Source organism: Cyprinus carpio, chromosome B23 (genome assembly GCF_018340385.1).
Source record: "Cyprinus carpio isolate SPL01 chromosome B23, ASM1834038v1, whole genome shotgun sequence".
NCBI classification, from domain to species: Eukaryota; Metazoa; Chordata; class Actinopteri; order Cypriniformes; family Cyprinidae; genus Cyprinus; species Cyprinus carpio.
The window spans coordinates 3482569-3547263 of NC_056619.1; the positions used below are offsets into that span (position 1 = coordinate 3482569).

The window sequence follows — 64695 nt, forward strand, 5'->3', positions numbered from 1 at the left end:
TTTACAAGAAGGGAAAACAGTACACCTCTCTGAACAGTGTCTGGGAGGCTGTGGTTGCTGCTGCACGCAATGTTGATGGTGAACAGATCAAAACACTGACAGAATCCATGGATGGCAGGCTTTTTGAGTGTCCTTGCAAAGAAAAGGTGGCTATATTGGTCACTGATTTGTTTTTGTTTTGTTTTTGAAATGTCAGAAATTTATATTTGTGAATGTTGAGATGTTATATTGGGTTTCACTGCTGAAAATAAATAATTGAAATGGGTATATATTTGTTTTTTGTTAAGTTGCCTAATAATTATGCACAGTAATAGTCATCTGCACACACAGATATCCTCCTAAAATAGCTACAACTAAAAACAAACTAAAAAACTACTTTCAAAAATATTCAGCTTTGATATTAATGAGTTTTTGGAATCATTGAGAACATGGTTGTTGTTCAATAATAAAATTATTCCTCAAAAATACAACTTGCCTAATAATTCTGCACTCCCTGTATATACACACACACACACACACACACACACACACACACACACACACACACACACACACACAGGTGCATCTCAATAAATTAGAATGTTGTGGAAAAGTTCATTTATTTCAGTAATTCAACTCAAATTGTGAAACTTGTATTAAATAAATTCAGTGCACACAGACTGAAGTAGTTTAAGTCTTTGGTTCTTTTAATTGTGATGATTTTTGGCTCACATTTAACAAAAAACCCACCAATTCACTATCTCAACAAATTAGAATATGGTAACATGCCAATCAGCTAATCAACTTAAAACACCTGCAAAGGTTTCCTGAGCCTTCAAAATGGTCTTTCAGTTTGGTTCACTAGGGCTACACAATCATGGGGAAGACTGCTGATCTGACAGTTGTCCAGAAGACAATCATTGACACCCTTCACAAGGAGGGTAAGCCACAGACATTCATTGCCAAAGAAGCTGGCTGTTCACAGAGTGCTGTATCCAAGCATGTTAACAGAAAGTTGAGTGGAAGGAAAAAGTGTGGAAGAAAAAGATACACAACCAACCGAGAGAACCGCAGCCTTATGAGGATTGTCAATCAAAATCAATTCAAGAATTTGAGTGAACTTCACAAGGAATGGACTGAGGCTGGGGTCAAGGCATCAAGAGCCACCACACACAGACGTGTCGAGGAATTTGGCTACAGTTGTCGAATTCCTCTTGTTAAGCCACTCCTGAACCACAGACGATGTCAGAGGCGTCTTACCTGGGCTAAGGAGAAGAAGAACTGGACTAATGCCCAGTGGTCCAAAGTCCTCTTTTCAGATGAGAGCAAATTTTGTATTTCATTTGGAAACCAAGGTCCTAGAGTCTGGAGGAAGGGTGGATAAGCTCATAGCCCAAGTTGCATGAAGTCCAGTGTTAAGTTTCCACAGTCTGTGATGATTTGGGGTACAATGTCATCTGCTGGTGTTGGTCCATTGTGTGTTTTGAAAACCAAAGTCACTGCACCTGTATACCAAGATTTGTGGAGCACTTCATGCTTCCTTCTGCTGACCAGCTTTTTGAAGATTTGGCACCTGCCCACACTGCCAAAAGCACCAAAAGTTGGTTAAATGACCATGGTGTCTGTGTGCTTGACTGGCCAGCAAACTCACCAGACCTGAACCCCAGAGAGAATCTATGGGGTATTGTCAAGAGGAAAATGAGAAACAAGAGACCCAAAAACCTGGGCTTCCATACCACCTCAGCAGTGCCACAAACTGATCACCTCCATGCCACGCTGAATTGAGACAGTAATTAAAGCAAAAGGAGCCCCTACCAAGTATTGAGTACATGTACAGTAAATGAACATACTTTCCAGAAGGCCAACAAATCACTAAAAATGTTTTTTATTTATTTATTTATTTATTTATTTTGGTCTTATGAAGTATTCTATTTTGCTGAGATCGTGAATTGGTGGGGTTTTGTTAAATGTGAGCCAAAATCATCACAATTAAAAGAACCAAAGACTTAAACTACTTCAGTTTGTGTGCACTGAATTTATTTTATACACAAGTTTCACAATTTGAGTTGAATTACTGAAATAAATTAACTTTTCCATGACATTCTAATTTATTGAGATGCACCTGTATATATAAACAATCTAGATGTAAGCGAAATCTTAATAGGTCAATATAACCCTTCTAATTAAATTAGTATTACTGTTTCGGTACTGACAAATTTGGGGAAGAGGACAAATATTCCAAAACTTTCTAAAAATACAATATGGAAATTAACTGCACAGATACTAGAATTCTGTAGAATGGTACGATTGTTTTATCTCTTGATGTGTGTGTGTGTGTATATATATATATATATATATATCAAGAGATAAAACATATTTGTACCCCCATGATACAGTGGAAATAACATTTATCAATCCATAAATAATACATTTCTTCTAAATTACGGACTGGATTGTAGAAATCCCCAAGCGTAAAATATGAGTCGTGTGTTTTTCTCTCATCCTTGAGAAAGGCTTCATGGTTGGCGGTGGTTCCCTGTCGTTAGGCATCACGCATGAGAACCATCCCCCACCAGCGGAGAGTGAACACATCGTGATCTGGCGCGGGGTCACCTTCTATCACTGCGAACGAGAAAACCGCACCGCGCTCATACATCATTCTCGGTAGGAAACAATCATATTTTCATCTTACGGCTTATGCGGAATATTATTGTATGGTGCATATTTGACCTGGGCATTGCTTTGTGTAAAAGTGTTTCTGTTCAAACCTTCTGTGCTATCCTAAATAGTCGCTTTTGGTGCTTGTTTGCGGTGTATTTCATGCACATTATGGCATCATGTTAGCACCGACGTGTCCATACGAAGAAAATAAAATACATTTATAGCTAGCTACAAATTCATCTTCATCGCTATTCCTACCCCAACCCCTGGTATTATATCTATAAATATTAAATCCAGGCATCCAGCGAGTAAATAGACCCGTTTTACATGAAAAAAAAAGAAAGAAAAAAAAAAACTCACTGTCGTTTATAAAGTGTCGGGAATTTCGCGCAAAGCAATGTCACGTTGAATATCCAGCAGCGCAAATGAATCATTTTAGCCAAAGAAAAATCTGAGCAAGGCCATGTTGATAATCAGGCTCGCCTGACTGTTATTTCTAAGCTTATGAACATCAAACATGACATATCAGCTATGCTTTCATTGATATAGATGGCTTTTCTTCAAGAGCACTACTGGTTGCCGTTGCTTTTAGGCAGATGGCGAGGAGTGATAAACAAAACAAGACAATATCACTGAAGGAATCACATCTGAGCTGTAGAAATATCAATCTGCCTGGGGCTATTTTATCAAATGCATGATTAAAATGAAAAGGCATCGGGCATGTTAGCAATAAAACCTGTCGGAAGATATGAGTGCGATTCAGTGACTGGTCGTTATGTAACAGCTAGCAACAACAACACTTGACAGTCATCGATGAAGAAATTCACCACAGCTCGAGATACCATCGCATTCGTGTTTTCATTTTGTGAAACTGTATAATATGATGATAATTAATGCTTTAGATCAGTATGTCTCCTTCCTTAACCATGCTATAATACACGTCTGTACGTGGCAAACGGTTGTGGTGCGTAACGTTCAGAAGCTCCTCAAGACACTGCGAAGCTACAGAAGACTTTGATGGACTTCAGGATTTGAGTGCGTCATCCAATGAATGCTTATACAGATCGTGTTTTTGTAGCCAATCAAACTGCTACATTCATTCAGCCCACATCTATCAGCCATCTCCTTCGTGGTTGCAAATATTATACTCTTATTATTCACATATAGGCTATCATTTTGATATACACACAATTATTATTATTTATTTACTTAAAGAAATCAGTTCTTTAGAATATGGAAATGTTTAATTAAACAGTAGTCTCTAAATTTCATTCCTAGTGTATTTTGTATTTTTGCTGATAGAGGGAGCTCTGGATTTTCAAAATTAAATAAAAGACTTCTATTTCCTTTTAATGTTTTGATTATTTAGCTCAATAGGATAAATATCTCTTTGTTTAGTTGTGTATTGGATTGGCTGGTGTGTTGGAGCTGTCCGTGGTGCTGAAACCAAATGTGCCTTCTTTTTCTCTAAAAGTGATGCATCCACGTCTAATATTTGACATTAAGAGTTTAGAAAATCTCTATAGCATTTCCATTCATATGTACATGAATATTGTTGCAGCTAAAATGACAGCATTGTCAGCACTGTCATAAGCTGTCAGAAATGCGTGAAACAAAGTTTCGTTACATTTTCTCAGACATTGCACACGTTCTGTGTGGCAGTTTGAGACACGTCACTATATCATTATCAGGCTTTATTATCCTGTTTTCCTGCATTTGCAACAAAGAGGAAACACACTTTACCCATTTAGAGTTTAATTATGTTTTGTGTTCTGTTGGAAGATAATTGTTTTATGTCATTAAAAGGATCTGTTTTCATGGGTAGATGCATTGAGATCTCACAGACTTAAACACTAATGAATGATCGTATGTAGAACCTTCAAGCTAATGAAGGGTGTAAAGCTGTTGGTACATTAATCTGAGACAATAACAAGATTTTATGGCTCATCTTTCATTTCAAAAGCCTAATTTAAGAAGAGAAGAGAAGAGGCGGGAGAAATATGTGCAATTGTGAAATGTTTATTCATGATGGTGGGTGTTTTTTTTCCATGACTTTCATGAGCTCACAGCCTCAGTCCCCGTGGAGTAACCCGGGGTTATGTGTCTCACTCAAGGGCAAATGGCTCATTCCTTGCAGGGATCTTCCGGTTGCAAGTCTGAAGCTTTACCCATTACACCACAACAGAATGGAGCTTACCTTCATAACTCTTTTCTCTGCTATTAGCAGAACAGAGTATAGTTTGCTTCATTTTAACCTCTTGATCACTCTGTATTTATTTTTATCTACTTATGTCTGCAAAAGTCAACAAAAATCAACATAACACATGTCTTACTGCAGTTCTCTTTCAGATTCTATCATAAACTATTTAACACTCAATAGTACAGTGTTTTTATTTTTTATTTTTGCAACATCCAAAATCATGTTGTTTTTTTTTTTATTAATTTGTTTTATTATATCCGTAATGCGACTATAGAAAAAGATAACTGTCAATTACTAGATTATTATAAGAGTACATTCCAGATAAGATGCATTTTTGCCTTGTGGCATGGATAACTGTCCAGTAAAGTTGTGCTGCACAGCTCTGTTGTATAGTTTGTGTCCTTCTGATTGTATTGCATCATTTCTAATCTAATTATCACCTTGTCTTCTACCACTTACATCTTGTGTGTTGCCTTTAATAAAAGTTTCTGTAAAATGAACACATAGAAATATAATTCAAAAATGTCTAAATGTGTGTAATATGTGACACTGCCGTAAATTTACTGTCATCCCAAATATAATTTTAAATGTCACATCCTTCAGTAATAGCCTCTTTGTAAAGCTGCATTACATGCATAGAAACTGAAATGTTTAGCACAAACTGTAAAGATCAGACTGAAATGATCAGGGATGTTATTAGAAATAAATGTCAGACACTTTGTTTATTAAACACACATTTTCCTAATAAATTCACAGTTTACATGAGGATCACACATTTGTTTGGACTGAAATAATAAAATCCTTTCTACCATTATCTGCTTGGTCACTCATGAATCATTGTTATTGATGTTACATGGTATTTTTGTTGTTTTATAGTATAAATATCTAAACACTCTTAAATCAAGATACATTTACTTGAGAAGCAAAATGACAAGATATTAGGAATTGTTTTCAGAAAAATTTATTAATATTTTGTTAGTTTTTTGCTTAAAACAAGAAAAAAATTTCTGCCAATGGGGCAAGAAAAGTAATCTTGTTTTCTCTTTGAATTAAGATTATTTTTCTTACTCCATTGTCAGCCTTTATTTTTTTCTTTTTTGCAGTGTAGGCATATTTTCTATATTCTTTATATGATAACTTTCTACAGAGTTGAATGTCAAAAAGTTGTCACAGATCTCTCTGTGGGTATATAAAAATCTGATTTGTTCTTGGGTGGAGTGCTTTCACTTTTACACAAACCACATTCATGTGTCTGGAGTGCTGAGCACATCCCTCAGGCAGCTGTCAGTTCTTTTTCTTCAGTGGCAGGATTGTGGTTCCCAGCATGCACTGCAGCATGAATGACTCATGCAAACTACTGTGCTGTGCTACTGTTTACTGTGTGCTGCATCTCTGAGGCACCTGCGCTGTAGTGTAAACTGCACATTTCTGTGTCATTATTGAATGTCACCATTACATTTATCGATTTCTTCACACAAGAGTCTGAAGACCGTGTTAACTGAATCCTGCAATGGATGCTTCTGTTTGTTGTAATGGCATTTATTTACTTTTGTATGAAGGTAAAATGACGTCAAAAAGATTTGCATCTGCAGGGTAATATTTGTGGAAGTGTACATAAGACTGTAAGCATAAAATAAATTTGCATGCACAAGAGAAGCTTTGTAAAGGTGTAAATCACATTTCAAGCGTAAGAAAAAATTATTTGCAGCATTTTACTGTTACTTGTAAGTGTAATTCATGTATTGTGAAACTGCAGCTTCATGCTAATGCAAAATAAATATGATCTGCATGCTTCTGACTGCTTCACTTTTGGCACGTTTTTTTTTTTTTTTGAAAGATTGATTTGCAAGCGAAGCAACCGTTTAAATTGCCCGGATTGACTGCATAGAGAACCAATCGTATGTTACAAAAAAAATTTTTGCAAATGGCACCTGTTTTTCTCGAAATAATCCAATATGTTTTTTTTTTTCTTTTTGCCTACAATTTTGGCACGTTCTCTTCACTAACGGAGATTTGCAAGGGGTAGGGCAACCTTCTTCTGTGTAGAATCAATGAGCAACAGCTTCTTCATTTACTCTAATCTGCAATAAACACACAGTCAAACGCCAAGACATTAACTGCACTAGTTCAAAATAGTTTTTCCAGGAATGGTACTTTTAACATGTGTAAAAAAAAAAAAAAACATGTTTTTATAAGTTGCCATTAGGCTATGTTTTCTTAAATTTGACCTGTGTAGTTTACTTCTCTTCCTCATATATGAAATATTAGTTTAAATAGTATCTCGAAATAAAGTCTAGATCTGCACTAGCCTAATACAGCATAATTTTACGTCTTTTAAACTTTTCAATCTAATTGTACCAACAGCTTAACAATTTTTACAAAATATTACCATTCGATTCTCTCTAACTAATTCACCATTTATAATCTGTAATTTATCGTGTAACCACTAGATGGCTGTTTTAGAGGGCTGTGGTTCCCTACCCTTTGGGTTCCCCACATAATCTTGAATTTGGGATAGCCAATTAAAGACATATATATCAAAGTTTTTGCCTTAGTCAAATCGCATGACTCTCATTTTGCTTCATATAATAGCTTGATCTGTCTCATGAAAGTAATCATGATCCATAAACAGAAACATGGTCTAAAAAAATGAACAAATTCATATTTAAGTAGCTTTATTGGCATGGTAAAAAGGTTTTACAAAGTATAGCTCTCTAATATCATAGTGTTGAGCATTGTCACATAACATCATTTTGATTATAAAGTTTAACATCAAATCAGTGGTGTAAGCAGATTATGAAAGTTCAATGTAAAGCCAAATCAAATTATGTTAACACTAGCTCACAATTCAGTATGAACACAGCTTATGAAAGGAACATGTTTTAATTAAGTTGTTATTTTTATTTATTTATTTATTTATTTATTTTACTGTATGTGTACTTTAAAGGTCCAATTCTGGCAGCGAGAACGATCCTGAACTAAATGAAGATTAATGTCTTGGCATATGATGTGTTTATTGAACCAATCAGATAAGAGTAAATGAAGAGTCAGTGAGAGGCTCATTTGATTGACTACAAGAAGAAGGTGGACCCGCCCTCCCCCTAACGCTTGCAAAACTCAGTTAGTGAGAGAATCGTGCCAAAATTGTAAGCGCAGAGGAAAGAAAGATGGAGCTGTACATATCGTATTATTTCGGGAACTTTTTACCCACATGCACAAGTCATTTTGAAATTTGAGTTTGTTTTTTTACACATGCAGATTGGTTCTCTGCAGTCAATCCATTTTGCAGTTCTTAAAATTGTTTTCACCTGCAAATCACCGTTCATGGGCTTGCAGTGCTTTTGACCATCTTTTGGCGAAAAAAAAAACGTGCCAAAAATGTAATTGCGGAAAAATGGAAGTCAGAAGCATGCAGATCATATGTATTTTGCTTTAGCATGAATCTGCAGTTTCACAATACATGAATTACACTTACAAGTAACAGTAAAATGCTGCAAATAATTTTTTCTTACGGTTGAAGATTTACACCTTTACAAAGCTTCTCTTGCGCATGCAAATTTAATTTACTCTTACAGTCTTATGTACACTTCCACAAATATTACCCTGCGTATGAAAATCTTTTTGACTTCATTTTACCTTCATACTTTTGCTGCTTATTTGCATTGCTGTCAGGTTGTTAGCCACACAAAAACACATTAGCCATTTAGCTACTGAGTTGTTCCAAGATAATATGTCTCCAATATCTGATCATTTTATCCATAAAATGACCAATTAGCTACAATTTGAAAAACCTGTGCATTATTGCTGTTCAACTGGTAATTCAGTAAACCCTTAAATTTGCACAAGAGTTACTGAGAGCTAACAAGCCTGAACAAAAGTTTGGTGAATTGTCGAACACAGTTCACTCAGAGCTGTAATGATTTGCTTTGCTAGAGACAATAAGATTGATGATTTGAATAGGAATAGCTTTAACTGCAGCAACACAAATTAATGACTGCTAAATGTCTATTTAATGACCGAATTAATTAGTTACAGACTTTACTAGTCAACTAATCTGATTAATCATTAAAGAACCTTTTTTTTTTTTATGTTTTAATTAAAAGAAAGTTTAATGTAGAGAAGTCACTGATGCAGCATTTAGAAATGCAAAACTGGTAAGGAAAGGCTCACATTCTTCTACTTGTGCAGCAAAGTTAGACTTGATGATGGATCGGACAGCTCTATAGTAAGAGGTTCAGATGCTACTTTTCTTGTGCTCATATTATCCATCCAGGGTCCTCCCCTAATCCAGATCACACAGTCTATATAGGGCACCTACCCTCCAAAGGGACACCATCTTATACTATGCTCTTCTGCTCTCCCTCCAGCCTGTTCAGGAAGCTCAGATATATACTGTATAATGGCAATCGTGTTTCTTGCTAAACATTGATCCTTGCCAATTTCAGCTTTAAATTCAACTATGTACATCTTATCCCCAACTTGAAACTCATGATTCAATAGTTGGCCATAACAGTAATGAATTTGAGGTAGTGAACATTACAAGTCATGAGAATTTTAAGAGAGTATTTCTGCTAATCACATGGTGAGGACTGATTGAAGGACTCCAGACAAGTTTGTATAACCTGCCAAACCAGGACAGGAGCATCCTTCACAGCGATGCCATAGAAGAACCATTTTTGGTTCTACAAAAAAACATTCAGTCAAAGGTTCTTTAAAGAACCTTTTCTTTAAAGGCCATGCTTGGACAGAGTGGGGAGAGCAGCAAGACAAACCCCCCTGGGTATGCATACATAATCGAATGTTATAGAGACTGCTTCAATGAAGAGACTGTGAAGAAAGAACAAAGTTAGATTGGATTACAGGTTCAGTTGGTGGAGTTGGGGTTGGAGGAGGGAGTTAATTGCAATTGGAAATTAAATAGACCGCATGTGATAGGTGTCAAGACTGGATTGGTACACGTCAGGAACAGCTGACTGTCGGCTGATTCAAGCGTGACTAACGTGGCCTGACTGAACTAACACGATGCTGAATTTCTTACCTTTTCATAATCTGAAGAACTTTCTTTTGCCACAGAAAACCTTTTGTGAAACAGAACGGTTCTTCAGATTCTTTATGAAACCATTTAGACAAAAAAAAAAAAATAAGTGTCTTCTATGGCATCGTGAAGCACCTTTGTTTTTAAGAGTGTCAGGTCTGGAGATAATGATGATAGGGGATCACTGGAGGGCCAACTGATCAACACAATGGAGATACAGACTGGAACTAGGCCTATTATGAATTTGTTTTTCAGCAGATCTGACTCCTAGTCTTTGGTCTTCTTAGCCATGTCCCTGCCCTCACATTCCCCTCCTTCCCATGTCTTCAGCTAGTGAGGCTACTCCTGAGGGTAACTCTACTCATACTGCATTTTTTTTTTTAACTTCTAAACTCAATACCTGGGAGAGCTTGGGATACTGGAGGAAACAGTTTGTTGATGAATAGCATTACCATTTTTAGAAGCATTGAAGTGACTATTGAAAAAGGTTTCTTGGGTAACTGAGTGACTTTACAAATCTTTTCTTGAGGATCAGTTTAGCTTGTATGACTTCTATGAGTTCTTGTGAAAAGATTTAGATTCGATGTATTGTCAAGTAGGTCTCATAGCTCTTGTTGAGTACCTTTGGAATATGTTGAGGTATTTCATGTAAAATATTATCCAAGAAATATGCAATCCAATGTCCTCTTTACCATATGTTGTCTGATAGAAAATGTGGTCTGTATTGTTCATAAAGGTCAGGTGGGATTTGTTGAGGGAGTCACACCAAGAAAGAAGTGCACTTATGAACATAAAAACCAGAGAGTTCCCAAACCTATCCTGTTTCTAACATAAGAATCTGAACTGATGCTTGGAAACAATGTTCAACAGAGCAAGCTCATTAAAAAGCAGCACGATCTGCTGAAAAAAATCAGTTTTAAAAGGGAAACTGCTGCTTCAGTACAGATGCTGTAAGTGCTCCACAGAGAGCAAACGAAACAAACTGACAAAGACTCAATAGAGTGTGTCTCTCAGCAAAACAGCTAGAGCAGCGACTTCTCAGAGTCTTCTGATGGGGGTATTTGTAATGAAGAGGATGGGGTGCAATTCACAACCCACAGGTGGAGCTGACAGTCAGTCACACATACACAACACAAACTGTGTATGCACTGACAAGACAGTGAACCATAATGATGAGTTTCCATGCTACACAAGCTCTTGGATTAGTGGTTAGGATAAGAGCAATGAACTTACATTCTGTACAAATGGTAAAGCAGAGATTTCCCAAATTACACATGCATTATTGTGCAGAAATGGATGTCATTGTTCTTGTTCATAGCCAGTTTTCTTTGGCAGCTAATGTATTACAGTATATGAAACTTTAGTATTTCTCTTTGTTGAGTCTTAAAAAGTTGAGTCTTAGAAAAAACATTGAATGAATTCAGAAACACTTTGGGCCAAACAATTAAATCTTAACTAATCTTTTGTGAAAAGCTGTATTTAAGAATTTGCCAGTTTCCTTTGTTTAAAGCGACTTACAGTGCATTGACATGGTTTTATCAGTATGCAGCTTTAATATTGTTGCAGATTGCGATGAGGAAATGAAATTAATCCATCTTGCACAACCAATTGTTTTGGGTTAAAATAATAGATTATGAGTTTTCTCTAAATTACAGAGAGACATGCATTGACAGTAGTTGCCACAGTGAAGTGAATGGACATTTAATATCAGAATGAATGTGATTTCATTATGAAGTTGAAGATCACACCATTATATCATAAGCAACCACCACTCTTTCTCTTTATTTGTCAAGAACGCCCATTCTAGCATGAATTAAGCTTCACCTGGTCTCCAGTGTGCAGTCTGGAAGCATTGCTTATTCATGGAACTGTACGTTTTTCTCTGCCTCATTCAGTTTGGGTTCTACTTGCAAACTGCTTTTATACTAAACAGCTCTTTCAGATGCTGATATAGAAATATAAGCAAGTGGAAATGAAACTTTTTTTTTTATGTTAATAGAGAAATGAACATTTTTGTTTCTCACCTGCATAGACTTTCTCCATTAACATAGCACTGGATAGTGAAGACCGTCGATTATGTTTCTGAGCTGAGTAGTCTTTTCTGCTAAATACATCCTTGCAGCATAAGTATACAGTAAAAATGTGTGTTTTTCCATTATTGCTGAAAACATTAGTCTAACTTGGGCTTAGTCCAGGAACATAACCTTTCAATATTGAGCACGTAGCATCTAACTTCATCCAGGGTGACTGTATATCTATATTAAATTAACTGTAAATCTCATTGGATAAAAAAGGACTGGTAAATGATAGGCAACCAATAAGTTATTATTCAATCAAATCAAACTGTAAGTTATATTCCAGATCGAACCCTCACTTTGTGACATGAATTGTTTTTTCTGTCCCAAATCTCCTCCTCAGCATCTCATCAGAATCAATGTCAGTTGAGCTGAGAAAAGCATAGGTTTCTAACATCTTTCGATCACAGGATTGAGTACTCTGAGAACATCTTTTGGTCGAAAGTCATTTGTTTTCAAATCAGCACACTCTCTACACAAAGCCTATCTCAAATTAGAAGTAGAAATGTTTCATTGTGCTCAACATTTGAGACAATATTGTATATTACAATCATGTGATCCCTTAATGAATTATGATGAGCTCACTGAAAAAGAAAATAAAAATAGAAAAAAAAATAGATAGTAAAAATAAGTTACTAAGTGGTGTTACTGTAAGAGTTTAACAAATAAAAATTGTATGTGCGTATGCTCCATATTCTTGTTTTTGGGTCAAATTGTAAGTGGAAATATACATAGAATCAGATGTGTTTATGTCACTTGGAAAGAGCTAGTTAGCATTCCCATTTATCTTAATAGCAGTTTGTCAGCTTGTACATGGCCGTCCTGATAGTAGTGTGAATGTTTTCATCTTTGCTAACGGGGTCTTTTGCTCAGAAATCATGATAACACTGATTGGAAGATGAAACCTCAATGTACACAGATCCAAAGTATCATAAGCTGTCCGATATCAAAGTTAGCAGACAGGTTGTGAAAGTCTATTTTATGGTTTTAAGATCTTTCAAAAATCATTTACAAGATTTGTAACTTACAGTATATGTTTTTTTGCAGAATTTTCCAAATAATTTCTTTAATCACAGTCAAAGAAATAATAATATAAAAAGCGCAAAATTTTTTGAATGGCCGTCAATGAAGGAAGATGAGAATAGTGTAGTTACCAAATCTACCAGCAGGTGCTAACTGGACCATGCTAACCAGAAAAACTTTCAAATCAAATCAAATCACTTTTATTGCCACATCACCAACAGCACGTGTGCCGTGGTGAGTGAAAAGCTTGGGAGCATGCTTCAGACAGTGCAGAATAAAATTGACGTGATTTAACAAATAACAGTATACACATTAAGACACTTTACAAATAACCATATAATTTTATGTACAGTATATACACTATATAAAAAAATTATATATAAAATATACAAACATAATACAGGTATACATAATCCACAAGTGTACACAGAGTGGTTTTAGATGTAACTTTGACCACTTATTTAAAATAACTCATATTCTCTTGAATGGCTTTTCCTGTCCACTCTTTCACAAATGCTGTACATCAGCATAGTGATGGTATCAAATGGTAATATTATAGACTGTTTGGTCACAATTTATTTTAAAGTCCAATTCTCGCTATTAACAAACCATTAACTGTGACTTTTGCCTCAGTAAACTCCTAATTTGCTGCTTATTAATAGTTAGTGCAGTAGTTGTTAAGTTTAGGGATTGGGTAGAGTTAAGGATGTAGAATATGCTCATACACAATATGTGCTTTATAAGCACTAATAAACAGCCAATATGTTAATATTCGGCATGCTAATAAGCAACTAGTTAATAGTGAGAATTTCATACAGACCCTATACTGAAGTGTTACCGACCATTTATATACAAACGAAAAAAAAGAAGGACCCCCCCCTCCCATAAAACAGGGTCTATTACCATAATACCATAAATTTCTGATATTTGGAAGTTCTACTAATGCTACTTATGCTATAAATAAAGAAAGATCTCGTCAAATAAGATTTGCACGAAAAGTTTGTCCATTATGAACAGTAGGTTGACGTCACATGGGTAGATCATATTTTATTATATGTGTAGTTACTCTCTCTTTAAATGTTTCTGAAGCATGCCCAATCAGAAGTGATGAGTCGGCTGGATTTAATAGCAGCACCTGCTTCAGGGAATAGTTTCTCCATTTGCACACTGAACATCTGTTCAGCAAACTAGCTTGTTGTTTTTATGCATTGTTGTGTGGCAGATTATTCCTATAGTAACATGTGCCCAGTGTCTTTCTCTTTTAAATGAAAGCTAATGTGTGTATATTGTCTCAATTTCAATGGCAGACAGGTTAGTAGTGTTTGGGAAATTAAAGTCTGGGCCTCATTCATTTCTTCATTTTACTGCGTTCTTCTGCTTGTGTTAATAAGTAAATAAAGAATGCAGCAAATATGAATGTATTTTGTGGGCCTCATCATGGGATGATAATTTGATAAAAGCAATATTTTCTTACAAAGTATTTATAGCCACAAGTCCAAAGTTATTATGGAAAACTAAAACCATAACACACACACACACACACACACACACACACACACACACACACACACACACACACACACATATATATATATATACACATTCACTGGCCACTTTATAAGGTATACCTATTCAATTGCTTGGTAACACAAATTGCTAATCAGCCAATCACATGGCAGCAACTCAATGCATTTAGGCATCTAGATGTGGTGAAGACGACTTGCTGAAGTTCAAACCGAGCATCAGAATGGGGAAGAAATGGGATTTAAGTGACTTTGCACGTGGAATGGTTGTTGGTGCCAGATGGGCTGGTCAGTATTTCAAAAACTGAAGCAGATGGGCTACAGCAGCAGAAGACCACAACGGGTGCCGCTCCTGTCAGCAGGAAACAAAGGAACAGGAAACAGAGGCTACAATTTCGCACAGGCTCACAAAAATTGGACAATGGAAGATTGGAAAAAACTTTGCCATGTCTGATGAGTCTCGATTAATGCTAATAAAATAATATGGTAGGGACAGATTTGGTGTAAAGAACATGAAAGCATAGATCCATCCTGCCTTGTCTCAATGGTTCAGGCTGGTGGTGGTGGTGTAATGTGAAGGGGATAATTTCTTGGCACACGTTGGGCCCCTTAGTACCAACTGAGCATAGTTTAAATGCCACAGTCTACCTGAGTATTGTTTCTGACCATGTCCATCCCTTTATGACTACAGTGTACTCATCTTCTGATGGCTACTTCCGATGGTTTTTCCAATCTTCTATCATGATATGTTTGTCAACTAGTGTGTAATGCATTTAAAAAAAATATGGCGTGTAACATGGAGCAGCCCAGTACAAACCCCAAGCTGCCACGCCCACACCACACTTACCCTATGTGTTTTTTGTTTTTTTTTTTTTGGCTTGTTTTATGGTCCAAAATGACTGTGTGTACACTTCATCTAACATGTGATGTATTAAAACAGCGAGGCAAGTGCTGATCCAGCCGGATACGAGAAATCCCAGGTTAAAAAATACAAGCTGGAGGGCGAAAGCCCAAGGACCCCGGCCCCACATCACACCCACCCACAGCTAATCAAAACCATACATGGTAGGGACCAGTATGCTACAGCCAGCCCGGGTCCAGAAGCCAGAAAGAGAGAGAGAGCGAGAGAGAGAGAGAGAGAGAGAGAGACAGAAAGAGAAATTTCAATATAATCTTATGAGTATTTTTTATATATTTGATATATATATATATATATATTTAATACTCGGCGTAGCTACCTCTACCTGATCTAACCACAACCCAAACATGAGGGAGTATTGTTGCCTCACAACTCCTACGCTGCTTCTGCTGAAAGCACTATCTGAGGGAGCGCTGTCTCCTGGCAACTCCCAGCATGCTTTTCTTATATGCTGTAAACTCCTCAGATATTAGCTGTGGCGTCTGCTCTGAGCTGCTTAGATAATGGACTGTAGCCAGACCTCACCTGCGGGATCATCCTCTCTCCCTCTTACACTCCTCCCTCTCCATATCACTTCACCACACCGGCTCCACCACACATACTGTACAACTACACTTTCATCTCTCGCTTTTTTGTTCTCAGCTCTTTCACACTGTAAGAAAAAAAAAAAAAAAAAAAAAAAAAAACTGTAGAAAAACGAAAAGCACAATTTTCATTTTTTGCCATGGACATTTCCTTTAACCCTAAAACACCACAAAATGTGTAATTCAAGCAACAGGGAAAACACTTTTTTTAGATAGTTTTACATCTTCTTATACAGCTTCATATCTTTTTGAATGGAGAAAGACAGAAATCTTAAAGACTCTTTTATATTATGTTTTAATATTAGATTTTCTAAATGCAACTGTTTAAAATGAATAAATAAAATAGGTTTTATCTGCACTGCATTGTGCCATTTAATTAAGTTAATATCTTCAGCACAAACATGCCTCCTTTGTATGTAAATTGGGCTTATTATAGATTGTGCTTTATTTGTGTGCCACAATTAGGATTGCACTATTAATGCCTGTGAAAAGCAAACAGATTTTTATTTAAAAGAGACAAATGATGGAGTGGAGCATTATATGCACTTTTTGATGATAGAGAAGAGCGAGGATGTTTTCAGTCAAGCATACTTTCAGCATTTTATTACCATCAAAAGTGAGATTTAAATGCCATCTCAGCTGTTTTAAATACCTTGTGCATTTCTGAAATGACTGTTTTGAATGCAATGAGTCGGGTAGGTGTTGCAGATCATAATGCAATTTTGTGAGTGATTGTGCACAAAAGTAATCTAATTAACTTCCACAAATGACCTGTTTCAATTGTTTCACATTCTTTGTGCATTTCTGTAAGAAATTATAGAAAAGGCATTTTGCATGTAACAAACATGTAATGCAAGGAGTGTACGCACGCATACAAAAACAAGCATTATGGATGCACTTACTTAACTCCACTTAAATTGTTCAATATCTAATAGTATCTTGTGTATCAGACAGTTTATCTGGGTAAATTCATAAGACTTGTCTGTAGCAAACCCTCCAAACCCAGTTGCTGCAGGAAGATGTGTGTTGTATATTTAGCAGCAGTCTCTGTAATCTGATTAGTATAATAGGTTTACATGTATGTGCAGTAGTTTTCATTCACTAGGCATCTGTTAACCCTTCACTGTTTTTTTCTTTTCTTTTTTAAAGAAACCCATCCTAATAAGCTCACTCCAAGAAACAGTGACAATATGTACTAGTTTTTGTAACAAAAGCGGTGAGGTATTAAGTGAATGAGCTGCAGAAATGAATTATGGCTCTCATGTGGGCAGCACAAGTCAAAGTCCCAATTATTATGTGTCCTGATCCCATTTCCCCACTCTGTCTCCAAAGAACGTCCTTTAGTGTTTAATGCTAATTTCTTCAGTGTTCCTTTACCTCATCTGGTAGATCACAATGCTAAAGACTTTAGACTGAAGGCTGCCTTTGTCACATGTATCTCATGTATTCTTGTGTATTCAGTGTGATGATGTGGTGTTAATAATGACATGGATGTGTCTCCCTGCACCCGCTCAAGACACTGTCTCTCTCTCTCCTCCTGTCTGTGTCAAGTCATGTCAAGCAGACCATTGTCCCTTCAGTTCATCTGACTATTCCCTCATTTCATTAGTAGATTGATTTGGGTTGTCACCTCTGTTAGACTCCAAACCTGTGGAGGCCTCTCTTCAGGAAGCTGGTGTTATTTCTTTGGCTGCTTGCAGGTTTAATTAAGCAGTGAGAGACATTAGATGCATTAGACAAGCTGTGAATGAAGCATCGTGACGATTGGTAAACCATCATGTGTACTTGAGCAGATTTTTCAGGCATCTGAACATTGTTTAGGAAATACAATGATTTTCACAACATGGTGTATTTAAAGCTATGTGATGTATTGTAAAACCTGTTTTGGATTGAGATTTGTGTCTTGGAATGACGTGAAGGTTATTAAATCCTGACCGTATCTAATAAATAAATAATATAATTTTCTAATTTGGGGGCACAAAAGGCGTAGACCTAGACTTTGGCATAGAACTTATTATTTAAGAGTGTAAGAATTATATTATTAAAAAAAAATATCTAAGAAAATACAGTATTGATTTCAGACAATTCACTGTGTTATTTGCAGTTAAATGAAAATGTATTATAGTTTTACTTTATTTTAAAAAGCAAATTACCTGTACATTGTGTTTGTTTGAGACACTAAAGTAGAAAATATGTGCTCACAATTGCTTCTGTTGTCTTAAAAATATGGTTAAAGTGTACTTCTAAATGTCCTGACAATCATTTATAGTAAACTAAACTATATCTACTTTAATGCCATTTCTATTAAAAATGTTTTTGTCATATATTCGTAAGTATATTTGTAATTAAATATTTGGTAACACTTTAGTTTAGGGACCAATTCTCCCTATTAACTAGTTGCTTATTATCATGCATATTACTAGCATATTGGCTATGTATTAGTAATTATAAAGCCCATATTAATGCCTTATTCTGTATGATCATATTTTAGATGCCGTAATTCACTCCATACCTAAACCTAACAGCTTCCTTATCAGCTATTAATAAGCAGCAAAATAGGTTTTTATTGAGACAGAATACATAGTTAATAGTGAGAATTGGTCCCTAAACTAAAGTGTGACCAAATATTTGTAATAAGTTATAATTTTGTACATTTAAAATATATTAAGCAATGTAATATCAAATAACAGTGTAGTTAAAATTATAATGAATTACTTTGCATGTGTTTAGCATGTTAGTCAACACATCAAAATAAGACAAAAGATTATTCAAGCTAAATAATTTCAAATGCAGTTTAAAGTAAAAACTTTTGATATTTTACGAAGTGCACTTAAGTGTGTTTAAAAGTGTTTTAGAAAGTGTACACTCTTTTAATGGTTTAAGTACTTAAGTGGCCTTTATTTCATTAACACTATATATTTTTTGCATGTACAGTTAATATTTTTTTATATTCTGAAGTAAATTACAAGAGCATATTCTTTTTCACAAGGCTAGATACTAATTTCCTAATGCATACATGATGACTGCAGTTCTGCTTTAAAGCAGCGATGTTATTATTGTCTATTCAGCTCTGAATACTGCTGAAGGTCGCCTGCTTGAGACTTATTTGCATCCTTTCTGTCATGTTTCATCTTGACTGGTTTGACTGGTATGATTGTTTGTGGTTGTTGAGTTTCATTTTACAAAATGACGGGTTCCACAGCTTCATCTTAAAAACACAAAGCAAGTGCACAAATGTTTCCTCACCAGAGCAACCCAGCAGCTTTCCATCACAATGTTCCCCAGTGTGCTGGTGTGATCACACCCTCTCTCTCTCTCTCTCTCTCTCTCTCTCTCTCTCTCTCTCTCTCTCTCTCACTCCTCCCCGTAACCCCTCGCCTCATGCCATCTAAGCCATTCAAGTGGAACACTGCAGGATTATCCTCTGCATGAGCTCCAGACGCACTCCACAACCAAGACCGTGTTAAAAACAAGTGCTGAACTAAAACCTTAGAGGCCAGTAATATCACAGGCCAGACCTGTGTAATGATATCTGGATTATTTTACTCTTAGAAGGTCCTACCATTGTTTGTGAATGGGTTCACCGGTGGTAAGTTCATAGTTTTTTATCAAAACAAAGAGCTGGATAGTTTGTGCATGGAATGGATTTTTCCCTTGTGGTTGGTTCTGATGAGAGCTTTTGGTAACACTTTATTATAGGGTCCAATTCTCACTATAAACAAATAAAAAAATTAAAATACTACACTGTAAAATCCAACAGTTTACCTTACTTAGATTTAATTAGTTATCTTTACTTAGTTGTTATACTTACTAGGTTTTATTAAGTTTCAGCTACTTTCAAGGCAAATAAAAAAATTTACTTACTGTTTTTGAGTGACACTTACTTAAAATATTCAAGTAGTCACAAAGGAACCAATGACATTAATAAACCAGTGAGAGGCAGCAGTGCACTAATATGTTGCTAATTGCCGTTTTTCTTTTTTTTTAGCTCACCATTATAGTGATTAGCATTCCCTCTGGTTGGGCACTTGAAAAACTTTATTTATGTTACTATAATTTCTCTCTCTATTAATGGAGAAATGCATCATGAAATCAGAGTTATTTGATTTCAATGAAAAGTAATAAAATAGGTTGCTTTTATAAAATGACCTATTTTTTAATTAAAGCATTTTTTTGTGTGTGTTTAATAATGACCTTTTTGAGATTTTATTTTTCATAAATATCTTGAAATGCTTTTTATATAATCCATAAATAGTGTGTGGTACTATGCTGAAGTCACACACAGACTTAAACATTCATCACATGAATCACAACGATGGTAACAATTAAATTTAATTTATTTTCATTAATTGTAACAATAGCCATTTTATTTGCTCTTTTTGTTGTGCTACTACTGACACAAGACAGCAAATAAAATTGGCAAATAAAAACAACAACTTTAAAACAGGCAAAGTAACTACATAATTTATTCTGCGCAATGCATTCTGGGAGTCAGTGAGTAGCTATACGAAGTCATGAGTAAACCTAAATGAAAGGTTCAAGTACCCCCTACAGTTCTTTTTTAGTTACTAGAACTCTTGTGTAAGTTAACTATACTAACTAAGCATTTGTCAGTACAATATACTATTCCTATTTCACTTTACTTAGTATTTTCAAGGCAATCGGTTTGCATGCTTTTTTTAAGTAAGCCCAACTTATTAGATTTTACAGTGTATTATTAAAATATTGGCTGTTTATTAGTACTTATAAAGCACATATTCTGCATGAGCATATTCTACATCCTAATCCTACCCAATATATAAACTTAACAACTACTGCACTAACTATTAATAAGCAGCAAATTAGGAGTTTAATGAAGCAAAAGACATAGTTAATAGTGAGAATTTGTCCTCAAATTAAAAGTGTGACTGGAAAAATAGTTTACTGTGCAGGATATGTGAGTCCGTGGGTGCCTCTGGAAATAACATCCCGTGCATCTCATGAAGGTTGTTGAGAGCTGTAATCTACACAGTTTATATCTTAGTTTATATCCTACACTTTGAAATATCTCAACATCAATATACAACTATAAACAACCTTGTTTGGTACCCTTAGCTAAATGGATAATCTAAAACTCATAATCATAAAACAATACAGCAGTAGATTCAGCATGATTTGCAGTAAATAGTTCAGGTTACAACATAATCTTGTTTTACGGTAATATATAATTATTGCAATAGTTATTCACATGCTGGCAACAATTTATGTCACTGTTTTCCTGAGCCCCTGACAGGTTACACTGGGTCTAATCACTGTAATTAGTCGGTTTGGAAAATGTTCTAATAAAATGTGGAAGTGCAGAGGCAGACATTATTTTTCAGGCAAAACAGCTGTGCCACTCTTGCACACAATATCACTGCACAGACCTTTGTCTTTATTACCAGCTACTCACAATTAAGTGCCACCCCCTTGTGAAAAAGACATGTGCTTTAAAAAGAAGTGTGTTGAATGTTACCTGTAGTGTACTTAAAAAAAGTATATATTTTTAAAGCTGTATTTGCAGATAATAAAATATTACTGAAATAAAAGGCCACTTAAGTGTCCTCAAAGAGAGTTCTTAGCACACTAAAATGCACTTTGTAGTAATAATAATAATAATAATAATAATAAAACATTTAACCTTTAAGTGCATTATGTTTTAATTATCGTTGGTCATTCTTTAAAGAAGTAAGCTTATTCTGGTGTGTTGTTTTTTTTTTAATTATAAATTACATGAAAAGTATTTAAGTTTACCATAAATCAGTATATTCAGTATATTAACTGTATATAGTCAGTATATTCGGACATAATTCACCTTAATTCAAAGATAGAAGTAATTATTTTATTACGTATAAAGATTAAATCCTACGTATATGGGTCAAAACACTCTTAAGTTTATCTAATTGCATTTAATGTAAATTTAAATTATAATATATTTTCATTTAATTGCAAATAACATGCAATTAAGGGTCCAGAAACATTGAGTATGTTTTTTAAAGTATATTATTACTGTAAAAAAAAAAAATGTTCTCTTTTTTAAAAAGGTATAATAAAGGGTGTTTCTTTGTCACAGGGGTTTGTTCTGGTATGAAATTATGACATTCATATGTAAATAAAGAAACTGTTTGTCTTTTTAGCACAAACACCCCTCTTTATCTATGTATATTTGTCACTTTAGATGTTGACTTCTTCATGAGTAATAAAGCTTTATCTGATCATAGTGCTGAAGCGATTCTATCCAATACCTACAAAGAACATCAGACAGACTTTAGATTATTTTGCAAAATAGATGTGTAAGCATAAATGAGATATGCAATGAAATGAGTCAGTCATCATCATGCCTCAAGTGTAAGATGGGGGTTCATCCAAATTTCCTTGGCAGGAGTTTTGAATGTGCTGAAGCATGTACAGTTGAAGTCAAAAGCTTACATACACCTTGCAGAATCTGCTAAATGTTATTTTACAGAAATAAGAGGGATCGTACAAAATGCATGTTATTGTTTCTTTAGTACTGATCTGAATAAGATATTTCACATAAAAGATGTTTACATATAGTCCACAAGACAAAATAATATTTGAACTTTTTCAAAAAATTACCCCGTTCAAAAGTTTACATCCCCTTGATTCTTAAGTGAAAGTGAAAGTGACGTGACATTCAGCCAAGTATGGTGACCCATACTCAGAATTCGTGCTCTGCATTTAACCCATCCGAAGTGCACACACACAGAGCAGTGAACACACACACACACAGCAGTGAACACACACCCGGAGCAGTGGGCAGCCATTTTTATGCTGCGGCGCTCGGGGAGCAGTTGGGGGTTCGATGCCTTGCTCAAGGGCACCTCAGTCGTGGTATTGAAGGTGGAGAGAGAACTGGTACATTCACTCCCCCCACCCACAATTCCTGCCAGCCCCGAGACTCGAACTCACAACCCTTCGATTGGGAGTCCGACTCTCTAACCATTAGGCCACGACTTCCCTTAATACTGTGTTGTTAACTGAATGATCCACAGCTGTATTTTTTGTTTAGTGATAGTTACGAATATTTGCATAACGCGGCCCAAATGTTCACGCAAAGAAAGAAGGCATAACTTTAATTCTCGCTGTTGCCGCCGCCACCATGTCGTGGAGACGCTTTGTGTTTCATTGTGAAAGCGAAAATACTTTGTTTGGCCTTCCAAAAGAGGGCACGACTTGAAATCAGTGGTTAAGTTGTATTTACAAAATGGTTCCAGAACAGTTCAAACCAAATATTCAGATGTGTGCAGCACATTTAATAGAGGACTGTTTCCTGATCCTGGGAGAGTAGACTACAATGCCGGCTGTTCTGACTCACAGCCTGTAAGTACGTTTACATTTGTAAAGGATTTGCCACTGACGATTCAAACACGAGTTTTAAGCAGTGTAGAGTAGCACTTGTTGTTTGTTGTTTCTCCGATCACAAATGCAGACATGGTTTTATGTTTACGCAGCGTGATACGCAACTCAATGCATAAAAAGTCAGCGGTTCTCAATTCCAGTCCCCTGCTTTGCACATTTTGTATGTTTCTCTTATGGCTTCAGACGTTTGCTCTATTCGAACGTCAGTGCCCTTTGAAGTGGACATCACAGGATATTCTGCCATGATTCCAGTTCGAAGCGAATGTATATGTTCCATTCAAAGTGCATTGTTGCTTGAAGCGAATTTAAATTGTATTTATTTACAGGGGTATATGATGTCACACTTGTCTGTGTGTGAAGACGTTGTGCAGCGCAGATCCCAGAACCAATAATCAAAATTCAAAAAAAAATCAAAATACAACACATCTCACCTTATCAGAGCATATCAAGCATGTAAATGTTAAAACAGTTCATGCACGGAGCTCACTTCTAACGAGCTGATTATCTGAATCAGGTATGTTCACAAGGAGAGACATGCAAAATATGCAGAGCTGGGGAGCACGAGGACTGCAATTGAGAACCGCTGGTATTTTCATTATAATCCGTTATTATGTCCCCACTGGATGCAACAAATGCCTCGTTCATAATGGGTTTTAAAGGTTTTTGCCTCTGTGCTCCTGGACACATCACAGTATGATGAGGGGCGTAACATTTCCGTCACACGCTTTTGGCATTCGGCCAATCACTACACACTGGATAGCTGGCCAATCAGAGCACACCTCGCTTTTCAGAACGATGAGGTTTGTAAAAAATCAATACGTTTCAGAAGGCAGGACATAGAGGAGAAACATTAATGTACAGTATGTGGTAAATAATATATTGTTTGAAACTTAAACCGCACAAACCCATTTCATTACACCAAATACACAAAATATTGTTCTTTTTAGCAGCATCATATGACCCTTTAAACTGCCTGCTGTTCTTCCGAAAAATCCTTCAGCTCCCACATATTCTATAGTTTTTCAGCATATTTGTGTATTTGAACCCTTTTATGATGACTGACTGTATGATTTTGAGATCCATCTTTTCACACCGAGGACAACTGAGGGACTCATATGCAAGTATTACAACTATTACACTTGGGGGGGGGGGTGCCTTGCCTAAATATCTTTTTTATTTTTTCCTTTAGTACTGCCCTTCAGAACCTATAGAAGATACTTACATGTTTCTCAGAAGACAAATTAAGTTACATTTACCCTGATATTCAAATTCAAAAGGTTTTCACCCCTTTTCATTCAGGCAAGACCACAGTATTAAAGTCAAGGGGGTCATCTGGGTCATTTTTATAAATTCAACTATTATTTTCTCTTGTGGACTATATGTAAACATCTTTTATGTCAAATAGCTTATTCAGGTCAGTTCTAAATAGCCTAAACAATAACATGCATTTTGTATGATCCTTATCTTTGTAAAATAATGAACATTTAGCATATTCTGCAAGGTGTATGTAAACTTTTGACTGTACTACACATAATATTTAAGAAATGGATATTGTTGCATGACATGAGTCATGGACAATTCTAAATCAAATCTTTGTTTGAAGAATGACTGAATGTTGATTGTCATGCTTGCCAAAAGAGCAATAACATGCATAAAAGTAAAATAACGAGATCATTTGGCAGTGAGTTGAGCAGAATAAAGTTAAAGACTTTATTCAGTGTAAACACCTTTTAATACAGTTTGTTTAGTGTACAGTTGCCTCAGAAAGAAAAGAAAACATTCTGAGAAATTAATATAGAAAATCCCATTAAACCATCCATACAGTATGTTCACGGATGTATGTGTGGCATTTTTTCTTAACCTTTCTGTTAATGAGACATTCTTCAGTGATTTCAGCACAGTTTGTAGGGCAGTTATCATTAATATGCAAACAACAATAATGTGTTTTATGTTAAATGGCTACATATTACTTGGCCATTATAAAGCCATGAGGTGCAAATAGCTAATAAACTAAGAATCTTTAAGACTCTGTCCTCTGTTATCAGACATTGGGCTTAAGGAATCTGGGTTTTAGAAACTGGGTTAACGACGCATTAAACCATGTTCACGTTTCCATTGCTCAGGGGTCCAGGTTTACTGTCCTATGAATCTGTGTATATTTGTTTCTAGGTTCGTGAAACCCATGTTGTGGTAGAGTGGGTCACAAAGGTTCTGCTTTATTTTTCTTGTAATTACTTTTTGACAGCATACACAACAGTTTGTTTTCCTTTGATAAGTATTTTGCAGTAAATGTGTTAATTATTAAAGTGTCAGCATGCAGCATTTCTAGGCTTTGTTGCATATAGTCAGCAAACTTAGTCAAATGAGTGTTCCTGCAGCTAATACAGCAGCATATCAGATCATGGGTTTGATTTCCAGGGAAATCGTGGATTTAAAATGTCATGGATTTAAATACATTTTGTAATAAATATTTGTCTAAATGTAATACATTTAAAATATATGAATTGCCAGTGTAATACCAAATAACACCCTACAGTTAAATTATAAACAAGTACCTGTGCTTAAGTATGTTAATCAAAGCATCAGATAACTCTATTATTTTAAAGTATGACAGAATACTATTAAAACATACAGTACAGACCAAAAGTTTGGAAACATTACTATTTTTAATGTTTTTGAAAGAAGTTTCTTCTTCTCATCAAGCCTGCATTTATTTGATCAAAAATACAGAAAAAAACAGTAATATTGTGATATATTATTACAACTTAAAATAATAGTTTTCTATTTGTAATATACTTTTAAAAAAATAATTTATTCCTGTGATGCAAAGCTGAATTTTCAGCATCATTACTCCAGCCTTCAGTGTCACATGTAACATCCAGTCTATCACATGATCATTTAGAAATCATTCTAATATTCTGATTTATTATGAGTGTTGGAAACAGTTCTGCTGTCTAATATATTTGATGAATAAAAGGTTTAAAAAGAACTGCATTTATTCAAAATAAAAAATAAAAAATTATAATAATATATATTCTAATAATATATTTTCTTTACTATCACTTTTTTATCAATTTAACACATCCTTGCTGAATAAAGTATTGATTTTTTTTTTAAAAAAAAAAAAGAAAAAAATTACTGACCCCAAATTACTGACCAGTAGTGTATATTGTTATTACAAAATATTTATATTTTAAAAACATAGCTTCTTTTTTTTTTTTTTTTTTTACTTTTTATTCATCAAAGTATCCTAAAAAATGAAGTATCACATGTTCTGAAAAAATATTAAGCAGCAGAACTGTTTCCAACTTTGATAATGAATCATCATATTAGAATGATTTCTAAAGGATCATGTGATAATGATCCTAAAAATTCAGCTTTGCATCACAGAAATAAATGATAATTTAAAGTATATTAAATTTAAAAACAACATTATTTTAAATTGTAATAATATATCACAATATTACATTTTTTTCTGTATTTTTGATCAAATAAATGCAGGCTTGATGAGCAGAAGAAACTTCTTTCAAAAACATTAAAAATAGTAATGTTTCCAAACTTTTGGTCTGTACTGTAATTATACTTTAAAGTAAAACATCATTACAAAGCGCTTTATTTTATTAATGTTACATATGCAAGCTTGTTTTTCTTTTAAGATTTGAAGAACACAAAGTGCATTACAATGAAGCACACTTGTTTCTTTTTTTTAAAGGATTGCAAAAATTTTTTAAAAGAATCATCTCTAAAAATCTAGATTTCGAAAAGTCGATAAACTCAAAATATGCACTGTCGAGGCTCATGAGCATCATCACATGCTAATATAATTATGTAGTTATCACTGCATTGTTCATTTTTGCTAACCAGAGTATTGCTGTATAGACAAAAAAAAAAAGTATAAAAACCAGGGTTACAAATACAAGCATGATTCTTTGCATAGCTCTGCTACCCTGTCAATGCTTTTTAATCCAGTGGAAACATCCTAACAGAGGTGGAACCTTCTAACTGGCAGATTTGCAGTGCAGCAACTATGAATAGAGCTCAACACGCTAGACTTAACACACAATGACAAAAATAGATTGCTTTAATTTGACTGAACTATTTTTTATTTTTATTTTTTTCGTTATAGAGTTTGTATACTGTCTTTAAACTTGGTACAGTTTTGGAACATTTTTGTTTTGCTTTATGCATGCATTCGTATCATTTCCTCAAAATGCTTCACTAGCTTTCACTAGCTTTTCAACTAACTCGTTTTACCAACTGCTTTGATATTTTGTTCTTTAATGCAATACCATTCATACATTTTTGAAGATGTCTCTGTCTCTCTCTCTTTAGTGCTTGAGGAAGTCCACTTTTCTGCAGACGTCTTCAGTCTTGCTTCGCATCACCCAGCACCATGTCTGGCTCCTATGATGAATCCGCTGTCTCTGATGAGGCCATGGACAGCTTTTGGGAGGTACAAAGAACACCATTTCCTTCCTCTAAATGCTACACTGCTAAGTTATTCAGCCAGTCATCAATAGTTGTGTTGTGTTTTAGCCAGCTCTGGTTGGAAAACAGGAGGATGCTGTGTTCACAGTATCAGAATCTGCCAGAATGCTCACAATGAACTCTATTTAGATGACACTGTCGGCCCCTGTGATGTTGCCAGGGCCCTTCACATCACCCTTTGTGAGGCTCTGGCAGCCAATACCGTCTTAACATCACGTCAGTATTATGTCAGAGTAATTACATATTCAATCAGTGCTCAGACAGCGATGCAGACCTAGTTTTTTGAGCAGTTTTTAAGTAGATACTCCAGCACAAGGTCTATTGAGTTCCAGAGCAGCACCTGCATGCTGACTGCAGTCTTTGCCAGTTTTTTTATTGACGGTGAATAAAAAGCCCCGTCAGTGTGTGCTCGAATGGGTTTTTATTTACGGGCTGATATGACTCATCAGAGCTTGTGTGAAGGTCAGTGTAGCTGAATATGAGTTAAAACCTGCCTAGAAGGAGAACTGTACTATAAAGGTTGTTCAGAATGGAATACTGCACTATGAAATGTAACAAATTGACTTGAATAAGAAAAAAAGAAAAGAAGAAAAGAAGAAAAAAAAGAAACCAACTGCCTTAAAGGGGACATGAACTGTTAAACCAAAATTCCTTTGATCTTTTGAAATATAAGAGGCTGTTGTACTATATAAACATCCTGTTAGTTTCAGAACGTGAAACCAAATGATAAAGATGCTCGGAAGTCAACAAGACGCTGTGCAGTGCCAAGCTGTGGAAAAACAGTCCTTGCATTGCCTTCTTTTGGATCTTTATTCTGAACTTTATTTTTAATGAAGATCCAGACCGTGTCAGTAAGAACTCGGTCCTTTGTTCACTTCATTTTACCGTGGATTCGTTCACAAACAAGGCACAATTCGACACAGGATTTTCAGAAACAATTGAAACTAATAGATGATGCTGTACTGACTATCTTGGATCAGACAGTAATGTCGCAACACACAAGTGTGAGTAACTGTTTTCATTACGTGATCACTATTGCTCTGTCTGTTATTACAGATCGTTTGATATGTATTGAGTATTTATTCGTTTTTAACCTACATCACAGCAGCGTCCATCGGTGAAGGATGAAGGATGTAGAGTCTACCAAGGCCTATTCATACAGAGCTTCTGATAAGGGGGTTAAAAACAGGACAGAAAATAGCTTATTATGGTGTTTTTTGTTGTTGTTGTTGTTGTAAAAATCGTGGTAACATTATTAGGGGACCTCAGAGAACAGTACAAAATAAAAAAAGGCAGTTCATGACCCCTTTAAAATGTAGTTCTTTATTTTTGAGTTGATACAGCTTAATACAAATTTATAAAGGTGGGTAACCAGAATACAGTATGTCTTAATTCGACACATTTGTTCAAATGAATGCAAGTTAATTTTAAATTAATTCAAATTAATGTGTTAATTTGACGAAGTTCAAATTAATGCAGCCATCATAGAGATATATTAAATTAAATAGAACTATTAGTTATTAAAACTGAAGTCCTTATTCAGCCACAAGTATGCTAACTCCCAGAGTGCAGCAGATATAAATAAAGCAGTTGCTTTACTGTTTTCTGACTTGGTTTGTCATTTTTGTTGTCAGTATTAGTCATGTAGAATTGTTCAAAGTCATATTGTTGAAATGTACCATAGCTGTGTTTTGGATGCTGAATGTTGACACAATTAAGGTCACTTGCAAGATATTGTCACACTTTTGGGGGATTATATCAATGCTAATAATAGTGTGATGTACAGTTAAAGCAATAGTATGATTTTTTTTTATGCTATAAATTTATATTACTATGGATTAGCTAATAATCTCATTTGAATACATATTATTTTAAAAAAGCAACTTATTAATATTAGAATACTTAATGCTCATCCTTTGAAAGCACATTAAACTGTGATTTATTATAATATAAGAGAACTGGAAGGAAGAGATGTATTATACATTAATATATAAAAAGTACAAATGGAACATTAATCACCATAATGGTGGATTAATGCATAAAACAAAACCATTTAGCCAAACATCAGTTTACTAAGCTACTTTCTTTGATGATAATTAAGTTGTATTGACGATTTAACAACATTCTGACTTTTAAAAAGGAACGAGTGGAACTAAAGAGGAAGATAACTGACAGAAGTAGGGGGAAATTACAAGACTGTTCTGCCTCATAAACTCTTTTTATTTACTCATACGAAAAAGTTTATCTTAAGATTGAATAACAAAAGCAAAGTACACAAATAGTACTGATGCCCATTTTACAATCAAGTTCAATGAATTGTTGAACATTAAATAAAGTTAACACAAAATTAACAGTTAAATTTCATAGTGAGCTAACGTAACTGTAGCTAACTCTGCACCGTAAGCAATATATGCCAATATTTTTCAGCATTTTGACAATATTCAATCAGTTAAAAGGCATTCAAATAACTGGTGTTGTTTATAAAATCCAGTTGACGTAACTGCAGTGTGGCTGCAATGACACATTGTGTTTTTCATCCCTTTAAACCCATCTCTTTAAAACTCAAAGCTTCACTGAGCTTTCCTGGACGTGTGTGTGTGTGTGTGTGTGTGTGTGTGTGGTTATGATGTCATTGTTAGTGCTGTGAAGCGCAGGAATAGAGCTCCAGGAGCACATGGACACAGAGCTGTGGCAGTCATTGCGTAACTTCACATGCACAAGAATGAGTCCCTTCCCCCTCTTATCACCCGCACTCGTTCCTCTCCACTTTCTTATGCCACCTGCAGGCAACAGAGAGAAAGGAACACTATATGGTCTTCCTAAATGAATAACCACAAGTATTTTGGGGACAAATTATATTATATTATATTATATTATATTATATTATATTATATTATATGTCTTGTGAAATATATGTATATACTGCTGTTGAAGTTTGCGGTCAGTTTTTTTTTTTTCTTCAGAAAGGGCACACTGATCAAAACTCATAGTAAAAACATTTATAATGTTACAGAAGGTTTCTATTTCAAATAAATGCTGTTCTTCTGAACTTTCTAAGAATACTGAAAATATCTATCACAGTTTCCACAAAAATATTAAGCAACACATCTTCAACATTGATAATAATAATAATAGCCTACAATTTTCTTGTGTGGAAAATCAGCATATTAGAATGATTTCTGAAGATCATGTGACACTGAAGACTGGAGTAATGATGCTGAGAATTCAGCTTTACATTACAGGAATAAATTACATTTGAAAGTATAGACAACTGTTAAATCAGATTTCACTGCTTACTGTTTACTGTAATTTTCATCAAGTGAGTGTATGTACGTATCTGTTCTGTCAAATAGCTTCAACACAGTAGTGCTAAATGCAATTTACATCGTATCGTATTGCAGATTCTACATGGATTATGTACACCTTTGAGCAGAATTGCATATCAAGTTATACACGTGTAATACGATGTGATGTGTAATATGATTTCTTCCACTTCGCTTAGGTGGGAAATTATAAGCGTGCTGTCAAGAGAATTGACGACGGCCATCGACTCTGCAATGATCTAATGAGCTGCCTTCAGGAACGTGCCAAGCTCGAGAAGTCCTACAGCCAGCAGCTCACTGAATGGTCCAAGAGGTGGAGGCAGCTGATCGAGAAAGGTCAGAACTCTAAAGCTTCTTTCTTCATCCTCTCAAAAGTTTTGAAGCATAAACTGTTATTGGAAAAAGCAAACTGTGACATAAATCGTGCCAATAAAGTAGTCGTCTCAGTATATTCTGTGCATGTGTTTGTGTGACCAGGGCCTCAGTACGGCTCTGTGGAGCGGGCCTGGTTAGCCATGATGACTGAGGCCGATAAGGTGAGTGAACTTCATCAGGAGGTAAAGAACGGTCTGATGAACGAGGACATCGAGAAGGTGAAGAACTGGCAGAAAGACTCGTACCACAGACAGATAATTGGTGGCTTCAAGGAAACCAAAGAGGCAGAGGAGGGCTTCAAGAAAGCCCAGAAACCCTGGGCGAAGAAACTCAAAGAGGTACGAATAAAAAGATTTGAATGATGCAGATTCTGTGTTAACATACCTTAATGGCATTATTTCATTAATATGCATATACAATATGCATATAAATAATTGAAATGCATGTTAAATATGCATGCATTCTGAAATACTGTTGATGTTTTAAGCTTACAAGAGGTTTATAGCAATAGTACTCAAACATGATCTTTCATTATTTACTCACTCTTTCCAACCCCATATGACATTCTCTCTTCTGTGGAAAAAAGGAGAAATAATAATGCTCAAAAGTTTAAAGAAAAAGGCCCAAATCAGCACGATACTATACCACATTCACTATATTCCATGTCATATGTGATAGCTGTATATGAGAAAGACTCAAATTTAATTATTCATTAACACAAATTTCAAATTTAATAAATCATTGAGCTGTTAACATCTGCAGTTGGACTATTGAATCAGTTAACTTATCTAGTTAGTTTAGTTATGACATTTAGATAATTTGTGAACAAATCATCCAGACCAGTTTTGTGAACTGAATCAACTGATTAATTGAAAAGATTAGATTCAAAAGAACTCTTTTTTTTGTTGTTGTTTGGACATAAACATGTAATGGAGAGCTATGTCCTCACACAAAACTGTTTTAGAAGACTTGGTATATAGTGCATAGATTCAGATGGTCTACTTTTATGATACATTTATACATAATTTTTGCATTTAAAGCCTGGAAGAGCATTGTAGTCTCCTCAGTTGTAACAACTTCTCTCAATTTCAGTCATTTAACTAACCATTCTCTAAGCTTCATCCATTCAGGTTATAGTTCATGTGTGGCATTTCTGGTTGCAGATGGAAACGGCAAAGAAGACCTATCACATGGCATGTAAAGAGGAGAAACTGGCTGCAGCCCGTGAGGCAGATGCATCCGCGACTCCTGACCAGCAGAAGAAACTCCACGAGAAGACAGAGAAATGCAAACAGGATGTGCAGAAGGTGCGAAAAATATTTAAAGTACTATTCACTCAAAGTATACTTGACTTTTCCATGTTCCTCATCAGTGTTGAATGTGATTCATATTAGGTTACAGCCATAATATATTTTGTTTTTGGCCAAAAATATTTCCAAATGAGAGCTCATGTTTTCGAAACAAAGTAAAGCACAGACTGGATGCATGTGAGTGGAGTGGAACGGCAGCAATTTCACCATCCGCTCCAGATCCACTCCTGGTTTTTTTATTTCCTACTCGATCCTGAATTTCTGACACAATCACACACATTTGGCCTAATGCATGCCACATGAGCATGCATTTTCAAAACCTGCACTTTTTTGTTGTAACACTGAATTAAATTTAGTAAATTAGTTTTCTTTTTTTGAATGATTTACTTAGATTTGTTCTCCTTGTGTACATATAACAATTCTATTAAATAAAGACATAATATTCATATTGGAAAAAAGTGCTGGATCTGGAGCCCATCTCCACTGAGAGACATTTGCCTTCTGTATCTTATATCACTCTTACAACTATGAGCCATTAAAATGAGTGAGAACTTTTATGTGACGTGTTATTACATTTAAAGATATAACAATCACTCTTTCCCTCTACTGAACACATTACTCTGTTGAATAATTACATTACAGTCCTGGAAGATGTAAGTCGGATATATAATGGTCTTGAATTATTAATGTGTGGATACATGAAGACTTTTTTAAATAGATTTTGAAGAGGCTTGTAAGCACAGAAATTGCATATTCAGAGCTACTTACATGTAACTTAGCTTTCTAGTTTTTGTATATGTAATATATGTGTTATATATGTGTGTTTGTGCTGCAGGCGAAGGAGAAGTACGAGAAGTCTCTGGACGAGTTGTCGAAGTGCACACCGCAGTACATGGAGTCCATGGACCTGGTGTTTGACCAGTGCCAGCAGCACGAGGTCAAACGACTGACCTTCCTCAAAGAGGTTCTCCTGGACATCAAACGACACCTAAACCTCACAGAGAACCAAAAGTCAGTGTAAACCCCAAAACCAGTGTGTCTGCGCTGATTCACATAGATATTAGTTTGTGCTTGAGATATGCATAAGACGTGAGCATATCATTCTTTTGAGGTTTCAACTAACTGATTGATTTTTGAGTCGTGATCCGATTCACTGGAGTGAAAGCGATACAGTTATCTAGTTTACTTTAAGTTAAGTTCAGCTGTATTTGTCAGAGCTTTTTCTGTGCTTTTGTTTTCCATGTTCTAGCTATGCATCAGTGTACCGTGAGTTTGAACGCACCATTCTGGCTGCCAACACACAGGAGGATCTGAAGTGGTTCAGTAATAATCACGGTCCTGGCATGCATATGAACTGGCCCCAGTTTGAGGTACACAGCTTTTAATGAACAAATATACATTTAACAAGGTTTTAACAGTCTTGTGCCCTTTTCAGGTTTCTGGGTTTATTAAAAAGGTTAGGGAGCCCAGGGCTAGTTGTCACAAGCTTTAAAATCCCAGTTAAGTAAAAGGGTTAATTGTTTAAATTCTTCCCTCTATAAGCTGTTTTTCTTAAACCTTGTTTAACACAGTTTTAAAGTAATTTTCTTCTCCCCCCCAAGCTATCATACAAGCTATATATTTCTGAATCTGCTCTTCTCAGGAATATAATCCAGATGCCACCAATGCTGTTGCCAAGAGAGAAAGGAAGAAGCCAGATGGAGTCGCTCCTGCTACTCCAAGCACAGAGCATGCAGGTCAACCAGGAGACCGTGGCAGGTCAGACATCATCACTGCCTTCCCCATTCACTTCCAGTGCGCTTTCTTTTATCTGCAGTGCAATAACCTTTTCTCTTTTTAGAGGTTGATTGCTGTCTTCTTCACTCTTTGAAGTCCTGAAGTCTTATTTCTGCCTGTACATGGTTCTTGAGATGACTATATGGTTCTTTAAAGAATAGAAAGATGTAGATGTCATTGGGGCTAAGTGTTATCGTGAACCTTTCTCGATCCATTGGGTGATGGGGGATCAGGATCGGGAAAGGTTCATAAGCCAGGACTTGAACTCGGGACACACGAAGCGCAACGGCGCTACATGTCATCACACTGCCATGATGCTATCAGCGCCGATAATCTCAATACTTCTGTAATGGTACTGAAAAGTCTTATTTTCCTTCAAACAGGGGAATCAATCTATCAATCAATCAATTTGACTGGGTAGATGCATTAAAAAACATGACAATTAAAATAAAACCATTTAATTTTATCTGTAATTTTGACACATATTTTATGCACACCCTGTGGTAATTAAATAACAATCAATCAAGTCATTAATATTTTTTAACATTGGCAGGGGTTAAACTGGACTCTTAATTCAAAAAGACTTAATGGACAAAATAAGAAGCACCTATAAATGAGTGTAGTGTTCAAAGTATTTTACATCTCCAGTGAAATCATCATGAATGTATATTGTGACTACTCAATATCAGTCGGCCCCAGAGCATGCATTATTGACTGATTGGTGACTGATTAAGATTGACTGATTGATTGAAATATGATGCACATAATGCAGGTGTTTTTTTTGAATAACAAGAGTTTAAAAGGTTCTGTTGGCATCTGGCTGTAAAACTAGTTCTAATCTGAAGCTTTACAAGCGCACAAACTAAGGTGTAATCATTTGCTGTTCTTCCGTGTTAACAGCATGCGTCTCCTGTCTTTGTCTAGTGTGAGCAGCTATGAAAAGAACCAGGCGTACTCCACAGAATGGTCAGATGACGAGCAGCCCGCGGGGTACTCGGGGAATGAGACGAATGGTGGTGCGAACTCTTTCGAGGATGACTCGGGCAGCAGAGGAGGAGTGCGGGTGCGAGCGCTCTATGACTATGAAGGGCAAGAGCAGGATGAGCTAAGTTTCAAAGCAGGTAAAGTACAAAGCAAAATAAATGATGTTAGGTCATCACAACAGCTGTCATCATCTATATGAATAGTTTTTGCTGAAGTCTTTATACTGAATGTCATCCATATACCACATGATTTTTTTGACTTTACATATGGCAGATATGTCAGTTATAATCTGCATCACTCGCAGGGGATGAATTAACAAAGATTGAAGAGGAAGATGACCAGGGATGGTGCAGAGGCCGTCTGGACAGTGGCCGGACAGGCTTATACCCAGCCAATTACGTTGAGGAAATCTGATCACCTGACTGGAGGACAACACTCCTTTGGAGGCAGCTCTTATTGTCCGATATAACCACATGGCAAAAATGCCAGAGACTTAATATGAACGACTTTCCCTGAAGATGTGCAATGCAGTCTTGTTTAAAATCGAAATAATCTTAGTAAAGATAGCCACACTGTATATATTGATCTGGGAGGCGGGGAAGAGCTTGCTCACTACTAATATCTATTTGCAAATATTTAAAAAGCATATACATGGGTGCAAACAAGCAGATATGAACAAATAAATGACCCATCAGTTATGCAAGTGCAGGCTACACATTATTGGTGCAGATTACATGTTATTTGAAATCATATTACAGACATTAGCGTAAAATCCAACTGAACAGATATTCGCGTGGCTACTCTGCTGTATTTTAGTCCAAAGTTCATCTAACAGAGTCAGTGTGCAATTATGGGGTACTTGTCCAGTGTCACGTGTTAAACAGAAAATGATTCACAACGGGCTGTTGGGCTTTCCTCTTTCTCACCATCAGTCCATGCCTGGTTGCGCTGATTATTATATTAGGTATCGTTCTCTTGATGTCTGTGTCTGTATGCATAGCAGCATGCGCTATGGAGCATGTAGCCGTTGTTTCCTCAGGCCATCTGTACTGTATGCAGTTCCCACAGTGACCACAGAGGGCAGCAGCCTCATGTCAACCTGGGAAATCTCAGGCTATGTTCAGAACAAAATACTATATTAACAGTAGTATTAATACTGCATACTATTTTTAAAGATAGTATGTGATACAGTATGCATTATGTGTGTATGCGGTATACCTTAGTCAGGGTGGTGCCATATTTAATTTGAGTTTTGAATTTTGAAACTATGAGGGACTGAAGTGCAGTGTGTTCAGTGGATTGTACTGCTTCTGCAGCTGAGGAAACATCTTTATGAAAACAATTGTTTTGAAAGTTGTGATTTGTCGAAAAAACACATGATCTAGGACTTTTACACAGTGTGTGCCATTGTTAAGACTGTAAATCTCTCCCTCACAGCCTCGTTTTCATCCGTGTTAAATTCAACATGGCTTCTAACCAGACTAAGAGCTATTATTGCATGTAAGTGGCATCCAGATATCATCACACAATACAATTGTCTTGAAATTTAATTTAAAATTGTGCAAAAATGTCTCATTATTGGATGACACCAAAATGTTTTGTTTTTTTTAAACAAGAATTATTTTTATTCGTCACACATCGCATCATGGGATCTATACTATGTTTTAAATAAACAAAATCATCTGGGTATTCCATGCACTGTACCCAGTATGCATACTAAAAACTAAAAAAGTATGTAAGCATGATGTTCTGAACATAGCCACAGCTGTCCAACTGGCTGATCATTGCACAGTGTCATCTCATGTTTGTCAAAGTCATGTGTTGTTCTTAGTTTCTCCAAGAAGGTCTTGTATAAGCATTGTCTCTATTTGGCATCCCTTCATGGTCACCTCTTGATACCAAATCAAGGTTTTTTAGGTGGACATGAATGTTTCCTCTGCATGATTTGGGCTACTTATGCACAGCAGATTGAACAGACAAAAATCCGTGAGTGAATTTCACACCTGATAAACCACATGCATCATAAGTTCAGAAGTTAGTGGTATTAAGATTCCCTGTAGTTTCATGGCTTAACTAACACGCTCTGATTTTGCATCAAGACTATTGTTTAAAACATGTAATAAAATCTTTTCAATTCTGAAATGCTAACTAAAATAAAAGTTGAAGCATGGTGCCAAACTATGATTTGCAGGCAATATACAGTACAGTGGGCCAGAAAGTATTTGGACACTTAAAGGGATAGTTCACCCAATAATGAAAAATCTGTCATCATTTACTCTATTAACTATTAGTTGTTCCAAACCTATATGCGTTTCTTTCTTCTGTTGAATGCAAAAAAAGATATTTTAAAGAATGTTGGTAACCAAACAGTAGTAGTTATTGACTTCCATGAAATTCAGTGGTTACTGTTGGTCTTCAAAATATATTCTTTAGCGCTCAACTGAAGAAAAATCAATACAGATTTGGAACAACTTGGAGTAAATGATGACAATTTTTTTTTTTTTAATTGAACTATCGCTCTTAACCACTCATTGCATTGCATTGGATTACAAAATATCACACCACTTATTGTATTTGACAGAAAGATAGCACAAGCACAAAACAACAACAACAACAAAAAAACATAAAGCAGTCTTAGGTTTGAAATGATAAATGGCTGAAATCATATGCAGAATTTTGACATTTTTATTGTCTAAGCCGTTTATACAGATTTAAGTGTGACTCAAGTGTCCCAATACTTTTTGGGGCCATTTTATTTTTATTCCTCTCAAAGCTGAACTCTGTACGATGGTAAGCCACGATTTTGATAATGCAAGCAGTGCCTGTTTTTTTTTTTTTTTTCTTCAGATTACATTACTGAAAGTATATAAATATGTGGAGTTGTGAATCATTCATGGATTTTCAGTGTGGGACTGAAAAAAAAAATAATGAAACAGTATGTGACATAAATAATACATTAAGAGGAAAGACCCCCCCCCAGCAGCTTTGTGATTTGTCTAGAACTTGCATTGTTAAAATATTCTGCAACATTTACACAAAAAGAAGTACAGAAGGGTACACATGTCAGGGTTGTATCGGGGAGTATCCTCTATTATATTCAGTGTGTATGAGTTGTGTTTATGTATAGAAAATAAAAATGTAGTGTTATAATTGTAAATGCTGGGTAACAAAAGATCAACGCTTTGAAAAAATAACACTGTAATGCTCTATAGGTACCATATTGTATTAATTTGATTTTGGATGCGATGAAATCATTATGTACCATACCTGTATAAATACGTGTGGGTCCACGCCGTCATATTTGTATATGATGATGTAATTTATTAAGATTATATTCTTACTGTAACTGTACAACTGTGTTGAGTAGAAACAAACACCTAAATTGAGACAGTAAAAAGCTGTGTAATGTAAATGCTATTTTTAATGTTGATTTGTACTTTATTCAAACGAAGGGATGAAGGTTTATGTTGTGAACGTTTCTCTTGCAGTGTAGAGGACATGTGTGTTCATAGTTAGTTGATGTAAATCGACCTCCTTGCTGGTGTATTGCCTCCTCATCCATAACATAATGTTCATTTATATACACATAAAGTTTATGATTATGAACATGATGATCAAAATTATGTCAGAAACCTGATTTGAAGTTTTTGTGCTGATGTCAATATTGCAATATTAGTTTGGAAGGAGAAAACATGTTTGTTGAGAAAAACTTGCAAAATGTGTGCGCCATTTTTGTGAGCTCGTCATATTGAGAAATTGAAACTAGTTTTTTCTTTTACCAAAATATTTTACATGCTTTCATTTTTTTTTTTTACCAACTCATTTGGAAAGGTTCACGCAAAGGTTCACATTAGCGCAAGGGATCTAATTAGAAAATGTTGTACGTTAGTCAAGACAAGTCACCAGCGCTTTATACAACACAGATTGCGTTAAAGCAGCTTTACAGTATTAAACAGGAAAATATTGTCCATAATGCAAGAGGATGATAGAGAACACTCAATTTTCCAGTTAAAGTCAATTCATAATTGATTCAGTGATGTCATGATCAGGCTCAGTTCAGTTCAAATAGTATCTGTGCAATCATGCCAACAATATTGCCAGAAATTGTGTCCACAATTTAGCCAGCCAAAGGTGATTAGCACTTTTCACAATGCATATTGTCCCAAAGTAGCTTTAGCAGAAGCAGAAAATAGTGTTTGTTAGGAAGAAGACAACACATTGGAACCAGTTCTCAAGGGAAGAAACCCATCTCCTCAGAGTTGTAGCCTAATGGTTAGAGAGTCAGACTTGTAACCTGAAGGTTGTACCAGCAAGTAGGTGGGACTGAATGACCAGTGCTCTATTCCATCCTAATTAATCAGACCTAAGGTGCCACTGAGCAAGGCATCGAGCCCCCAGTTGATCCCCAGTTGCTGCAGCAAAAATAGGAAAGCACAAATTCCAAGTAGCCAGACTTCACCTTCACTTCACCTTATTTGTACAGTGGATTTTAGTGGATATGTTTCATCAGGACGTGTTTCCTAAAAATCAAATCCATAATCTAAATAATGGTAACTTAGTAGGGTCCTCTACCAGCTGAGCAACAGAATCAGGAGGGGAAAATAAGGAATGCAAATGTCCATGAACCACAGAATACTTGTAATAACAATCACTAGTTAGTTTAAAGGGATACTCCACCCCAAAATGAAAATTGTGTCATTAATCACTTACCCTCATGTCGTTCCAAACCCATAAAAGCTCCGTTCATCTTCGGAGCACAATTTAAGATATTTTGGATGAAAACCTGGAGACTTGAGACTGTCCCATAGACTCCCAAGTAAATAACAGTGTCAATGTCCAGAAAAGGTATGAAAGTCGTCATCAGAATACTCCATCTGCCATCAGACGTGCAATCTGGGTTATATGAAGCGACGGGAACACTTTTTGTAAGCGAAGAAAACAGAAATAACGACTTAGTATCCATCATGAGGCACCAGCATGGACGCTCGCAGTGGTCAGGAAAGCACCTTAATAATGGTTATAACAAATTAGTCACCTGTCCAACTAATATCTGAGGCAAAACACTACAATAATTGTTAATAATCAGTATTTTAAAATCTATATTTCTGAACTATACAAACAATTGAATGAATATAGTCAAGTCAAGTCAAGTCACCTTTATTTATATATTGCTTTAAACAAAAAAGATTGCATCAAAGCAACTGAACAACATTGATTAGGAAAACAGTGTGTCAATAATGCAAAATGAATTAATTGAATTCAGTGATGTCATTCATTTCAGTTCAGTTTAAATAGTATATGTGCAATAATTTGCAATCAAGTCAACGATATCGCTGTAAATGACGTGTCCCCAACTAAGCAAGCCAGAAGCGACAGCGGCAATGAACCAAAACTGCATCGGTGACAGAATGGAGAAAAAACCTTGGGAGAAACCAGGATCAGTCGGGGGGCCAGTTCTCCTCTGACCAGACGAAACCAGCAGTCAATTCCAGGCTGCAGCAAAGATAGGTTGTGCAGAAGAATCATCTGTTTCCTGTGGTCTTGTCCCGGTGGTCGTCTGAGACAAGGTCTTTACAGGGGATCTGTCTCTGGGGCTCTAGTCCTGGTCTCCGCTGTCTTTCAGGGCTGTAGAGGGCCTTTCTAGTTGCTGATTCACCATCTGGTCTGGATACGTACTGGATCCGGGTGACTGCAGTGACCCTCTGACTTGGATACAGACTGGATCTGGTGGCTACGGGTGACCTCGGAATAAGAGAGAAACAGACTAATATGAGCGTAGATGCCATTCTTCTAACGATGTAGCAAGTACATCGGGTGTTATGGGAAGTGTCCCCAGTTTCGGTTTACCTAATTAATGGAGCCTGAAAATCCTTTAACATATTTGGATATTAGAAGCATATTAGTGTGTTATGTGTAAGACAGGTTAAAGAGATGGGTCTTTAATCTATATTTACACTGCAAGAGTGTGTCTGCATCCCGAACAATGTTAGGTAGGTTATTCCAGAGTTTAGGCGCTAAATAGGAAAAGGATCCGCCGCCTGCAGTTGATTTTGATATTCTAGGTATTATCAAATTGCCTGAGATTTGAGAACGCAGCAGACGTGGAGGACTATAATGTAACAAAAGCTCGTTCAAATACTGAGGTGCTAAACCATTCAGGGCTTTATAAGTAATAAGCAAGATTTTAAAATCTATACGATGTTTGATAGGGAGCCAGTGCAGTGTTAATATGGTCATACTTCCTGATTCTAGTAAGAACTCTAGCTGCTGCATTTTGGACTAGCTGGAGTTTGTTTACTAAGCGTGCAGAACAACCACCCAATAAAGCATTACAATAATCTAACCCTGAGGTCATAACGCATGGATTAACATTTCTGCATTTGACATTGAGAGCACAGGCAGTAATTTAGATATATTTTTGAGATGAAAAAATGCAGTTTAACAAATGCTATAAACGTGGCTTTCTAAGGAAAGATTGCTATCAAATAGCACACCTAGGTTCCTAACAGATGACGAAGAATTAACAGAGCAGCCATCGAGTCTTAGACAGTCTTCTAGGTTATTACATGCAGAGGTTTTAGGTACTATAATTACAGTTTTTTTTTTTTTTTTTTTAATTGCTAACAAGCGTTTACCAATACTAAAGTACTTTTTTCTAAACTCTTAACACAAAAACTGCATTACTGTCTTATACATGTTTGAGATACATGTGTTTCAGTTCTACCTGCATATAGACTATATATATATATATATATATATATATATATATATATATATATATATACTGTATATATATATATATATATATATATATATATATATATATATAAAGTTTTTGTAATTTGGTTACCTTCAACTAAAACCCATTTGACATTTTTAAGTGTTGAATGTGTTCATTCTTGGCAACATACTGTCTAAAACTGAATGAGTCATTACTTTATAGAATGTATAATAGAAAAAATAGCGTCATCTATGCAGAAATTAAATTGGAACCTTGATTGAAATTGCTCTTCAGTGGGTGGGGGTTGGATGGTGCCCCCAGGTAGCCGATGCCAGTGATCAACAAAAATTTTAACATACATGGCCTTGGTTACTATGCAAGCTTGTTTCCGTCACAGGATACAAAAGTAAAAAAGGTAATTGTGCACTTTTTTTATCTCACAATTTGGACTTCTGTTCTTGAATTGTAAGTTTAAATCTTGTAATTCAGACTTTATCAGAATTGTGAGATAAATCTACAATTGCAAGAAATAAAAGTCAGAACTGTGAGATAAAAAAAGTAAAAAAAAAAAATAAAAAAAAACAGTAAAAAAAAAGCATTTTTCTGATCCAACTTCTCCTCTCCCTCCTCCAACTATTCATCTCCTTCTCCCCTCACCCTCTCCCAGGCTTATTTTTTCCTCTCTCTGATTCTTTGTGTTGTTCTGCACCCACAAAACCAATGTTGATGTAATGAAAAAGAGCATCAACACCTGACTATTCCTCCAACTGAGACTGGAATCAGCTATTTCTAAATATTTTAGTGATCTGTTACTTAATAAATGCTTATCAGTTGTTACAATATTTTATATAGAGATTTTTTTTTCAATACATTTGAGTTGCTGTTGTTGCAGAAGTAGAGGCTTTACACCATAGTTAAAGTTTGGAACTAGGATTAGGTCTTCATTTCTGTCATGCTGTGTTTAAGCATTTGTAAAAAAAGATAAGAAAGATCGATGATTTTGATATGGGGTAAGCTTACGTGAAAAGAAAATTTTAAGCATTTTAGAAATGTGATAATTTACTGAAATATTGTGTGAAAAACAACATGAATTGTGTTAAAGGTATGGTCACAACAGGCTGATGTTGTGCTAATTGTGTATAGTGTTTTGAAAATGTGACTACAGATTGGACAAAAGGATGTTAGCAATTGAAAAACAAGCAATCATGTCTGTTTTTTCAGAATTTAGCAGTACGAAATTACTCGTCATACAGTTTTTTATATTGACTATGCATTCCGTTAGTTTTTCAAATTGGTATGTTTCGCCGGGCCGCAAGGAAATATAGAGCTGAGTATCATCAGCATAACAGTGAAAGCTTTACACCGTGTTTCCTGATGATATTTCCCAAGGGTAACATGTAAAGCGTGAAGAATAACGGCCCTAGTACTGAGCCTTGAGGTACTCCATACTGCACTTGTGATGGAAATGATACCTCTTCATTTACTGGTACAAATTGAGGGCGGTCATATAAGTACGATTTAAACCATGCTAATGCACTTCCATTAATGCCAACAAAGTTTTCTAGTCTATGCAAAAGAATGTTGTGGTCAATAGTGTCGAACGCAGCATTAAGATCCAACAGCACTAATAGAGAGATACAACCACGATCAGATGATAAGAGCAGGTCATTTGTAACTCTAAGGAGAGCAGTCTCAGTACTATGATATGGTCTAAATCCTGACTGGAAATCCTCACAGATACCATTTTTCTCTAAGAAGGAATATAATTGTGAGGATACTACCTTTTTTGGTATTTTGGACAGAAAACAGAGATTCAAGGTCAGTCTATAATTAACTAGTTCTTTGGGGTCAAGTTGTGGTTTTTTGAGAGGCTTAATAACAGCCATTTTGAAGGTTCTGGGGACATATCCTAAAGACAATGAGGAATAGATAATAGTCAGAAGAGGTTCTATGACTTCTGGAAGCACCTCTTTTAGGAGCTTAGATGGAATAGGGTCTAGCATACATGTTGTTGGTTTCACATATCTCAAAGATGCATTCATATAAAAACACCCACGCTGCATTTTATTTTTGAAACGTGCAGTGATCAGTTTCAATGAAGTGTAAGCCTTTTGGAAATACTATTTGTGGTGGTCAGTTTTGATATTGTGATGGGCCGCCACACATTACTCAATGTATGGGAAACACTGGACACTGCTATAAGTCAAATACAAAAAAAAAAATGTTTAAAATGTTTAATAAAATAAAAAAAATAACTTATATTACTATTGTAATTTTGCCGTAAAGTGCTTTGACACAATCTGTATTGTAAAAAGCACTATATAAATAAAGGTGACTTGACTTGTAGTTGGTGATGGCTTTTAGACCTTTCCACACTGAAGCTGGTTCACTGGAAGTGAACTGATCTTCCAACTTTTTAGCATAGCTCCTCTTAGTCACTCTAATCTCCCTATTCAGTGTTTTCCTGGTCTGAACTGACGGAGATGTCTGAGTTTTGCTGGTAAACCATGGCTTATCATTGTTGAATGTTAGATGAGTCCTGGTATGGATGCATATATCCTCACAGAAACTGATATATAAAGTTACAGCCTCAGTGAGCTCATCCAGACCGTTGGCAGCAGCTTCAAAAACACTCCAATCAGTGAGGTCAAAACAGGCTTGTAAATCCCTGCTCTGCCTCATTAGTCCATCTTTTAACAGTCCTTAATACAGGTTTAGCTGATTTCAGCCCTACCTGTAGGTTGGTATAAGATGAACCAAACAGTGATCAGAGAGCCCCAAAGCTGCCCATGGGACAGAGTGAAATGCATCCATTATTGCGTCGTAACAGTGATCCAATATATTACTGGCTCTGGTGGGACATGTGATGTGCTGTCTGTATTTTGGCAGTTCATGGGAGTGATTTGCTTTATTAAAGTCCCTGAGAGTCCGGGTATTGTTGCTCTGTGACTGTGCTGTTACAAGAGTGAACGAGGAAAACTTCTGTGGCAAATAGAATGACTTCTTCGAAGCTGTTACAAATAATGAATGAGCAGAACTCCCGTGGTGAATAGAATGGCTGACAGTTAATGAAGAGCGCTTCTAGATCGGGATAGCACATCTTCTTTAACGCTGTTACACTGCGTTACATCTGTACACCACCTCTTAATGATGTAAAAGCATGTCCAGCCGCCATGTGATTTCCCCGTTGATTCTGCGTTGCGCTCCGCTCTGAACAGCTGAAGCTCAGCAGATTTTAAGAGCTATCTGGTATGGCGTCATTCAGCCAGGTTTCTGTGAAACACAGAGCATCAGAGTTTGAAAAATCCTTACGGAAGATGGACTATTCTGAAAACTATTTTATGTACAAAAAGTATTCTCGTCGCTTCATAATGTTACGGTTAAACCACTGACGGAAGATGGACTATTCTGACTATGTTTTTCATACTTTTCTGGACCTTGACAGTGTATTTTACTTGGCAATCTATGGGACAGTCTCAAGCCCCTCCCGGTTTTCATCCAAAATATCTTAAATTTTAAAATCCAAAATACCCAAGTAGCACTCCTAGTAGCTCGTTTGTGGACCTAAGTAGAAGGATTTTGAGGGATCGTCCTTAACAGGAGTAGCTCCGTTCTGTGAACGTCGGGACCTGTTTGTACTTTTCACCCTGAAAAATGGCAACTGGAACTTTTTCCTACTCCAAAGAAGAGGGTGAGAATATCATTGTTTCAGAGACATTGTTTGACTAGATAGATGCAGAGAAAATATTTCTAGATCTAAAGAAATTTTCAGAAAAAGATTTGAAATTACAGATGCATATAAGATTAGATTAGATTCAACTTTATTGTCACTGCACATGTAAGGTAACCAGAAGTGCAATAAGCAGTAAGTACAGAATATACAAGGTCTACAATATGTACAATAACTATACAGATAAGTATTATGGACATAATTTACAGATTTTAAATACTATCAGCATGATATACATATAGGTGTCAGAGGGCAGAGTTCAGCAAGGAGACAGCTGTAGGGAAAAAGCTGTTCCTGGATCTGCTGGTCCTTGTCCGGAGGCTCCTGAAGCGCCTCCCGGAGGGCAGGGGGTAAAACAGTCCATGGTCAGAGTGAGAGAAGTCCTTAAGATTGCTGCGAGCTCGACGTAGACAGCATTTCCTCTGGGTGTCTTCAATAGCAGGAAGTGGTGTCCCTGTGATGCGTTGGGCAGTTTTCACCACCCTCTGCAGTGCTTTGCGGTTAGCCACTGAGCAGTTCCCATACCAGACTGTAATACAACTGGTCAGAATGCTCTCGATCGCACACCGGGTAAAAGTTCACCACTATGGCTGAAGACAGTTGGTTCTTCTTCAGTGTCCTTAAGGAAGAAGAGGCGCTGGTGAACCTTTTTGAACAGGCTGGAGGTGTTTGTGGTCCAGGACAGGTCCTCCGAGATGGTGGATCCCAGGAACTTGAAGCTGGAGACACGTTCAACAACCATCGCGTTAATGTGGATGGGGTCATGCGTGCTTCTTTTCTTCTTCCTGAAGTCCACAATGAGCTCCTTTTATATGACTACATTATCAGATTACTGGAGAGAAAAAATGATCCCAAGAGGATTGAGGATTAAGAAATTTCCATCTTTTGTCTTTGGTGACACAGAGTTTAAGAATAAATGGGAAGCTATTTTGAATGTGTTCCTAGATAAATTACAGCGACACATCAAACAAGAGAAACTAGCAAAATTCAAGAGAGACCAATCAGACTATAAGGGACAGAAAGTCTACACGTGGAGGCAAGGACGTAATCGAAATGCACAGATACAAAGGATAAGAACTGTATCGTTTCAACTGCCAATTAGTGATGATGACCACTCTGCAAATGAAAGCCTTCCTCCTGTGGATTTTTTAGGCACCAGACCCAAAAAGACAACAGAATACTAAGATGAAAAGTAAATAAACTCTTCGCACCTGGTAAAAAACCCAACAGAATCACAACCTGTCAAAGGATGAAAATAAGCATTAAAATGTCTGTCAACTAACAACGAAATCATCATAAAAAGAGCAGACAAAGGAAGAGCAGTGGTAGTGTGGGGCAGAGACCAGTATATCACCGAGGGCATGCGTCAACTGGATAACCGTGAGTACTATCAGCCTTTACCATTTACTGTAATCCGATAGAACAAATTAAGCATGCAAAAAGTGAAGACTGGATTTCTAAAAAAGAACATGATTTCCTACAAAGTAAATGCCTTAGAATTGCTTCTTTTTACATGCTTCCGAAAATACACAAGAACTTGGAGAACCCACCAGGAAAGCCAATCATAAGTAGCAATGGGTCAGTGACTGAACCGGCATTCAAGTTTTTTTGATTTTCATATTAAGCAATTTGTAATAGACTTGCCCTCCTTTATCCAAGATAGCACATTTGTGTTAAACAAGATCAAAGAAATGAAAAATATTGGTACTGCCTTTCTAGTGACAATGGACGTTGAGTCACTATATACAAACATTGATCACAAAGAAAGGATTAAAGGTACTGTCACATTATTTGGAGAAGAGACCACCAGAAACAGATGCCCCCAGCAGAGTTTATCTTAAAATTAACAGAATGGACACTAACTAACAATGTTTTCTTATTCCAAAATAAATTATTTAAACAGATAAAAGGTACAGCAATGTGCGCTTGTTTTGCCCCAAATTATTCAAATTTGTTTATGGGTCTCTTTGGGAGGAAACATTTGTCTATTCGAGTCTAAATGAATATGTTAATAAGATTGTATGGTGGGGTAGGTATATTGACAACGTTCTTCTTATATGGTCTGGGTCACAACAAGAGAACTTAACTGATGAACTGCCTTTAACTGTCATTTTGCATTATTGACACTGTTTTCCTAATTAATGTTGTTCAGTTGCTTTGACGCAATCTTTTTTGTTTAAAGCGCTATATAAATAAAGATGACTTGACTTGACTTGCACGGTGACTCTAAAGACGTTTTTGATAAAAATGCTCAAGACATGATTCAAATGTTTAAGAAAAGAGGATATAAACGCAAGACCTTAGATAAAGCCAGTAGTAGAGTTAAAGAAATTAGTAGAGAACAGCTGTTGGTTCAAAAACAAAGGGCGACAACAAGAGCCAAACCAAGTTTATTTTGTTACACAATACAGTAGTCAAGCCAATAAGATAAAGCAAATAATCAAGAAGAATTGGGACATAATAAAAAGTTATACCGGAGGTACTGCCGGAGGTACCTACTGTCACCTTTAAACGAGCTCCTACTTTAAAAGATAGTCTTGTGAAAAAAGCTATATGCCTCCTGTACAGAATAAAACTTGGCTAGGCACAAAAAGAGGTAACTATAAGTGTGGAAACTGTAATCACTGTAACAATATGGTCAAGACCAATACTTTTATAGATGTGACATCAAATCGTGAATACAGTTTATACTCATTTATTAATTGTAATACCTCATTTATTGTCTATAGACTAGAATATCCTTGGCTGTTTTATATAGGAAGAACCAAGCGTAATCTTAAAGAAAGATTAGCAGAGCACAAATATGCTATAAAAGAAGAAGTAACCACCAATACCCTATGGCTCTACATTATAAAGAGGCGAACCACGGAAGTAGCGATACTCTAAAAATCTTTGGGATAGAACATGTTAAAATATCACCAAGAGGGGGAGATAGACTCAAAAAACTTTTAAGTTATACTATACTAATTATACTATATCATACATGGTTACCAATATACTAAAAGAGAATCCTACAGTATGCACGTCAATGGTTTGCTATATGTATCCAGGGGCGTCGGACTGGGGGTAAAACCAGTACTGATTACCAGGGCCCCATGCCAATGTCAATGTTTTGCTATATGTATCTATCTATATTTATATTTTAAATTGTATCTTGATGTGGAAATTGGTAAAACATAGAAATTGTAAAATTATTTAAAATCTGAGACTGCACATATTTATTAGAGCATGAAATGAAATTATATCTTTTTCACAATGTAACTTTTTTTTCTGTAACTTGTCTTATACAAAAGCAACCTCTTCCCAGATGTATCTATTTATATTGAGATTTTAAACTATCTTGATGTGGGAATTGGTTAAATATTGAAAATGTCACTTGTTTTATCTAACTTGTTGTAATTGCTCTTTGTCAGGTGATACCTGTGCAGATGAACACCTGTGCTTCTAGGTCATGTGACCACATGCAGATATATAGCATGCAGTCTACAGACTGCCATTTTGAATTTGCCCTGAAAAAGGCCACAGAGGCCGAAACATGTTGGCATGTTTTTAATCTACTTCAGTCTGTGTGCATTGAATTTATTTAATACAGGAGTTTCACAATTTGAGTTGAATTACTGAAATAAATGAACTTTTCCACGACATTCTAATTTATTGAGATTCACCTGTATATATATATATATATATATATATATATATATATATATATATATATATATATACAGGTGCTGGGTCATATAATTAGAATATCATCAAAAAGTTGATTTATTTTATTAATTCCATTCTAAAAGTGAAACTTGTGTATTATATTTATTCATTACACACAGACTGATATATTTCAAATGTTTATTTCTTTTAATTTTGATGTTTACAACTGACAACTAAGGAAAATCCCAAATTCAGTATCTTAGAAAATTAGAATATTGTGAAAAGGTTCAATATTGTAGACACCTGGTGCCACACTCTAATCAGCTAATTAACTCAAAAACACCTGCAAAGCCTTTACATGGTCTCTCAGTCTAGTTCTGTAGGCTACAGAATCATGGGGAAGACTGCGGAATTGACAGTTGTCCAAAAGATGACAATTGACACCTTGCACAAGGAGGGCAAGACACAAAAGTTCATTGCAAAAGAGGCTGGCTGTTCACAGAGCTCTGTGTCCAAGCACATAACAGAGAGGTGAAAGGAAGGAAAAGATATGGTAGGAAAAAGTGTACAAACAATAGGGATAACCGCACCCTGGAGAGGATTGTGAAACAAAACCCATTCAAAAATATGGGGGAGATTCACAAAGAGAGGACTGCAGCTGGAGTAAGTGCTTCAAGAACCACTACACAAAGACGTATGCAAGACATGGGTTTCAGCTGTCGCATTCCTTGTGTCAAGCCACTCTTGAACAACAAACAGCGTCAGAAGCATCTCGCTTCAAAAAGGACTGGACTGCTGCTGAGTAGTCCAAAGTTATGTGCTCTTAATAAAGTAAATTTTGCATTTCCTTTGGATATCAGGGTCCCAGAGTCTGCAGGAAGAGAAGAGAGGCACACAATCCACATTTCTTGAGGTCCAGTGTAAAGTTTCCACAGTCAGTGATGGTTTGCTGTGCCATGTCATCTGCTGGTGTTGGTCCACTGTGTTTTCTGAGGTCCAAGGTCAACACAGCCATATACCAGGAAGTTTTAGAGCACTTCATGCTCCCTGCTGCTGACCAACTTTATGGAGATGCAGATTTCATTTTCCAACAGGACTTGGCCCCAGCACACAGTGCCAAAGCTACCAGAACCTGGTATAAGGACCATGGTACCCCTGTTCTTAACCTATAGAAAAACTATGGGGTATTGGGAAGAGGAAGATGTGATATGCCAGACACAACAATGCAGAAGAGCTGAAGGCCACTATTAGAGCAACCTGGGCTCTCATAACACCTGAGCAGTGCCACAGACTGATCGACTCCATGCCACGCCCCATTGCTGCAGTAATTCAGGCAAAAGGAGCCCCAACTAAATATTGAGTGCTGTACATGCTCATACTTTTCATTTTTATACTTTTTAGTTGGCCAAGATTTCTAAAAATCCTTTCTCTGTATTAGTCTTAAATATATTTCAATTAAATGATGAAGTAGAAAAAGAGTCAGAAGATGAGAGTATTAGAGATGACGAGTCATGCTTTGATGTAGATGTTGGTAGATTTGGTGATTTTTATTCTGTTGAACAGATAAATAACTTTCTGGATGAAACTAAGGGGAAGTCTGTTGAAATTGAGGAGGTTTTTCCTGACTTGGATAAAATAAATTCATTTGTAAGTTCGTAGAGAATGTAGTGTTGAAGTTTTGTCGCAGCATAAAAGGTTTAGGTTGAAGAAGTACTTGACAGTGGTCAGACAAAAGATGGTAAAGAAAAGGTTAAACGAAGATCTACCCTTGTTTGCTATGGATGTTCTTAAAGTAGGATCCTTAAATGTAAATGGGGCAAGGGATAAAAGTTTTTTTCCTTTTCCTTGTTTGCTATGGATGTTCTTAAAGTAGGATCCTTAAATGTAAATGGGGCAAGGGATAAAAGTAAATGGCCATTATTAAAAGAATGTTTAAATTTGAAATGAATTGCAAGGCACTGCAGAGGGTGGCGAAAACTGCCCAACGCATCACAGGGACACCGGGGGATGTGGTGGGAGGGGGATCATGTTTTGAGTCATGGTACTAATCTTTGTGCAGGTGTAGCGTAGCAGTATTATTTTCACCTAGATGTAGAGTTAATATTTTGACTAAAAGTGAGGTAGTGAAAGGGTGCCTTCTTGTTCTTAAAGTAGAAATCAAAAATAGAATTTTTGATCTAATAAATGTTTATGCCCCTACAACGGGTAGAGAGAGAATGGCATTTTTTTTTCTTAAACTCAAAGATGTGATTTCTTCTTTTGTTAATGATGATTTTTTTTAAATAATTGGAGGAGATTGGAATTATACTTTGGATTTTACTTGTGATAGGAATGGGAGGAACCTCACTTTATGTCAGCTGCATATTTAAAAGAGATCATTACACAGTATGGTCTTGTAGATATTTGGAGAGAGAAAAATAAGGAAATTAAACCGTATACATGGATTAAAATGACAGACAATAGGGTTAGTGCTGCACGTTTTTATGTTAAGAACACAATGTGCAGTAGAATAGAAGAAACTTGTATAATGCACACACACAGCAGTCAACACACACCATGAACACACACCTGGAGCAGTGGGCAGCCATTTATGCTGCAGCACCTGCAAAGAAACCTCAAGTCCTGTGCCTTGCTCAAGGGCACCTCAGTCGTGGGATTCCCGGCCCGAAACTCGAACCCACAACCTTAGGGTTAGGAGTCAAACTCTCTAACCACTAGGCCACGACTTCCCCCAAGTTTTAGAAGAAAGTTATAAATCAACAGTACTGCCAAAGAGCAGTCCTTTCTCTTCTTCCGAAGAAAGGAGATTTGTGTTTGCTTAAAAATTGGAGACCTGTTGCTGTTCTTAACTCAGATTGTAAGATATTATCTAAATGTATTGCAAATCGACTTAAAAAGGTACTGGATTCCTTGATTCATGATGATCAGACTTATTGTATTGCTAAAAGGTGTATTTATGATAATTTGTTCTGAATGAGAGACCTTTTACAATATTTAAGAATGTACAGTATTAGTGTTGGTATCATGGATAAAATTAATGTATAAGGGATCTGAGAGCATGACCAAACAAAAAACAAAAATAAATTAGCTAATATCATGGATAAAATTAATGTATAAGGGATCTGAGAGCATGATTAAAGTAGGAGGTGGTTTAAGTGTACCAGTCAAAATACAAAAAGGTATTAGACAAGGATGCCCAATGTCTGGCCAATTGTACAGTTTGGCCATTGAACCTTTATTGTGTTTGCTAAGACATAAATTAAAAGGTTTAACTACAAATGGAAGTTTTTGGAATGAGTCTATTATATTATCTGCATATGCTGATGATATAGCTGTTATAGTACAACAGTAGAATGATGTACAGATTTTAAAAGGGGCTTTAGAAGTTTATTAAAGAGCTTCTTCTGCTAGACTCAATTGGGATAAAACTGAAGCTGTGTGGTGTGGTGATACCAAAGATAGTAGTTTGCCTAAACTTCCTAATAATATTCAGTGGGGTAAAACTGGGTTTAAATATTTAGGAGTGTTTTTAGGGTCAAGATGAATATAAAAAGAAAAATTGGAAGGGTTTGTTGGAGAAGGTCTGTGCTAGGTTGTCTAGTTGGAAATGGTTTCTAACCCAAAAATCTTCAATAAGATCAAGTTTTATTTCTGCAGGAATATCTACATTTCGGGGTTTAAGAAAAGGAGATGAATGTATTGAAGCTGAAAATCTTGCCCAAAAAGTGGAATTCAGATCTGTGCGTCTTGCTAAACGAGTGCTTGAGGTTCTAGAAACTGCACTCCCCTATTCAGTCAAGATTTTTATTGAGCAGAACTGTACAGAAAATAATACAGTCTCATGTTTTTTTTCGGATTTTCATTTGTTGATGATAAAAGAACATCAAGATGAAGGACATGCAAAACTGTTATCTTTGAATACTCCAGAAATGGGACTTTTAAAAAATGTATCAAAAAAGTCTGTATATATAGCATGTGTTAAAAGTATAAATTACTTAAGGGTGGATCTGTGATTGTTTTATAATTTAACAAATTCCAAATATTTTTTATTTAATGAAAGAATTTTAAAGGTCAAATCCCCCCCCCCCCCCCTCTCTAGTTTAAGTTCAAGTTGCTTTATTGGCATGACACTTGTGTTATAGTATTGCCAAAGCATTTTAAGTACTGTATGTGTAAAACACAGAATATAAGGATACACTTTATTTTGATAGTCCACTTTGAACATTCTACTAACTATAAGTAACTTGTCAACTAATTCTCATTAATTTGCAACTACATGTCTACCAAGTCTCAAAATAGACTGTTAGGTTACGGTAAGGGTTAGGGTTAGTAGAATAAGTTGACATATGCTTGCAAAGTTTCTCATAGTCAGTATGTTGTATGCTCTTGGACCCATCAAAATAAAGTTAGAAGATATTAAGCAGACAGTCTACTAATACTCTATGACTGCTAACTGACATTTTGTTGAAAAGTTACTTACTGTATATGTCTAAAGTGGGCTATCAAAATAAAGTGTAACTGATTATAATTACACCACCAAAGTAATAAAGGAGACCATAAATGAAAAAAATAAATAAATAAATACAATACAATTAAAAATAAATAAATAAATAAAGCAGACAGAATATCTAATATTAGTTACAATAATAATTATATACAATTAAGAATATGTAAAATAAAGCAAATGAACACAATGAATTAACCATGTTGTATGGTGTGTATGGTGTATATATATTTTGCAGCTAGTTTGACTGCCATGTCTTCATCTCCAAGAATATAGTAGTCATTTAGAGTTAGGAATGAACAATTCAGTGCTTCAAATTGTGGAACAAATTTTTGCCTTGTAGTGGTGTACTTGGGACAGACAAGAAGTAAGTGTTTCTCATATTCTATTTGATGTAAGTTGCAGTGTTTACGTGATCGCTGTTCTCTCAGTATGCAGGATTTTTTTATGTTTTCCTTTCTCTATTTCTAAGTCATGGTCACTGAGTCGATATTTTGAAATAATTTGTCTTTTAATTGTTTAATTGATAAGTAGTTTGCCAATTTTGTGGTTCTGTTTAGGGCCGAATAACACTGGAGTTTGGTTTGGAATTTAAATTAGTTTTTTAACTTTTTATCATAAATTTACTCTCACTCTCTCTCTCTCTCTCGCTTTTACAGTAGGTGACCACCATATTTGGATGCACAAAGATGCACCTGCTGATTCGTCACTGGAAGTCCAGTGTCTTTTGAAATATTGGGACGTAGGACACGGAAGGCAAAGACAGAGAGTAGAGTTGTTGGCGTTGTATTGTGTAGTGTTGAGAATTCTACTGTGTAAATCCCCGATTATCTAGACCTTCATTTATCCTTGTGTTAACGATTGTTTTGTTTAAACCATTAGTTACCTTTTTCTATTTTTTTGCTCCTATTAACAAATGCTGGTTTTCGTGAGATTCACACATGCATGTGATGCACCTAAATCTGGTGGAAATGTTTTTTTTTTTTTAAGATTTTTAAGTTTTTTTCTTTCGTCACAAAAACACCCACCCATATGCAGCAGTTCTGATGTTTGTTCTGTTTTCTTTCTGACAGAGCAAAACGGAATTTTGTGTTTGAATGTTCAGCAAGTTTTAGTTTATTGTACATTTGCGATGCAGATATTTGGAAAAAAAACAGGACTCTTGTTTGTGTGATAGGCTATCATATGTCCTATCATAGGCATATGGTATAAAAACAGGAAATCATTAAATCGCTATTTTTATTATATCTTTTTGATGAAATTTCTTCCACACGTGCGATGGCAGTGAGACGAGAGACAGTGCTCAGAATTCTTAAGATTGCGCATGTCATAAGATGTCATAAAGCCCCTATATGCTGCCATATTGGTTTTGCCTTCCCATACATTCTACTGAATTAATAGGAAGTCTGCATTTTTATATCTAAAGTCTCTCTGTGTATTCTTATAAGCGCAAACATCCTAAGCATGCAAAAGGTTGGTTTAATGTCGGGAATTTCCACTAAAAGTTACATATCATATTTATTACAGTAGTTATGTGAACATTAGATGAACATCAAACAGATGAGCATTGGCGGAGCCTAAGTTTTATACAGTGAGGGTCGAAGTGGTGGACAAGGCTAATTCAGTAATTCAGTAATTTCAGTTGGCTGTCTACCTGCACAATTACAGCAGAGGATGCTTTCTTGCATAATGACCAGCACATGTAGAGATCAGGATGTTCTCTTAAGGCTACCTCTGAGTTTTGGAATTGAACCTCTGCACTATTTCTCACCCACCACCAACACCATCTGAACTCTAAATCAAGTGTTCAGTGTCATTTCAATAGGCATCTGATTTTTCATTAGTATGGTATTTTGAATGGTTGACATCTTTTTAATTATTTAATAGCATTATAAATCACATGTACAAAAACAAAACAATCATATCAATGGTAACCAGGTTTATTCAAGGTATTATTTCATGAACACCAAAAAAGAAAACAAAAGAAAACAAAAAAAAAAAGAAAGAAAAATGATGTGATTCATTATAAGTATAGTCCAATATAGAGTCATAAAAGCCCCACCCTAAATTTTTTTACAGTTTTAAATAACACATTTTCAGTAGTGACAAGTTATCTTTCTGATATCATTCATCTTTCATCCAGCAGGGTTGTTTGGCTCTCTTAAAAACCCATGGTGATCGCTGCAGAGTGATGGAAGTCCACAGATCTGCGCCTTCTGCGTCTATGTCCAGGGTTGCATGACTGAAAATGACAGATGTTTAACATTACTTATGCAATTTATACAGTTCAATTTCATTTAATTTTCTTTGTTCCCTTCCGAAAGGGAACTCACACTGTATCCTCTAGAAGGCACTATGGGGAATGCGTCCAGCATGACCGTTCCCCATAGTGCCCTCTAAGGGACGCAGCGTCTCATTACACATTCTCAGGGATCCATGGTTACATGCATAACCTGAGATGTTCTCTTTCAATTTTTAATATTTATACTGTAATTTATTTGAAGGTTACTGTTAAAGCAATAAGGGAAAATCATTAAAAAATAAATAAAATGGCATATGTTACCTGTGCACATCTGCCATTCTGCACTAGGCAGAGGTGAACTTGACAGTGCAAAAAGATTTGATCAGAACCTCCTGTGAAGGTGAACATCCTGAAGGAGAAATGGCTTGTTGTGTCAATACCATTCTGTAGAACTTCTACTGTACCATCCTCAGGGTTGGGACATCTAGAAGGTGGAAAGGAGATGAATAAAGACTTCTATGAATTGCAGTGTTTCCAGTGCTCTAGCACACAAGTCTTCCAAAATAGAAAGAAAAATTGTTTAAGCAGAATGTGTTGCTTATTTTCCAACATCTGTGCATGACAATCAACTTTAGAGCAAGTAATGCATTACTGCAGTTGAGTCTTGTGTAAATACATTCATTACCTACATTCCAAAAAAAGTAAAATTTTATAATACAAAATGTAGCTTGTGTGTTTACCACCACAACAACACATATGGAATGTTCTACTCACCAGTTGTACTCTCAAATTATTACACAATATTCCCTTTCTAAGATGACAACAAATGTAGTCAGCATAGAAAAATCAAGTCAATTACTCACTCTCTAGTAATCAGATTCCAGCGAACTTGATAGTCAATATCATTAACCGGTGTGGCCCAGCAGTAGTCCAGAACTGTTGCAATCTGACTTCTATCCACTCCTTCCACTTCAACTGCCACATACATCTGCTGATTCACCTGCACTTCCACATCTCCCTCATATGGGCTGGTAAACTCAGCATCATGGTAAAGAATCATCCGGATCTGGTATGTGCCCTGGCCAGGAAGGTTGATGCTTATCACACTGTGGGGCAAAATATAAGATTTAAACAACCGCTTTCTTTAGTACATACACAATGGGGAAAAAAGAAAATAAAGATAGCAATGGTCATGATTTCCTGTTTTATGTCTTTGTACAGTATGCACAGTTGTGTGTAGCAAAGCTAATATCTGTATATGTGTAGTTGTTACTTCACCGGGCACGGGGTACTATAATCTTTGTTTAACTGTTTGCCTGCTAGCATTTTTTTATTTTTTTAAATTGCCAGCCACCTCCAGCAATTTTGATCATTTCACAAAAGTTTCACACCCCTAAGAATATTTTGTTGTATAGCCTATACATCGGACACACAATATGCTAAAAGAAAGAGCAGAGCCTCCACTTTTAAACAAACCATTTTATTGTAGCTTCATGCATTTTTTTTTTTTTTTTTTTTTTTTTTTTTACATTTGAATGTGGGCAAGTTTCATAAAAAAAGCAATATTTTTTAACAAAAAGCTGAGAAAATCAAATTTTTGTAAAAGACTGTGTCTGTATCAGGTTCAGAACAATGATCAAAACATAGATCGGGGTGTCCAATCCTGCACTTGGAGGGCCACTGTCTTGCAGAGTTTAGATCCAACTCCACTTAAACACACCTGGACCAGCTAATCAAGATCTTGCTAGGCATATTAGAAACTTCCAGGCATGTGTGCTGAGGCAAGTTGGAGCTCCACTCTGCAGGACAGTGACCCTCCAGGACTGAGTTTAGACACCACTGTCATAAATGGAGCTATAAACACCTCTAAAGCTTGCACAATCCTAAACCACTTCCTGGGTTGTCATTTTATTAAGTTTTGATTTGTATGCTGTGTAGTATTTGATGATTGCATTATGTTATGCATCTGCTGACAGACGTGATCCTTTGTTTCTGCATCTTCTTTGCATATGTTTGATTCAAGCATTCAGTACTATTTCAGAAAACATGTAATAGCACCTGCCACCATATAACAGTGAATACACCAAAAGCAAGGAAATTCCATCAATGGTGGGGAAAGAGTTAAAGAAACATATTTTCAGAAGACAAAACTTGCTTTAGGAACAGGCTACAATCAGGGAGATAAGAAAAAGGCAAGAATGTTTTATTATTATTATTATTATTATTATATATTTTTTTTTGGTATTTTGTAGTCAAACCTTTCAATACATTTACATGATTTAGGGACGGTTTCCTGGACAGAGATTAAGCCTAGTCCTAGATTAAATGGCCCTTTAAACCAGATTAACATAAATCTGCTTTCTCTGTTATGGTTTTAAATAGTCTTAAGCCCTATTCACACGGGATTTGTATTACCTGGTGACCTCCAGTCATTTGTAATAATTGCGGAGGTTGTCTGTGATCTTAATACCGTGTAAATCAGCCATGTCTGTAACTTGTAAAGTAAAATCCCCCCTCAAAAGACCTACCATATTTCGCCGAACACCGAGGTCCTGTGATAATATTAGTCCCGTGCAAATCGACATCTCTGTGATTTGGCCTGGATTTGGCAGGTCGTATATAATTTTTCGAGGTTTTTGTGTCCTGTGCGCCTTTTTATCCATCTTTTGCGAAGAATGGAGCTGCGTTGGAGTGTTTAATAGTATTTTTGGGTGCTGTCATATCGCTACACTATACAATTTGCAGAAAGAGAAAGCTGAAAAGGTTTTGAGGTTAATATGTTACAAATAAATTAAGCATAAAGCTTGAGATATTATTTTAACCTGGTGAAATGTAAATGACACAGCGCAAGTAACATTCAATTTCTTTTTTAAAAATCCATCTGGACCATAGAATGAGACTCTCAAAGCCTTGACATCCTGGTATCCGGGAGATAAGTCAGTAAATTCAAATAAAATCACAGGCTTCGCTTATCCCGTGCGAATGCATGACACGAAATTCAGATGTGGGGGGGGGGGGGGGGGGAATAATTTCAAAATCACACGAGATCCCTAGATAAGACTAATCCCGTGTGAATAGGGCTTTAGTCTTAGAATTTCATGGGCTGATTTCCTGGAGGAAGACTAGAGCTACTTCAGGACTAAATTTAGGCTTAAATTAAACCTACCAGGAGGCAGGTTTAACGTCAGATCAACGCTGTGTTTCAAGTCTTTGTACATCAAAATTATTGGCAAACCCGAACAAAGTAGATAGGGCTGTGCAATTAATCGCATTTGATCGCATGTGCATCTCGTCAGTAAAGCTGGTCCCATGCTTTCAGATTGAGCAGCTTTCACTACACAGAGCTGTAGTTCACTGACAATTAGGCAAAATCGCCCTCATGATCGCAGATGAATTGCATTCGATTTCGAACACGATATAGCCTAGCTTGTCAGTGAACAGTGAATGCCGCTCAATCTGAAAGCAGGTGATGGTGATTTATTACTAATCACAGGACTGGCTTTACTGATGAGATGCGCATGACAATCGAAACCGATTAATTGCACAGCCCTAAAAGCAGCCTGTGAAAATAAATCTGCACTGTTAACCATTTTTATTTTTATTTTATTTATACTTTTTGCAACCTATTTCACTTTACCTGGACCACTAAAATTACTGCACAAGTAAAAAAGGCACAGCAGCGGTTGCATTTCCTGAGAACAATGAAAAAAGCTGGACTGTCACAAGTACTGCTGGTAACCTTTTAAGGCTGCTCTATAGAGAGCATCATGACATACTGCATCTCTACGTGATATCTCAGCAGCACTACAGCAGACAGAAGGGCACTTCAGCATGTTGTCTACAGCGCACAAAGGATCATTGGGGTTTAACTCCCAGCGCTGGAGGACATTTACAAAACACGATGTCTCAGGAAGGCAACTAATATCTGTAAGGATGTAACACATCCTCGCCATCACTTTTTTGAACTGTTGCCATCTTGGTTGTGTCATAAAGTCATTTATGCTCGTACAACTAGATTTGAGAACAGTTTTTCCCCAGAGCTGTGGCCACTCTCAATCAAATCTGAACTTAGACACTATCTACAACATATACTGTTTACATATACTCCAGTACATGTAACAGTGAACACTTGTTGACAACTTTTGAACATTTGTGTGGTACTGTTGCTGTTAGAAGGCACTGCCTCTCACACTTCTTACTTTACAGTAGTGCATTGTTGCTGCAGTAACACATACTGCTACTATGTATACATTGCTTATAATTTATGTATACTTTTTATGTGCAATATTACAAGTACTGCTCATGCAAAGTCTCACTTTATACTTTTACACTATACTGATGCTGCACGAGTGTTATTGTTAAAGAAAAAAATAAAAAAGTGAAAGTGACATACAGCCAAGTATGGTGACCCATAATTCGTGCTCTGCATTTAACCCATCCAAAGTGCACACACACAGCAGTGAACACACACAGACTGTGAACACACACCCGGAGCAGTGGGCAGCCATTTATGCTGCGGCGCCCGGGGAGCAGTTGGGGGTTCGGTGCCTTGCTCAAGGGCACCTCAGTCATGGTATTGCCGCCCCTAGACTCGAACCCACAACCTTAGGGTTAGGAGTTAAACTCTCTAACCACTAGGCCACGACTTCCCCCAAGAATGTTAACGTTAACGTTGTTATTGTTAACATTACTGTCAGAATGTTTATACTGTCTATAGTCTTTGTTTCTTATCTATTTACTATTTGTCTTTATTTGATATTTGATGTCTTAACGAGCTGTTAACACTATTTTGTTGTTCTGTACCTCCAGGTGCATACAATGACAATAAAGATAAAGAATCAAAGAAGCTCCCTCTTCTTGAAGAGGCCTTCACTGTGCACACTGTGGAACTACCTCGGCCGCCTACTCCAGAGTGGGACAGTAGGGCTCAGCTGTTCACGCCAACACACTAAGTTTTCCAGGGCAAACTCCTCTCAGCTATGGGCGAGTCCAGCCCAGTCCTGGTATTTTTTAGGGAGCTGCACAGCGCAATTGACCTGGCCCTGCGCACCACAAAGGCCACAGCCCAGGTCATTGGCCAGTCTGGTGGTGCTTTTGTGCCACCTCTGGTTAAACATGAAGAGATCAAGGATACAGACAGTACTGCCTTTGTCTACTGCCCAGTTTCCCCCACCTGCCCAGCCTCCCTCACCAGGCTGTTCAGACCTGCTGTTGATTGTTTTGCAGAACCCTTCACCTCACCTCACCTCAGAAACACCCATACAACACTTCCTGCCTAAGTGCTCCAGCTCAGCGACTGTTTCAAGTCACCTGAAGGCTCTGCCGACTCAACAGGCTGCGAAGTCTGCTATGTTACCTGCTCAACCTCAGTCCAAGCCAGAGCCTGAGCTCCAAAAGCACCCTCTGCCAACTAAGCACTTCCCCTTTCCTAAGCACTAGGACCCCCGTCCCAAAGTGATGTTGGATCCTAAGCCACAGAAGCTGTCCTGATCTCCCTCGAAGAAGTATTGTGTTTGCCTGCCAGTCCCTTGTTCAGCTCTGGGTGTTGGAGGCTTTTTTCATGCCGTCAATGCTGGGCCCGTCCCACTCACTTTACACTTGCCCAAGCAAACTACTGCAGTGATAGCAGACCCATTGACTATGAAGAGCAACATTTTCTCTTGGCAACAACTCAGTGCTGCTTGGCTGTAGGCTTGGGAAGCCTCCTGGTATATCAGTTTGGGTTCTGCACACTATAGTATGAGGCTACTTGTTTCAATTGACTCGCAGACCTTCCTGATCCATAGGTGTGCTCCAAACTTTGATTCAGGACAATGATGCTCACATTCTCCACTCTGAAATGCAGTGTCTGCTTGCAAAGGGAGCCGTGAGAGACCGTTTAGATAGGGAACACTCAGGTTACTAATGTAACCTTGGTTCTCTGAGATAACAGTTATGAGCACTATACTGCTATACTGCTGCACGTGAGTCATTGCCACTTCTCAGATGAAAGATTTTGTCAAAAAAGGGCATCCAATGCATTCAAAATGGCATTCAAATGGTAACAAAACAGGTTTCAGTATTTGGAGGAAAACAGAGTTTCCCCCCAAGTGTGATTCATGCCACACCCATTGTCTCAGGGGACCAATGTTATGTTAGTAACTGGAGCGTTTCCAATTGGAGACTCAGGGGTGATCCAGTGAAAAAAGTTCCTACACGGAACTTGGAATTTCTGACTTCAGAGTTCAAATGTTTGTTCTTGCAGAGAGTAAAGGCCCGTTCACACCAAGCATGATAACTATAAAGATAACAATAAAGATATAGTTCTGAAAATCTTTCTCAGTATATTAAAGAATAGCAGAGTCCACATCACAACTATAACGATAAAGGCACAGAGAAACGATATCGTTGGAATCACTTTCAGCGCGATTTTTTTCCAGCTGATGAACAATAAAAATATTGATAGCCAGTAAGAATCCATCCTGCTGTAACGAGCTCAAGAATTTAAAGTGGCAGACGCACGTGCGCTTAGAATAAACAGACGATATAATTCGCTGGTGTGGACACTAATATCGTTATCTTTATAGTTATCATTCTTGGTGTAAATGGGCCTTTACACCCTTTAAACATGGAATTTAAAAGACTATTTTTTTAGGGCAGTGAAGTGATTTAATGATTTTTAATCTAATAAATTACTTGATGTGCAGACAAAATAACAAAATTAATTAATAAAAATAATTTCCACAATTGTGGCCGAGGAATTTCCTCAGAAAATATAAAGTCACTGTTGTAATTCTGAGTGCTTTCAGAAATTAGTGAAGGCAGGATCCATGTGCAGGTGAACTTTATTTAAATAATAAAAGTAACAATGGAAAACCAGGAAGTAGAACATCAGAGAAACATCCAACAAAGGACAATATCAGACTGAACACAAGAAACACAAAGGCTTATATACACAGTGGATTATAAACTATCAAAACACAGCTGGGAATCAGACCAATGACAAGCGGAAACAGCAAAACTACAAACTAAAAGTCCACATACAAAACCAGGCCACAAGTACAGGAAGAGCATGACATAAACCCCCACTTAAATAGTGGCTTCCAGATGCTCCACCATACAAAAAACAAAAAGTCCAGGAGGGTGGTGGAGCAGAGGCAGGGGAACTGGAGAACAGCTCAGAGCCGGAGCCCAGGGCAGAACCGGAGACCACAGCAGAGCTGGAGACAATGGTGGAGCTGGAGACCAAAGTAGAGTCCGAGCCAATGGCAGAGCTGGAGACCGTTGTGGAGCTGGAACAGAGAGCACAAAGAGTTTACTGACGGCCTCGATGGCCGTGACGGAGTTCAGAGTTGAGCTCTGTGGCCATGACAAAGCTGACACGGAGAAGAAACGGCAACTGTGGCCATGACAGGACACGCAGTGGATTCAGAGATGGACTCCTTTGCAATGGCAGGACACGCAGAGGATTCAGAGATGGCCTCCTTGGCCACAACAACACAGGCAGAGGGTTCAGACGTGGATGCAGCCACCTCGGGAGGAGCTATAGCAGACACAGTTGCCTCGGGAGGGGCTGTCAACATGTGTGAGTCCTAAATACATAAGATTATGGTAGTGATAACTGGCAGCACAGATCTCCGGGACCACTGGACTTGGGAACTTTGATTTTCGGTCCACCAGACTTGGGATTACCAGGACCACTGGACTTGGGACCAATGAACTTGGGTCCACCTGACTTGGGACCTCTGGGACCACTGGACTTGGGAGTGCTGGAGCTGTCTGCAAGATCTTAATAATAAAATCCAGTAAATCAAGCTCACCGTTAAGTGGGACAGCCTCTCTCAAAGAATCTTTAAGACCCATCAAAAAAAAAAAAAAAAAATATTAAGGGCATGCTCTTCCCACTGAGTTCTTGAGGCAGTCTCCCAAAACTCTAGAAAGTAGAGTGCCGGTGCCGGTATTCGATAATGTGATATATCATGAGAATGAATATGCACAATATTGTGATCGTGGGCACTTCAAAATACAGTATATAATTAGTTATTAAAAATTATTCAGATTTTTTGAATGCATTTTAAGAATACTTTCCCCATCAACTGGTTAAAACGCACAACACCGCTGTATTCTGCTCAAAGACACATGTCAAAAAATGGGAAGTGCATGGCAGAATGCGTGAAGGAGACGCACTGAATGAATATGCACATACACTCTCTCATAT

General features: G+C 36.6%; 1 protein-coding gene across 2 annotated transcripts; it reads left to right on the plus strand.

Moving 5' to 3' along the window:
* Window positions 1-2490: 2490 nt before the first annotated feature.
* Window positions 2491-38264, plus strand: pacsin1a (protein kinase C and casein kinase substrate in neurons 1a). Of its 2 annotated transcripts, none has more exons than XM_042750242.1 (10): window positions 2491-2643; window positions 27730-27850; window positions 31388-31544; window positions 31686-31921; window positions 32747-32890; window positions 33729-33904; window positions 34143-34263; window positions 34536-34651; window positions 35594-35790; window positions 35958-38264. In XM_042750242.1, exons 2-10 carry the CDS (start codon window positions 27791-27793, stop codon window positions 36065-36067), a joined length of 1317 nt encoding a protein of 438 aa, XP_042606176.1. In that variant the 5' UTR covers window positions 2491-2643; window positions 27730-27790; the 3' UTR covers window positions 36068-38264. The 2 variants fall into 2 exon arrangements, with proteins under 2 accessions (XP_042606176.1, XP_042606177.1); XM_042750243.1 differs by lacking the exon at window positions 2491-2643 and adding an exon at window positions 19402-19588.
* Window positions 38265-64695: the final 26431 nt, after the last annotated feature.

Excerpts from the sequence above, each read along its gene's own strand:
- pacsin1a (XM_042750242.1), top strand. The coding sequence starts at position 27,791 with ATGTCTGGCTCCTATGATGAATCCGCTGTCTCTGATGAGGCCATGGAC. Across the intron at positions 34,264-34,535 it reads TGAACTGGCCCCAGTTTGAG|GAATATAATCCAGATGCCAC; the intron begins GTACACAGCTTT and ends TGCTCTTCTCAG. Across the intron at positions 34,652-35,593 it reads CAACCAGGAGACCGTGGCAG|TGTGAGCAGCTATGAAAAGA; the intron begins GTCAGACATCAT and ends GTCTTTGTCTAG.